This window comes from Dicentrarchus labrax, unplaced genomic scaffold, assembly GCF_905237075.1.
Source record: "Dicentrarchus labrax unplaced genomic scaffold, dlabrax2021, whole genome shotgun sequence".
Classification (NCBI taxonomy): domain Eukaryota; kingdom Metazoa; phylum Chordata; class Actinopteri; family Moronidae; genus Dicentrarchus; species Dicentrarchus labrax.
In genome coordinates this window covers 2,995,184-3,066,168 of record NW_026136715.1, presented here as the reverse complement: position 1 = coordinate 3,066,168, position 70,985 = coordinate 2,995,184, and the positions used below count along the sequence as shown (strand labels likewise).

The 70,985-nt window shown below is 42.1% G+C and overlaps 4 protein-coding genes and 1 non-coding gene across 7 annotated transcripts in view; all 5 read left to right on the top strand.

Annotated features, from left to right (window-relative positions):
* The first annotated feature begins 17,457 nt into the window (after positions 1–17,457).
* Positions 17,458–20,411, top strand: LOC127376921 (tubulin alpha-1C chain). Its single transcript, XM_051424315.1, has 4 exons — positions 17,458–17,574; positions 18,294–18,516; positions 19,124–19,272; positions 19,361–20,411. The coding sequence occupies exons 1-4, from the start codon at positions 17,572–17,574 to the stop codon at positions 20,339–20,341; spliced, it is 1,356 nt and encodes a 451-aa protein (XP_051280275.1). The 5' UTR covers positions 17,458–17,571; the 3' UTR covers positions 20,342–20,411.
* Positions 20,412–22,080: 1,669 nt separating this feature from the next.
* ccnt1 (cyclin T1) lies at positions 22,081–29,972 on the top strand. Its single transcript, XM_051424309.1, has 9 exons — positions 22,081–22,283; positions 23,244–23,325; positions 23,418–23,546; positions 24,177–24,237; positions 24,921–24,983; positions 25,097–25,151; positions 25,319–25,482; positions 25,655–25,725; positions 25,827–29,972. Exons 1-9 carry the CDS (start codon positions 22,111–22,113, stop codon positions 27,132–27,134), a joined length of 2,106 nt encoding a protein of 701 aa, XP_051280269.1. The 5' UTR covers positions 22,081–22,110; the 3' UTR covers positions 27,135–29,972.
* A 158-nt stretch (positions 29,973–30,130) lies between these two features.
* On the top strand, positions 30,131–40,214 carry kansl2 (KAT8 regulatory NSL complex subunit 2). Of its 3 annotated transcripts, XR_007887575.1 has the most exons (11): positions 30,131–30,213; positions 31,445–31,698; positions 31,800–31,972; positions 32,123–32,237; positions 32,543–32,706; positions 32,829–32,992; positions 34,115–34,211; positions 34,680–34,933; positions 36,400–36,606; positions 38,137–38,336; positions 40,090–40,214. XR_007887575.1 is itself a non-coding variant. In XM_051424312.1 (10 exons), the coding sequence occupies exons 2-10, from the start codon at positions 31,448–31,450 to the stop codon at positions 38,224–38,226; spliced, it is 1,515 nt and encodes a 504-aa protein (XP_051280272.1). In that variant the 5' UTR covers positions 30,131–30,213; positions 31,445–31,447; the 3' UTR covers positions 38,227–38,462. The 3 variants fall into 3 exon arrangements, 2 of the variants coding, with proteins under 2 accessions (XP_051280272.1, XP_051280273.1); XM_051424312.1 differs by lacking the exon at positions 40,090–40,214 and having other exon boundaries at positions 38,137–38,462; XM_051424313.1 differs by lacking the exon at positions 40,090–40,214 and having other exon boundaries at positions 36,400–36,664; positions 38,137–38,462.
* On the top strand, positions 34,327–34,460 carry LOC127378183 (small nucleolar RNA SNORA2/SNORA34 family). The gene has a single exon (XR_007887882.1). It is a non-coding gene; the product is annotated as a small nucleolar RNA SNORA2/SNORA34 family (small nucleolar RNA).
* An 18,947-nt stretch (positions 40,215–59,161) lies between the features above and the next one.
* LOC127376907 (nck-associated protein 5-like) overlaps positions 59,162–70,985 on the top strand; it is a 17,621-nt gene continuing 5,797 nt past the window's right edge. Inside the window, 7 exon segments of the mRNA XM_051424295.1 lie at positions 59,162–59,247; positions 67,269–67,409; positions 67,684–67,752; positions 67,854–67,892; positions 68,003–68,122; positions 69,476–69,568; positions 69,839–70,985. The exon segment at positions 69,839–70,985 is cut by the window's right edge and continues 491 nt beyond it. Of these exon segments, the coding sequence (XP_051280255.1) occupies positions 67,269–67,409; positions 67,684–67,752; positions 67,854–67,892; positions 68,003–68,122; positions 69,476–69,568; positions 69,839–70,985 (1,609 nt within the window). The 5' untranslated portion in view covers positions 59,162–59,247.

The following is a 70,985-nucleotide window of genomic DNA, read 5'->3' as shown; positions in this document are numbered from 1 at the left end:
TCCTTCTTTCCTTCTTCCCTCCATCCTTCTTTCTTTCTTCCTTCCTCCTTTCTTTACTCCCTTCCTTCCTCCTTCCCTTCCTCTGTCCTTCCTTCCTTCCTCCTTTCTTTACTCCCTTCCTTCCTTTCATGCTTGCCTTGAGTACTACAGGAGAGTTAAATATTTCATGATGATATAGCCATCTTAATAAAGACTATTTACATTTTTTGCCAGAGTGCTTTTGTTTTCTTCTTCTTTTTGGAAATATGTAGCTACATTTGACTTAGTGAACACTAAACAGTAGTCTATATCAAACCCTGGACAGCTCCACTTCAGCTTCATCATTTAGTTACATCTGTGGGTCAAATACTGAATATAAAATCCCATGTAGGCCTATGTGAACCCAGTATTAAGCTCTATGTTAACATAGTGTAATAAGATTATGTTGCATTTTAAGTGGTGCCTATTATTCAGCACTAATAGAAGAAAATAAGAATAACCCTAGGTTCCTCTTCAGCACTGTAGCCAGGCTGACAGAGAGTCACAGCTCTATTGAGCCACATATCCCCATAAACTTAAGTAGCAATGACTTCATGAGCTTCTTTTATAATAAAATTATTACTATTAGAGAGAAAATTAATCACCAACTGCCATCAACAGCTATCAGTGGCTCTCCAAGTTCAGGAACTCAGATATATATTTAGAATATTTTTCTGATATCAATCTTCATCAGTTAACTTCAATAATTTCTTCATCGAAGCCATCAACCTGTCTATTAGACCTGATCCCAACTGGGCTGCTTAAAGAAGTTGTTCCCTTAATTGGCACTTCTTTCACTGGATATGATTAATCTTTCTTTATTATCAGGATATGTACCACAGTCCTTTAAAGTAGCTGTAATTAAACCCCTTCTTAAAAGTCCACTCTTGACCCAGGGGTTTTAGCCAACTATAGACCGATTTCTAACCTCCCCTTCCTCTCTAAGATTCTGGAGAAAGTAGTCGCCAAAGAGTTGTGTGACTTTCTACATAACAATAGCTTATTTGAGGATTTTTAGTCAGGATTCAGAGTTCATCATAGCACAGAGACAGCTCTGGTTAAAGTTAATAATGACCTTCTGACTGCTTCTGACAATGGACTTCTCTCTGTACTTGTATTATTAGATCTTAGTGCTGAATTTGACATCAATGACCATAATATTCTTTTACAGAGACTTGAGCATCAAATTGGCATTGGCATACATATGCTCCCTTTAGGCAACATTATTAGGAATCACTCCATTAACTTTCACTGTTATGCAGATGATACGCAGTTATATCTATCGATCAAGCCCGATGAAATTAATCAATTATCTAAATTACAAACATGTCTTAAGGACATAAAATCCTGGATGAGCTGCAATTTTCTGATGTTAAACTCAGAAAAAAAACTAAATTCTTGCACTTGGCCCCAAAAACCTCAGAGACTCACTGTCTAAAGATATAGTTACTCTAGATGGTATTACCTTGGCCTCTAGCACCACTGTCAGGAATCTTGGAGTTATCTTTGATCAGGATTTGTCATTTAATTCCAACATATAGCAGACCTCTTAGTGGGGTGCCTAGGCACTCAGTCATTTCAAATTGATGCAAAAGTTTTGTTTTCTCTTCCAAATTGAAGATAAGGGATTTAGTCTTAGTCTTAGTCTTTTGAATAACACACCATTTAGTTTTAGTCATATTTTAGTCATCTGAAATCTTTAAGTCTTAGTCTAGTTGTGGTCGACTAAATATCATAAGAGTTTTAGTCTTAGTCTAGTCTTAAGTCTTTTAGTCTTAGTCTAGTTTTAGTAGACCAAATATTAGCAGATTTTAGTCGACTAAATCACGGTGGTTTATCTGATAAAATAACCGTAGCGTGTATGCTAACCTTCGCATGTATTTCTGGATGAGTCGTCTGTAAATGTCACTTAGAGTTGGTGGTGTTTTTCCCAGCGATTTTTGCTCCACACGGTTTACAGACGGTCTTGTTGTCCTTGTTGTCATATGTGAAGTGTGACCAGATGTCAATTCTTCCTTTTCGTCCTAGACCTAGCTCTGACATTTCTGTTGTTCATGAGACATGCCATTGCCCTCGGACCGAGTGCACTGCAAAACGTTAGCGTGTTGCTAACGAGCGAAGTCAACTGAAATCAGCCAAAGCTGTGTAACTAAGACTGTGCAACTAAACACAACTCAATATAATGTAAAAAACCGAACTGTTGTGAAAACGTCCTCGAAACTGTGCAAAGTTCTGCAAACTCGTTTAGCTGTTGCACCTGCATTTGCCGCAGCTTTTTAAAATGCCTCTGCTGCTTCTGCATAGATCAACCTACCCTCAAAGATTCGCTCTGATTGGATTTCTTCCCAACTTGTCCCACAAAAAGAGTAGTTCTGATTGGATCTCTTCTCCATTCGTCCCTCCCTAACGTTTCTGTCTCATTTTTATTCGTTCACTTAAGTGTCAGTTATATTTCATCACAGTCTTCGTCATCATATCTGACTTTTTATTTAGTTTTTATTTAGTTTTCGTCCGTGAAAAAGGTTCGTTGACGAATATTTTTCGTCATAGTCTTCGTCAACGAAATTAACACTGCAGTTGTGGTTCGGAAGGCAGACAACCTCTCCACATTCAAGAGTAGGCTTAAGATGTTCCTCTTTGATAAAGCTTATAGTTAGGGCTGGCTCAGGTGAGTCCTGAACCATCCCTTAGTTATGCTGCTATAGGTCTAGACCAGGGGTCACCAAAACAGTTGTTGAATACAGAATACATGCTAAAAGGTTGAACTAACAGAGTTTAAAACTAATGGCATAAGGATACTTACCTGTCAAAGAAGTTCAATTAACAGAGTTAAAAATTAATGGCATAAGGATACTTACCTGTCAGAAGTTAAATTAATCTGTGATCATCTGTTGATCTTTTTCTGAGAAACCACCTGGGATCGATTAGTTATGCCTGCAGAGGTCGAAAGGGGGAGCTCTCGGGCCACGATGCCTTATTCTGAATGAAGCTGCCAGAAGAGAAGCATCGTGTCCATACGTTTCATTCATTCACTCCCCTTTTCAGGTATAGAATGTATAGAGTATTGATAGAGTTGATGTTATTGGAAGGGTAAAATATGTTCGATATGATTTTTTGTTGATGTGCCAATTGAGTGTGGTGTTTTGGGCATTAATGTTCGGGTTTTGGAGTGGCGCTAATTGAGATGCTAATTAGCAGCAAGCGCGTCATGTGACCGCAGGCACAGCGCATATTGTGTGCATAACTGTTTATGTGTATGTTTAGTAAGGGATGTTTTTGTTTATAGTGTTAATTAACTGTCAAAAGGCTTAAATTGCTTACTATTAGATATTATTTGGTTTATTGCAATTACATATAATTTTGATATTTGAAATATTGTTTATTGATTATCTGAATATTTTATGTTTTTCTAACCTGATACTATTTCTAAGTATAATTTTGTAAGTATAATTTTGTAAATAATAAATTCTGAATGAATTATAAATTGAGATTAAATTTTTTTTTGTCGCGTTATTTTATCTGTAATTAATTAATCATAATTACCACGATAAAGTCCCAGCCCTAATAATAATGTTTTATTATGAAGTAACCAGCCTATGAAGTTAGAACCAATGTCATTATTTGGATGTGGCTGTTTTGATGTATTGAGGTTTGATTTTGAACATAACTAATTATCTTTATTTGGGTGTCAAAATCAGATCAAGTCAAATTCAATCCAACAACTTTGGCATCTAAGTGATCTGTGTGCATTGTATACCTTTAATTCATTTCATTTTAATTGTAGTTATAGTATGGACGATGATGAGTTCATTTTGTTCTTTATTGTTTTAAGGTTTTGTTTTTATTAGTCTAATAGTCTAATTAATTGTGTGCATGTTTTCAGGGTTCCCACGGCATCCTGGAAAATCTGGAAATTTAGAGACTAGTTTTCTAGTCATACATATATATATATATATATAAGACATAGATGGACATGGGCGGAAAACACGGAACTGTTGGAATGCTACTATATGAGCAACCCCAGAGAGAAGGGATACATGCAGCGAATCTGGGACCAATGGTTACTTCGAAACCCACAATCAAGGCTTACAACGAAACAGCTGTTAGCCCAGTGTTCCAACATCGACAATCAAAAACTCCTATAACAAATAGAGATCGATGAAATACAACAACGATGCAAGGCAAGGGGGCGCCAGGACGACAGGTCAGCGGGGGGATGCCACCATCACCCCCACAATCAGAGATTGGGTACTAAGCCCCAACAGATACCAACAGCCTCAGTTCAAGAGCTGCTGACCTGAGAATGAAGATCATGGCCCAATTAGAAACCTGGAACCCCCGACGAATACCGAAGCTGACTTGTAAAGTACCTTCAGAAGATCTAGCAGAGCTAGTGGATGTGAATGCTGCACTAAGAACAATCCCTACGGGAACCATCACTGAGACCAATAAGCTGAGAAAGAAGTTAGCCAGCTAGCAGAGCTACAGAAAGGCAACATGGTGAATAAAGGGGCACCCAGGAAATACACCAAGCTCTCCATACCTGAAGTACTCGAAACTGCCAAACAGAGACTAACAGCACTGGCCACCCGGTTGAAGAGATACACCAAGGAGGCAGAGGCAAGGAGAATAAACAAGCTGTTCTCCACTGAACCCGCCAAGGTGTACTCTCAGTGGCAGGGAGGAAATAACAACAGGTCAGACCCACCAGGAGCTGAGGTGGAAGAATACTGGAAGGCCATATGGGAAAAAGAGGCATCACACAACCCAGATGCCCAATGGCTAGTGGACCTAAGAGCAGACCACAGCAACCTCCCAGAACAAGAACAGTAACCATCTCAATGGCAGACATCCAAGAAAGAGTGTCAAAGATGAAGAGCTGCATTAGCAGTACAGATGAACCAGCTGCTAAGGGATGGGTCCCACCCAGAGTGGCTAACCCAGGGCAGGACGGTCCTAATCCTGAAGGACCCTCAGAAGGGACCCATCCCATCCAACTACCGGCCAATAACCTGTCTCTCCACAACATGGAAGGCCCTGTCAGGCATCATCCCAGCTAAGATGAGTAAGCACGTAGCTCAATACATGAGCGTGGTTCAGAAGGGAATTGGTAGCAACACCAGAGGAGCCAAGCCCCAGCTACTGGTCGATAGAGCAGTCGCCCGAGACTGTAAGAGCAGACAGACCAACCTGTGTACCGCCTGGATCGACTACAAGAAAGCTTACGACTCAATGCCCCACACATGGATACTGGAATGTCTGGAACTGTATAAGATCAACAGGAACCTAAGGGCCTTCATCCAGAACTCGATGGGAATGTGGAAGACAACCCTAGAAGCCGACTCAAAGCCAATTGTCCAAGTCAACATCAAATGCGACATATACCAAGGAGATGCACTATCACCACTGCTGTTCTGCATAGGCCTGAACCCCCTCAGGCAGATCATCACAAAGACTGGTTACGGGTACCAATTCCGAAGTGGAGCAACAATTAGCCACCTGCTCTACATGGATGACATCAAGCTGTACGCCAGGAATGAGCGAGAAATCGACTCACTGATCCACACCACCAGGATCTACAGCAACGACATAGGGATGTCATTCGGATTGGACAAGTGCGGCCGGATGGTCTCAAAGAGAGGCAAGATGATAAGAACTGAAGGGGTTGACACAGGCTAATGGAAACCATGAGGAAGCCGCAAGGAAGTCAACCACAACCAAATACCTCCAGAGAGTAAGGCAGGTCCTGAAAAGTCAGCTGAATGGCAGGAACAAGATCCAAGCCATCAACATGTACGCACTACCATTCATCAGATACCATGCTGGGATCATAAACTGGCCAAAGGAGGAGATAGAAGCCACAGATATCAAGACAAGAAAGCTCCTCACGATGCACGGAGGGTTTCACCCCAAATCCAGCACCCTGAGACTGTGCGCTAAGCGGAAAGAGGGAGGCCGAGGACTAGTGAGCATCAAGGCCACTATCCAGGATGAAACATCAAAAATCCAAGAGTACATCAGAAAAATGGCCACAAAGGATGAACTGTTAAGTGAATGTCTCAGGCAACAGAAACCCGATAAGAGTGCAGAAGAAGAGGAGCAAACAACCTGGAGGGACAAGCCCCTACAAGGCACGTACCACCGCCAAATTGAAGACGTGGCTGATATCGAGAAGACCTACCAATGGCTGGAAAAGGCTGGACTCAGAGACAGCACAGAGGAACTGATCATGGCAGCACAAGAACAGGCCAAGATCTACAAGAGTAGGACTAACCCAAGGTGCAGACTATGCAAAGATGCCCCTGAGACAGTCCAGCACATAGTAGCAGGGTGTAAGATGCTAGCCGTAGTAGCTAATAGAAGTACCCAAATCCCAACGGGCCGCACCACAGAAGATGGCTGAGAATAACAGGGCTAAGGTGCTGTGGGACTTCAGCTTCCAGACTGACAAACAGGTCCTGGCCAACCAACCAGACATAGTGGTGGTAGACAAGGAGCAGAAGAAAGCGGTGGTGATAGATGTGGCCATACCAGCAGACGCCAACATCAGAAAGAAGGAACACGTAAAGGTTGAAAAGTACCAAGGGTTGAAAGAACAGATGGAGCAGATGTGGAAGGTCAAAGCGAGAGTGATCCCCATGGTAGTAGCAGCACTCGGGGCAATGACCCCCAAACTGGGGGAGTGGCTCCAACAGATCCCAGGAACAACATCAGAAGCTTCTGTCCAGAAGAGTAGTCCTAGGAACAGCAAAGATACTGCGCAGAACCCTCAAACTCTCAGGCCTCTGGTAGAGGACCCGAGCTTGAGGATGACACAGATACCACCCCAAGAGGGTGCGAGGGAAGTTTTTTTTTATATATGTATATATACACTACTGGAAAAGATCCTGGAAAATGATTTCTTACAAAGAGTTTAAAAACCAATATGAAAATTCTTCCTGTAAACATTTCCTGCTACTTTCTATAAAAGGCCTTCACTTAATTTTGAATGTCATTCTTTTGCAGAAATATTGTTTGTGCATTTTATTCTTATTATGACAGAAACTGGGAATTTCACTTCCTGTCATTTAAAAGCAGCACACACTGAAAAATCAATATTCAAGTTTAAATGTATTGTCTGCAGTGAAATCATACATTGGAGATAAACAATATATCTCGGTGGAGATTAGAAATGACAGAACATTTCTGGAAAGTTGAAGTGATACAGATACAGAAGAGGTTTCATTGTTGGATTTGAAGGCATGAAACACAAAGAGCTTTATTTGATACAAAGCCACAGTTTACAAAAAATTCAATTCAAGTGAACTCCCGAATAAGGAAATCTTCATAGTGGGACCAATGCTGACACCTGTTCCCAGCACTTTTACCTCCACACCTGACCAACCAGCGCTAAACCCGGTGTCCGCTGCCAGACCGACTTTAGCTCTCACCGGACCAGCAGTGACTGAAGCACTGGCCATTTCTGCTTTGACAATGGCTTTGACACCTGATGCCGCAGAGGCTCCGAACCCTACGCCGGCATTGGGCCCTTTAGCTTGTGCATCAAAAATGCTGTATTCAGCACGAGCATAACCCAGTCCTGCAGCAGCGTACACTCCTTTTTTGGGAATACGCTTTCCAGGTTTATTCTCAATTTCAGGCTCAAATGAACCACTTCCCGAATAAGCACCAGCAGCAAAGGCTTTACCAGGCCGGTCGAAGGTATCGATCATCTTCAACAGTGCGGGGGCCTTAACACACATCTCTTTACCCACATTTTCAAGTGCTTCAGCTGAAAACAAAGAGAGAACACATTTTAATTTGCCTCGGAGATTTCATCTATATTTTGAAAATCTAAACACATTAAAATATATACTATTAAAGATTTTTATTTTGAGAATTTTTTCAAATTTTGAGAATTTTTTCAAATTTTTTTCAAATTTTGAGAATTTTGAGAATTTTTTCAAATTTTGAATGACAGTCAAAATTAAGTGAAGGCCTTTTATAGAAAGTAGCAGGAAATGTTTACAGGATGAATTTTCATAATTTCACATGGAGATATGGCTCAGGTCTGGCCTTCATTAGCAAGTTTGTTTTAAAGTAGGCAATTATTTGAGTATTAATGTATCCATTAAGTTCTTGAATTTTTATTTTCAAGAATTTCATGTCAAAAGTCATAAAGCATCAGACTTTGAACCAGTTCCACACAAATATCAGTACCGTATTTTCCGCACTATAGGGCGCACTGGATTATAAGGCGCACTGTCAATGAATGGTCTATTGTCGAACTTTTTTCATATATAAAGCGCACCGGACTATAGGGCGCATTAAGCCAAACAAAACAGTCAGATAAGTCAGTCAAACTTTATTAAACACGTTCACAATAACTCCCAAACTTGTTCAGTTGTAACACATAAAAAAAAGACAACCTGATACTGCTAAATCAAACGTTAGCGTATTCACAATAACTCTCAAAATTGTTCAGTTATAACACGTAAAATATAACACAATACACTCTCTTTTTCAGTTCATTCCTCGTCCACAAATCCCTCAAATTCTTCATCTTCAGTGTCCGAGTTTAACAGTTGGGCGATTACGGCATCCAGCATGCCCGGATCCCTCTCGTCATTATCCGAGTCAGTGTCAGTGTCGCTGCTGTTACCTGGCAGTTCAGTGATGATTCCGGCCTTCGTGAAAGCTCGGACCACAGTTGAGACTGATACCTTAGCCCAGGCATCCACGATCCATTGGCAGATAGTGGCGTAAGTCGCCCGGCGCTGTCTCCCTGTCTTGGTGAATGTGTGTTCGCCTTCTGTCATCCACTGCTCCCATGAAGCTCGCAGTTTAGCTTTGAACGACCTGTTGACACCAATATCAAGCGGCTGGAGTTCTTTAGTTAATCCACCCGGAATGACGGCAAGCTCCGAATTAGTTTGCTTCACTTGGTTTTTGACAGCATCGGTGAGATGGGCGCGCATGGAGTCGTAGATCAATAGGGACGGATATTTGTGGAAAAAGCCATCCGGTCTCTTGACGTAAATTTCTCTCAGCCATTCACTCATCTTTTCCTCGTCCATCCAGCCCTTTGGGTTAGCTTTGATGATGACGCCGGCTGGAAACTTTTCTTTTGGCAAAGTCTTCCTCTTGAAAATGACCATGGGTGGAAGTTTCTGGCCGTTAGCCTGGCAACCGAGAACTACAGTGAGGGATGACTTCTCGTTCCCTGTGGTGCGTATAGACACTGTTCTGGTCCCTGTTGTCTCCACAGTGCGGTTCACGGGGATATCAAAGGTGAGAGGAACCTCGTCCATGTTGGTGATGTGCTCTGGCTGGATCTTCTTTTCAGTGATCTTGTTTTTGCAGTATGCGCGGAAAGTGGCGCGCTTTTCTTCGTAATCTTTTGGCAGTTGCTGCGAGACGGTAGTTCGTGTGCGGATGGAGAGATTATGTCTTTTCATAAAACGAAAGCACCAAGAAGGCCCGCCACGAAAGACATTGATATTCATGTCCCGTGCTAACGCTGTTGCCTTCAGTCGAATAGAGACTGTAGAGACGCTTCTACCGGCTGCTCTCTGTTCAATAACCCACTGTTCAATTTTGTCCTCTAACTGTGGCCATCTCGCTTTGTTCCCTCGGAAACTCTGTGTGGTCTTCTTTACTTGACGCAGGTCATCTTCTTGCTTCCTCCACTTCCGTACCATTGATTCATTAATGTTGAATTCTCTCGCAGCTGCTCTATTCCCATGTTCTACTGCGTGACTGATAGCCTTGAGTTTGAGGTCCGCGTCGTAAGCGTGTCTCTTGACAGGTGCCATTTTGGCGTCTTTAAACACACACACTGTAATATTATGGTGAAGCACGTGTATTACTCCGCGACGCTCCTGACTACGGTTGCCATAACAACCAGAATTAATCCATATATAAGGCGCTCCGCATTATAAGGCGCACTGTCGTTTTTTGAGAAAATTAAAGGCTTTTAAGTGCGCCTTATAGTGCGGAAAATACGGTACACAGAAGAACGTTTTGAGCTAACAATGTCAGTAGTTATCAAGCCTGATTGTTTCAATGCCAAAAACCCCTCTTAATATTGAGGTAGTGATGTGTCAGACAGTATTTTCTTATTGCTGAAAAATATATTAAAATATAACTTAAGATGTCCCTTTGTCTCATAACTTTCAACTCTTCAGTGCCAAAATCCAATCAAAACCAACATCAACAACAGGTGGAATGAACATTTAAAAAGTAATAAACTTACCCTCATCGTCTGGGTTTGGAAGAAATAAAAGGGAAACATTGTTATTTGCTAATATAGACAAGTTATTTTGTTTTCTTTTTAAAATCTACGAAAGTCCTATGATTTAATTAAACAGTGATAAACTCTTTGTACTAGCAAATTGTACACATGAACATACACTAGATACACAGGTTTATATATGTATAAGTTTGGGCATTTTGTTTTTCTTCCAGTGAGATCTGTCCGCTCTTTAAGGATTATTAAAAGGCAATCTGTCTCCTCAGTAGTCCTCAGTATATTATATTAATTAGAGGACACTATACACTGCTGCACAAAGGATATTATTCTTACTATGATGATGTTTGCCCACCTGACATCTTCAGGACAAGCAGTTTATTCTGAAATACAAACAGGAAACGTCAGCAGTGGATTAGTTTCTCAGTGGAAACTGCAGGGGCGGAGCTAGAGGGATGGCCGGGGTAGCACTGGCCACCCCTGAACCTGATTGGACCAGTGGCGGAACTAGACTTTTATACAGTAGATAGTAGTAGACGCAAGACTCAGCTCAATGATCAAATAAAGACGCCATTCGTATGAGAATTAATGAATTGGGAGCTGCCCGGGCTGCTGATATCTGGGCTGGGGTCTGTCTGTGCCTCTAGTGTCTAGTCTTGCGTCTAGTGTCCGTGATGTGCAGCCTTCTCTTTGTTTTGCCAAGGCACCGACTTTTCCCATGGGTGTTATTAATTTTCCGAATGAATGACGGTGTGCCAGATTAATTGCTGCGCCAGAAACTGAAAGTGAAACTTAGGTCCATTTCCTCTAAGTACTCTGGCGCCAGGTTAGCTCAGTTGATAGAGATGGCGACCGGAGTTGCTGGTGACCGGAGTTGCTGCAGCGCCCTGGGTTTGAATCCATCTTGCGCTATCCCAGGTCTTTTTCTTTATTAGGCCTAGTATATGCCCCCCCTCATAAAGCCTTGACCACCCTCTGGCCACCCCTCGTATAAATGTCTAGTTCCGCCACTGCTATTGTTTATTGCTTACTCATATCGAAACTGAAAATGAGCTTTATACATATTAAAACATCCTGTTATTTTCATAAGCTCTCACAAAGATTAACAATGGTATTTATGTTGCTTACTCATATCGAAACTGAAAATGAGCTTTTCTCTTGTATGTATTCGGTGTCTCTGCAGACTAACTCGGCTTTTGTGACTCAAACGAAGGGATTGACTTTCCTCTAACTTCTGCTGTTCTCATGAAATGAAAATGAAACTATTCAGGAAGGGGAGAAAAGAACTTTACACCATCTATGATGAGGGCTGGAAAGCAGGCATTGCTTCATTTTAGAGGGAAAAAAGGATGAGAGCCACTAGTGTGTTTGCTTGTCTTTGTCATAAGATGAACAGCTATACATCATATGATGGCGTGTGTGTTTTTAGCCTGACTGATACCAACTGTCTTGAGGAGAAAAAACTACAGAATTACTGGGAAAATACTATAAAATGATGCCCCAAGTATCAAAAATCTGTGCCATTTGTTGTGATGATGCAACTTTAAAATGACATCTCATGTTTGAATATTTCAGTCCATATAAGTTACATACACAGTAGCTAACTAAATGTGCAGTATCAGTTCACAGAAAGCTACTTACAGAAATATCTGAGGTTTATAGAGGACACTGCCAGCTGGTTAACACTATAAACTGTTAAACTGTGGTGTTATTTGGAGGTGATGTCCCAGGCTCAACCATCACCAGCATTTTTTTCATTGGCAGAAAAAACAGGATCTTCATCTGTCCTCCATGTTGTTTTTGTTCTATGAAAGCACGCTCATTATAAAAGCACAAAAGAATAAAAATGAAGGATTCTGATGACGGTCGGTATGCCGACATGCACCACATTTTAAAGCTCCCCTAGCACACAACACAATACCGTGTACGTGTATCGTATACAACTTGCTGGTTGCTGTGGTCAGTGCTTGCATTCACGCCTTCGTATGTATGGTTTCCCCTTTAATTTAAATATTTTGATATTAAAAGTTAAAGTAACCCACATAGACTTTTGAGACTGCAAATTGCAGATTTGATATTAGTCCCCTTCAGTAATTAATAATCAAAATATTAAATACTTAATTACCCTAATAATTAATTTACATTATTAAATTTTAATAATTATTTTTAATAATTATTAATATTTTTGCTAATACCAAAATCCTGTCCCCTACTGAGCACGACATTATCAAGTAAAAGTAGAAATACAGCAAAAAAAAGCATAAAAAAGCCCCAAAATAACTTTAAAAGAAAATTTGAACAGTACAATTTCTTTGTATTTTCACTGTATGGTTAAATATAGACCATACATGATGTGTTGAGGAGTCCTATAGTGACTATTTGCTTTCTTTCTTTACTTTAGTAACTTTCTCTATACTTTGTTTTTGTGACCTCGGAGGACTTCCCCCACCCTGCCGCATTGTGTTCTGAGCTGTTTCATACTTTTAGTTTTGTTTTCAGTCTGGTATATATGGACCACAGTGGGCTGTACTTACAACAGTTAAGCTGAGTGCATCCGACGTTTGCCATCTGTAACCCAAGCAACCTGATTCAGGTAAGTGAAATCATTTATAGTGCAAACAAAAGTGTATCGTTCATATTTTATTATTCCTTAACTGAATGATTATGCTGACTGATCATTGATGAACAATGTATAATATAATAACTTGCTATGGACCTATACAGGATATTTATATTACCACAGTTAATTTTATTCCACTCGAAGCAGTTTCCACTGAGAAACTAATCCACTGCTGACGTTTCCTGTTTGTCTTTCAGAATAAACTACTTGTCCTGAAGATGTCAGGTAGGCAAACATCATCATAGTAAGAATAATATCCTTTGTGCAGCAGTGTATAGTGTCCTCTAATTAATATAATATAGTGAGGACTACTGAGGAGACAGATTGCCTTTTAATAAACCTTAAAGAGCGGACAGATCTCACAGGAGGAAAACAAAATGCCCAAACTTACACATATATAAACCTGTGTATCTAGTGTATGTTCATGTGTACAATTTGCTAGTACAAAAAGTTTATCACTGTTTAATTAAATCATAGGACTTTTGTAGATTTTAAAAAGAAAACAAAATAACTATCTACAAAATGTGTTCTCTCTTTGTTTTCAGCCAAAGCAGTTGAAAATGTGGGTAAAGAACTGCATGGGGACCCCGAACCGTTCGACCGGCCTGGTTTCTATGCTGCTAATGCTTATTCGGGAAGCGGTTCATTTGATGATGGATTTGAGTACTCTGCTGCAGGACTGGTTTATGTTCGTGCTAAAGTCGGCGATTTGGGAGCAGAAGCTAGAGGCCCCACCGTTGGCGTAGGGTTCGGAGACTCGGAATCAGGTCTCAGAGCCGGTGTCAAAGCAGAATTGGCCAGTGCTTCAGCCACTGCTGGTCCAGTGAAAGCTACAGTCGGTCTGGCAGCGGACACCGGGTTTAGCGCTGGTCAGTCAGGTGTGGGGGTACAAGTCCTGGGAACAGGTGTCAGCATTGGTCGTACTACGAAGATTTCCTTATTCGGGAGTTCGCTTCAATGGAAATGGTTCTAAACTGTGGCTTTGTGTCAAATACAGCTCTTTGTGATTGTGTTTTGTGCCTTCAAATCCAACAATGAAACCTCTTCTGTATCTGTATCACTGGAACTTTCCAGTTATATAAACAATGTCATTTCTAATCTCCACCGAGATATATTGTTTATCTCCAATGTATGATTTCACTGCAGACAATAAATTTAAACTTGCTTATTGATTTTTCAGTGTGTGCTGCTTTTAAATGACAGGAAGTGAAATGACCAGTTTCTGTCATAATAAGAATAAAATTCACAAATAAGATTTCTGCAAAAGAATAACGTTAAAAATTAAGTGAAGGCCTTTTATAGAAAGTAGCAGGAAATGTTTACAGGATGAATTTTCATAATTTCACATGGAGATATGGCTCAGGTCTGGCCTTCATTAGCAAGTTTGTTTTAAAGTAGGCAATTATTTGAGTATTAATGTATCCATTATTTTACTAATAATCATTTATTCTATAAAATGTATGTCTTTCCATCTCCAAACTATGTCTCATCTGGAGTGATTAATAACACCATTAACAACAAGCACATTATTATTATTTAATACAGAAAGAAAACAGGGTTCCCACTCTTTGTAAGAAATAATTTTCCAGGATCTTTTCCAGTTGCGTATATATCTCAACAAATAAAGTCCTTTACGTGTTTTAACAGGAATATGTTACAAGATGTTTGTTTATTGATCTACTACTTTACACTACAGGGTCACAGCACACAGGAAGAAAGATCAATGATGCACTTATTGGAACAACATCAATATGACTCAATGCTGCCACCTTGTGACAAACGTCTGCAATAGCAAGTGAAACTGTGAGCTTCATCATCAGTTCATATATTAATACAGCCATTTATTAGCTCTGACCCTGATTTAGATAAATATATATTAAATAAACTAAATATCCTCATTAGTATCCAACTGAGCAATTTGTTTAATAAAAGACCAGTTATGTCTATTTGTCTGTAAACGTTTGGTTCAGATTGAGGTTATTTGAGGCTGAAAAGTGTTTATTATAAGTCTATTAAACTTTATATAAACTGATAAATGTACGTTGGTTAGACACTGAAAAAACAACAAAGGCGAAGGCCTATTTATTGGAAAGTATATAAATAATATAAATTACATTATATCAATTAAAAACATTGAGTTACACAAGTAAATAAAGATACTATATTTAGTTATAAAATGTCAAGCCTTAGTTTAAAACAGGATTAAATAATATTGATCAAGTTCTTCTCATAGTCCAGATTTGTACCCTGAATTATCCAGATACCATTAACTATTAAACACTGAACTATTTTAATGACTGAATGATCGTTTTGAGTCATTTTTAAAGAACATAAATGTTATTGATTAGCCTACTGATTTAATATGTTCTGGTTTCCTTCTGCACTGAATGTCTTTGGGTTGTGGACCAGACATTTGAGGCGTCGCCGTTTTCTGGAGGAAACAACTAATCGATTAATCAATAATGTAAATAAGCAGTCCCACTATAAACCATATGGGTCACTTAGCGTGCCGACGTGTTACTATGGAAACAGTAATGTTACACTTCACCCATAATGACGCCATCCTTAAATGTGGTGCATTATTAAAATGACTTCTGTCTCTCTCTCTCTGTCTCACTGATGACTGAATTTTATTTATTATTTATTATTATTTATTTTGGTGGATGATTTCATCTTCTGCACGTTCAGTCACGATTATTATTATTATTATTAGTATTATTATTAGTAGTAGTAGTAGTAGTAAGATATACAAATACTCTGTTTGGTCTGTATGTCTTATTTTTATAGTATAATTTTCACATTAAAATCATTAAAAACTCCGTCTACCTCGTTAAAAACGACAGAATGTGTGTTGTTGTAATTGTGATGTCACCAATTCTGCTCGTAGGCCCCGCCCCTTAAAATCAGATTTTTAATGAGCTCAGAGAAACTTTACACTTTTAGCAAATGAATGTGAAAACATGCTTCTAGAGTCAAACTCATCATTCAGACATCAGACTGTAGGAACGAGAAGATAAACTGAGTGAAATCTGACTGGAGGGGGACTTTAAAAACCTTTAATTTAACAATTTATTGAACAGTATAACATTTAGTTCTCTTGCTCAATTACACATTTATTGCTCTCGCCAGTAGGTGGTGGAGTCAGTGGAGGGTCTGTTCATCCTGTGCTGCTGTACTGAGATCACACTGACATTCATATATCACTTTATTTAGGAAGCTTTCGGTCTATCTGACATTCATCATACAAAACACTACAATGGACAGACAGGCGCAAATAACCAGCCTCCATCAACAGCAGTATGCAAAACAGCTGCGTTCACCCTGCAGGAAGAACCCCCCACCTCTTGGGAAATGTAGTTTCAAGGTGCTGTGAGACTACAAATAGAAGCCATGCTTGCAGCAAAACACAAAGAAATACAGAAAAAGGAGGGCAGAGCACAGTGAACACACGAAGAACCAGAAACAGGAAGCTCCTTTATAGCAGCACCATGTAATGTCACCACATAGTGTATGTGCGGGCGCTTTGGAAAAGGAATCAGGCCAGAGCTGTCATAAATCAGAGATCACCCAGATCTATACGAGGCCAGAGACGTCTCAGAGCACCGACAGAACAAAGAGCTGTGGAGGGCCTTCAGGCGTCGGCCATCGTGAACCACAGGCTCTAAATCCTACGTAAGAAATGTATGAATATTGATCTATAATCACAGTGACAGGCAGGAAGTCTGGCTAATAGGAATCACAGGTGCACCCTTCCTGGTAGAAAACACTGCAGACAGCACTGGCTGGAAATGATACTGGAGATTATAGAAATATTATAGGACAGTATTACCTTCAAAAAGCATAATATAAAACTATAAAACATGATGATACACACTATAAGCATGCATCCTGTAAAGTGTAAAGTGTGTGAGGCTGTATAATAAATGTGTTTTACATTCATATGTGTGCTGCTATAGATTTAACATTTAGGATAAACTGCATATTTTATTTATCTTTGGGAACTACAATAAACACATCAGCGTCGGTGTTAAAGGCCAATGCTCACATACAGTTTGGGGACTACTTTACGTCGGCCTCCACTTCGTGCGGGAGTGTGCGACACCGCTGTGCTCATCCTCACACGCGTACTGATCCAGAACAGACTCAGAAGCATCACTGATATGAGATTAAAAAAAAAAAAAAAAAAAACCTTCTGTTTACTATTTTATTTATCCTATTGTGGCGCAGTGGTTCGGCCTGCAGTGTGTAACCTTCATCCCACACACACACACACACACAGCGAGCCTCTCTGATCCGTTAGCTTAGCAACAACACAACGTTTGCAGACAGCAGTAGCAGAGCTCCGGGTGACAGTAGAAGCTGCAGCGGTCTGTCTCTCTCTCTCTCTGTCTGTCTGTCTCTCTCCCTGTCTCTCTCCCAGCCGCTGCTCATTAGCGCTAACTACCGGCTGAGCTCGCTGTTTCCAGCTCACACCGCCGTGCTCAGTCTGTAAATCACTCCGCCGATTGTTGAACCAATGGGGAAGGAGCTCGCGCCGCTCTCAACCAATCGGATTCGACGGCCGCCCCCCCCGCGCAAAGCGAGTATAAATACACCCCAACTAGCAACATCTCATATAGCTTAAAATCCTTGAACACAGCCGAGAGGTGTAGCGCGAAATTTGTCTCGTCATCGTCAACTCCTTTAAAACGCACCGTCAGAAAACATGGTGAGTATGGAATAACGGAATTATGGGATGTATTTATGTTCGATTTAACCGAGCTAACAAACCCCACACACCAATTAACACCAGTTATCGGTTCAAACGGCTCTTAATGGGCATCACCGCACCGGCGAACAATTGGCTCGCTAACTGGCGAACTGTTAGCTCGCTAACGGACGAACTGTTATCTGCAGCCTTAATTATATCTGATGCATTGGCCCATCTGGCTGTTTAGGTCCTGTAATTGCATTTTAAAAAGGGTGATTTTGAATGCGCAGACTGTGTCTCGGTCCATGGTGGTCATCATCATCTCTGCCTCTGCGTGCCTTTGTCCAAAATGTGCTGAGTAATCTGAAGCATCTCGTGGTTAAAATGCGTTTATGTCTTAAATAATAATGTCGTTTTCTCTATTAACCTACTGATTTAGTCCCTGAACCCCTCAGAAAAGGCTTGCTGTCTACCAAAGTGACGTCCTCAAATGTTTTGTGTCTGTGCACAATCCAAATATATCCAGTTTTTAGTCATAAATGACCTAAAGAAAGCAGAAAATGTTCACATTTGATAAGCTTAAATCAGATAATTTGTATTTTTTTTACATCTTAAAGGACTCAAAATGACTAAGCAATTATCACAATAGCTGGAGATTAATTAATTAATAATTGAGCAGATGCTGCAGCTCTAGCAAGTGTCACAAACTGCCTTTGTTCTCTCTCTTTTTCCTCCAGCGTGAGTGTATCTCGGTGCACGTCGGTCAGGCCGGTGTTCAGATCGGCAATGCCTGCTGGGAGCTTTACTGCCTGGAACATGGGATCCAGCCGGACGGACAGATGCCCAGTGACAAGACCATCGGAGGAGGAGACGACTCCTTCAACACTTTCTTCAGTGAGACTGGAGCCGGAAAGCACGTCCCCAGGGCTGTCTTTGTGGACCTGGAGCCGACCGTCATTGGTGAACTGACATTTAATGGATACAACAAATAAGTGTGTGTGTGGTTGCTGTTTAAACCCTCCTATAATCTCTCAGTAATTGGGGATGTCCCAAACAAGTTTTTTTTTTTTTAGGCCCCCAGTCAGTAATTTAATGTCATAATACTTGTATTTGTTTTGAGATAATGTGGGGTCCAGTGTAAAATAGAAGTACATTAAAGTTATTAAAATAATCCACTATATATGCTTGACAATTCATTTATTCTTATATTTTTTTGTCTAGTGGCTGTGTGGAAGGAGTTTCTCTCTCCAGTGTTTGTTGCTTCAGTGTAGCTTTTACCTGAATTAACAGTATACTTTTTCATAGTCTCTACATCTTTAGTGCAAATTACATTTATTGGCTTTGTGTTTGTTGGGGGCTGTTGCACAGGCGGCCCCGCCCATGATGAAACTCTGCAGCGGGCGTGGTCGCTCCTGCTGTCTCTCCTACAGAGATGACTTGCAACAAAAGATCGGATCAATAAAGCTCAACAAAGCCAATACGAGACTTGATTTTTAAAATGCCGGTGCTGATACTAATCAAGATTGGATCAGGACATCCCTAATGGTCATTTATTTATTTTTTTTAGATGAGGTGCGCACTGGGACCTACCGCCAGCTGTTCCATCCTGAGCAGCTGATCACCGGCAAGGAGGATGCTGCTAACAACTACGCCCGCGGACACTACACCATCGGCAAAGAGATCATCGACCTGGTGCTGGACAGGATGCGTAAACTGGTGGGTCAAATGGAACAGAATTTAATTTCAGAATATCAAATGAAAGGACATTACTGTATCTCATTAGTGATTGTCTCTCTGTCCTCAGGCTGACCAGTGCACCGGCCTTCAGGGCTTCCTGGTCTTCCACAGCTTCGGAGGTGGCACCGGCTCTGGTTTCACCTCCCTGCTGATGGAGCGTTTATCCGTTGACTATGGCAAGAAGTCAAAGCTGGAGTTCTCCGTCTACCCAGCTCCTCAGGTGTCCACCGCTGTGGTGGAGCCCTACAACTCCATCCTGACCACCCACACCACCCTGGAGCACTCTGACTGTGCCTTCATGGTGGACAACGAGGCCATCTACGATATCTGCCGCAGGAACCTCGATATCGAGCGTCCGTCTTACACCAACCTGAACAGGTTGATCAGTCAGATCGTGTCCTCCATCACTGCTTCCCTTCGCTTCGACGGCGCCCTCAATGTTGATCTGACAGAGTTCCAGACCAACTTGGTGCCATATCCCCGTATCCACTTCCCTCTGGCCACCTACGCCCCGGTTATCTCAGCTGAGAAGGCTTACCACGAGCAGTTAACGGTGTCTGAAATCACCAACGCCTGCTTCGAGCCGGCCAATCAGCTGGTGAAATGCGACCCTCGCCACGGCAAGTACATGGCTTGCTGCCTCTTGTATCGTGGCGATGTTGTGCCCAAAGATGTTAATGCTGCTATTGCCACCATCAAAACCAAGCGCACTATCCAGTTTGTGGACTGGTGCCCCACTGGGTTCAAGGTTGGCATCAACTACCAGCCACCCACCGTAGTTCCTGGTGGAGATCTGGCCAAGGTCCAGAGGGCTGTGTGCATGCTGAGCAACACCACTGCCATCGCAGAGGCCTGGGCTCGGCTCGACCACAAGTTCGATCTGATGTACGCCAAGAGGGCCTTTGTTCACTGGTACGTGGGTGAGGGTATGGAGGAGGGAGAGTTCTCTGAGGCCAGAGAGGATATGGCGGCTCTGGAGAAGGACTATGAGGAGGTTGGAGCTGATAGTGTGGGAGAGGAGGGTGAGGACGAAGGAGAGGAGTATTAAACAGGCACAGGCATTCCCATGTACTAATCTCTGCCTCTGAAGATAAAATAAAGTTTGTTCATTGACTGCATTATTGATTCTCTTTAATACACTTGGATTCATTACACAGCTCATTAAACACACCGTTCTGTAGTTGGACTTGTGCTGCTGTCTCTGGTAGACGTGAACTGGTTTAAGTCTTAGATTGTAAAGGGGACTATTCTGTCCATAGGTTTCACTATAGATAGATTAGGAATAATTACATTTTATGTAATATTGGTACGTTAATATTGAACTGCTCTAAGCCACTGTTCAATGTTTAACATAAGAAATCTGTCTTTTAGTTCTTTAGTAATTTGTTTAGGACTTAGAACATTGTTTGTCCAAAGGAGAGTATTTCTACCACTTTGGTTTCCATTACATTTAATGTTGAAAAAATACCAAAGCATGCATAATTCCTAAGATAAATGTACTATAGAATTAATTAAATGTAAATGCCACGTAAACCACATTTTATATTTTATTTTTCGGTGCTGCTAACTGCTGTAAACACAAGTCCATGTTTTCTGCTATTTCTCAAGGAGACTCCATCTTAGTGTTATTGAGTCAATAACTGTAATATAGTTACGTGATTCTTAATCTAGTGATGCATTCAGTGTGTTTTGCTTGCAGGGGGCACTTATAACTATTTTAAAAGAGGTACACTGATGAATAAAGTAGAGAATCACTGAGAAGATTTAAAATGACTCCACTCACTTCAGTCACTTGGGGGCGGTGGCGTTCAACACATGTTTGAACTTTACACCAGTTAAAAATGGAAAACCACTCTCAATTTCAGTTATTTTACTACTAAATGTTTCCAGAGTTTTAGCCTGAGAAGAACAGAAATAACCTGTCTGTTAATAATGAAGATTACAGATCATATACTTAACTACTGCATGATGTAATCTATCCATCTAATTGGTCGCCTATCAATTAAACAACAATTATTTTGTACATATTGTCTCTATTTTTATATATTTATAGTCTCTTTTTATCTATTTCTACTTTTATCTTTATTTATACTCTCCATGTTTACTGTAAAGCACCTATTTACTAAGGCAAATGCCCTATTTGGCAATAAACCTGATTCTGATTCTGATCTACATTTGTTCAATAAAGAGGAAATAAAAATGGTTTTAGTGCCATCTTTTATTTTTAATTAATTTTTTAAAACTTTATTTAGACATAGACAATATGGGGGACAGACACAAACAATACATTAGTTAAATAATTATACAAGGTAAATAACCGTAAAGTTTGGATTGCTTTATTTTCACAGTATGGAAGTAAAGTAATGTTTTATAAATGTTACTTTAAAAAAATAAATGGTTTATAATTGGAAAATGTAGATTTGTGGACAACAACACATTTTTTTTATATAAAATGGTAAAACAATATACTGGGGGAAATAAAAGCACAAATAACAAGAATGGGGAACTGCAACCAAAATAACCGATATAAATCTTCTGTTTAAACCCTTTCTATACATCTTTACAAAAACACCTTGCAGGGATAAAAGCGAGGGATCATTATTCGCTCTTAAACACCACAGTTCCCTCCAGCCCGGGTCAGGGAGGCGACATTTGGAGCCCCTTTCTCTCTCTCCCCGTTGTTGTTGTCTTTCTCCCTCTTCAATGTCTCCCTCAGTCGGCCGATCATCCGGGGCACCGCCGGCGCCGACGTCACCGCGCGGCGTGACGTGTGTTCCTGTGACGCGCAGAAATTTTAAACTATCGTCCTTCTCAGTGATGGCGGCTTCGTTTCGTTCTCTCCCCGCAAGCTGTAATAACAAATGGTACTACACCCGACAGCAGATCGACAACAGCCCCTCACGGCGAGCTGGACTTGATCCCGACAAGGAGCTGTCCTACAGGCAACAGGCGGCCAACCTGCTCCAGGACATGGGACAGCGGCTCAATGTGTATCCTTCATTTCTTATTTTTTTTTTTTTTTTTTTTTTTGTCGAGGGACGGCTAGCTCAACGTTAGCCTGTTAGCGAGCGAAGTTTAGCTCCTCATGAAGCCGGGTTGGGTCGAGAGCATGGCTGCTGTCTGTCTGTGTGTGGTTTAAGTTTGTGTGTGTGTGTGTTTGGGGCTCGTCTCGGGGGGTTTTTGTTGCGTGAAGGCGGCCCCAGCTAACGTTATCTAACGGCGGCGTAGTGAGGCTGAAGCGGGGCCGCGGAGGCCTGTGTGGTCGGCGGGGCCTTCAGGACGTTAGCTTCAGCTTAGCCTCGCTCTGTAAGTGTTAAAGAGTTAGAGAGGTAGAGAGGAGCGACCTTCCTTCAGATGTTGGGGGTTTTTTTAAAACGTGTTTCCGTGTTTTTTTTTAATCTTTAAAGACAAACCCTTATTGTAGGTTATATCCATAATAATAAACTAACTAACCTCTGACTGATGCGGGGAGCTAACTGGGGTTTCAACTTTGTTGTTCTGTTACTGTGAGATGTTTGGCTGAGGTGATGTTGAGAATTATAACTCATTATTTAAATGAAAGCTCTCTGGTTATGTAATTAAACATATAGACCAATGATCCCCCCTACTCACAGTCACAATCAGGGATGGGGAAATATATAATATTATCTTGTGTCACGATACATTTATCCAGGTGAAAATCCATTATTGGGATCATCTTGAATATTCTCTGATGGCTTGAACTGAAAAAGCTATCTACCTCGCCAGCATACAGTCCTGTAGTGATTGCCTGATTGCCCCACATCTTCCCTATTATACCCCAAAATCCTAAGCCAGTCACCGTGCCCGGCTGACCTGTTATATATCCCCCACACTGCATCTGTATCAGTAAATATGTGGCATTTTCTGCATGTGTTTCGACCTGTGTTACACTACTGTTTGCTACTGTATCCTTAACTACCATGCATCAGGTCCCAACTTACAATTAACACAGCGATTGTGTACATGCATCGATTCTACATGGTCCAGTCATTCACCAGGTTTCACAGAAATGTAGGTATTCTTTGTCGCGCTCGCCCCCCCAAAAGTCCCTGATGCAAACTGCCCGTCAGTCAACTCATGAATTTGTTTTGGTTTGCCACCAGGTTATTTCTCCCGCCGCGCTCTTCCTCGCTGCGAAGGTCGAGGAGCAGCCCCGAAAGCTGGAACATGTTATAAAGGTGGCCCATGCATGCCTCAATCCTCAGGATCCTTCACCAGATGTACGCAGTGATGTAAGTGTTGGGATGTAGTGAAAATCGCCTGCAATTGTGCTCCGCCTCAAGGGGAATGTATTATTTCATCAGAAGAATATGTGTTTATCTGTTTTTAATAATTTAACTAATTATTTTGTGTACATTCAGAATCAACAATTTGTCTATAAAACTTCCTGTGTGGCTGCACTTTGAGTTGAAGCTACTTAAATGTGTGACACATTTCCTTCTTCTGGAGCAGAGGATTTTCCAACAGCAGCTTCAGTGTTGATGCTTTTTAGATGTAATGTATGTTGTCATAAAGTTAACAGATATTTGGGTTTGTCTTCTTCTCTCTTTTTTGCACAATGCATTTAAACTGGGTACAATTGCTTGAAAGGGTTGTTTTTGTTTTGAGCTGTTGCTACCTCAGACATTGGGGCTGCTAGATACACGGGGTCGAGAGAGCAATGCATCCCAGTGTCTGTAGGTTCAGTCCTCCAGGTAATGTCATGTTTAACAGTTGTAAAACAAGTGCGTCTGTACTCAGTTTGTAGATCATAACCGTTTCATTGCTTCGTCAATTCTACGTGAGAAGGTGGGTTTAATATGTTTGACAAACGGATAGAGGCCTCCCAGTGAGTAACGTGCCTCCTGTCCTCTCAACCTCAGGCCTACCTGCAACAAGCCCAAGACCTGGTCATTCTTGAGAGCATAATACTCCAGACCTTGGGTAAGTTGGGAAGGAAGAACTGGGTCCCTTGATTTCCCTCCAGAAACACATTTTTGATTATAAAAAAAAAATAGTGCTAACCTGTTTTACTTTTGTCTACAGAAAGCCCATAAGCGGTTAGCAGCACTGGAAAGGGACATTCACGCTTCATATTAGCCGCTTGCTACATTACCCATTGTTTCCCCTTTTTTTTGTTTCTATTATGTCCTTAACTTTAACGTTTCCCTCTTTTAATTTTTTTATTTTTTTTTTGGGTTATATTTTTAAGCCAAATGTTTGAAGACCATGTGATGAATCATTGTATTGCTTTTAGCATCTGTGCTACACCTGCTTAATCCTTTCCCATGCTTTCAAGCTTGGAAGTAGGCAGCTGAAGAAGATAATTTAATGATTTAATTGAAAACAACAAATACATTTTTTTTTTTTTTAAAGCAAGATTCGATGTCGCAACCAAGAAAGAATTGGGAAAAGACTTATAATTTTATGTTTTCACGTCATTCAGGATGTTATTGGAAGACCCCATGAATATTCTTTACAACACATAGTTTGATATAACAGCATTTATTTTCTGGTTTCCAGGGAGTTGAATGGGATTGAATGAAATCTAAATGGTGCATATGTTAGTTTGGCTTCTGCATTTCATTTATGAAGCCGTGTCTCTTTTTGTCCCTTTTTTATTACAGCTTTTGAAATCACCATTGACCATCCACACACTCACGTTGTCAAGTGCACTCAGCTTGTCAGAGGTGAGCATCAACTCTTCAATTTACGTTAAATTCTGTTTGGATGTTGCTGATTTGAAGTTTGAACATTAAATTGTTCCTTTAGCAGATTTTAAGTGTGTTTTTTTGTTCTATTGTTGTTCCAGCGAGTAAGGATTTGGCTCAAACATCATACTTTATGGCCACAAACAGGTATATTCACAGTTCACTGTAAAACATAAGCTTCTGTGTTTTTTTCATATGAACAGTAAAATAGTGCAGCATGTGTTATATCAATTCCAAACTCAATATACTGAATATCTGTTCTCTCTCCTCCTGTTTCTGTTTTCTTTCCTTCCGGGACGTATCCTGCCACGTAGTCTGCACTTGACCACGTTCTGCCTGCAGTATAGTCCGCCGGTTGTGGCCTGTGTGTGCATCCATCTCGCCTGCAAGTGGTCCAACTGGGAGATCCCTGTGTCTACAGACGGCAAACACTGGTGGGAGTATGTTGATCCCACAGTTACCCTCGAGCTGCTGGATGGTATGTGCTGGAAATGATTTCACTATTCAGTATTTTCCAAGTACAAGCAGGAAGAACATGTTTTGAAATTCAAATCATACATTGGTTATAGATTAATCTGATAACTGATGATTTGAAAGTTTTTAACTTTCTCCAGCTGAGCTTCACTCCCTTATTTACAACTTCTTTTCAGAGCTCACACATGAGTTCCTGCAGATTCTAGAGAAAACACCCAGCCGGTTGAAACGGATTCGCAACTGGAAGGTACAGTTTTTCCCCCATTGCTTCTTTGTGACCAATACATCCTTCATTGTGCATTTTTTGTTGACTTGCATTTCATTGGTTGTCTCTTTTCTTGGCTCCAGGCTGGAGGTCAGACACCAAAAGCCAAGACAAAAGTCCAGGAGGAAGGGGACCAAAGGGACGCCATGATGAGCATGATCTCCATGGCCTCATCAGAGAGCACCGTGGCGGGCCTGATGAGCCTCTCAGCTCCACCTTCTGCCTCTTCTTCTTCCTCGTCCATGGGCGACAAGGACAGGGGTGCATCTGGCAGTGCTCAGACTTGGAGTGGGAAAGGTGCGGCTGTAACTGAGCAGCAACAACAGCAGCAGCAGCAGCAGCAGCCCAACAACGAGGTTCATGCCCCAGCCAAGGTATCACTGAGTGAGTACCGCGCCAAGAACGCAGACGTCCTGGCCGCCCAGAAGAGGAAGCTGGAGAACATGGAGGCCAGCGTGAAGAGGGACTATGCGAACGCTGCCCAGGCTCTCATTGGTCAGCAGCAGAGGAAGGACAAGCAGCAGCATCATCACCAGCAGTCCAGCTCCTCCTCCTCTGATGTGTCCAATCCTTCTCCAATAATTCTGAAAATCCCCCTGGAGAAGGAGAGGCACGACAGGAGCTCTCTGAAAATGCGTTTCCCCCTAGCTGGGGGAGGAGGCAGCGGGCACGGAGCCAGCGCCCGAGGTCAGGATCAGGACATCAAAGTCAGAATACGAGTGCCTGAGAAGCAACGGGGGAGTTCAGGAGAGGAGGGCAAGAGCAGGGACAAGCACAGGGAAAGGTCTAACCACCATCACCATCATCACCACCACCACCACCATTCCTCCTCTGGCAGTGCCTCACTCTCCTCTTCACACAAACATTCATCCAGTACCGGCGGAGCGGTCGGAAGCAGCAAAAAAGTCCCCAGCGACTCCTCTAGAACGAGCTCTTCGTCCTCTTCCACCTCACGTAAGAGGACACACTCCCAAGATACCACGGCGGGCTCTCACGCTGCCTCTAAAGTCAGCAAGTCCTCTAGGAATCCCTACCAGCTGCCGTCCCTGTCTTCCTCCTCTGGACAAACTCTGGGGCACGGTCCCGACATTCTGCCCAACCTGGGCCTTCCCCTCCACCAGGGGAGCTTTTCGCACTCCAAAGGCGACAAGACGGACACTAATGGACACGGTGCGACAGGCGGAGCCCAGTCGAACGAGTACCAGGACACTTTCGAAATGCTAAACTCACTTCTGAGTGCGCAGGGGGTCCAGCCGTCCCAGCCGTCCATGTTTGACTACAGATCCCAGTATGGGGAGTACCGGTACAGTGGTGGCTCCAGGGGGAGCAACCCCAGGCCCCCACCCCTACCTTCAGAACCACCTCCCCCACTGCCGCCCTTACCCAAATGAGTTCCTGACGTATTGTGTACATTGTACTTGACATCAGAAACATCCATATTGTTACATAAAGTATTGTATTCCTTTTTTTATTTTTAAACTCACCCAACATTTTTTTTTTTTTTTATATATATAGTGTGACAGCAGCGAAATGTAGTGGTGAGATAAATCAGTTTTCAATCCTTTTCTTTTTACAGTTCACTTGTGGGGCAATAATGAGAGGCTTTAAAAGCTTGAAAAATGTGAGGAAAAACAATTTACAGAAAAGTGTAGATAATTTTTTTTTTTTTTTTTTTTAGTTCTTCTGTTTAAACTCAAATGTGATGATGATGATGATGATGGGACCTGGTGTTTTTACCATCACTGTTTTGGAGGAAGTGAAATCATGAGGAAACTAAAAGATTTCCATCATATATACCTGTTAGATCTTCTTACAGATTGTCTTTTTATAATGTTTTTATAGTATGTTATTTATTAATTGAATGCTTTTTAAAAAACAAAACAAAAAAAGTCCCCTTTTGTACCTTTTTTTTTTTTTTAAGGTTTTCCCTCTATGTTCTTTTTTTGGGCAGAGGGATATTTCTCCACCAAGACTGTACAGGCTAGTTTGAGAGTGCATGTCTCCAAAGCCATCTTTTCAATATTTTTGTCTTTTTTAAAATATTTTCTTTATTTTTCTTTAACAGCCATAACCTAAAAAAAAAAAAAAAAAAAAAAAGCTGACTGCCCAACCCCCCCCGTTTATCTATTTTATTTCCTGTATTATTTGGTAAACTTGTACAAAAGACTGTAAAATGTTTTAAAAACAAAACATGAAATATTTTTTACATTTTTGTTAAGAAAAATTTGCAAAAAAAAAAAAGATGTAAATTAAGGAAAGCTTGTAATTTTTTTGGTTTTAGATTTTGAGTGTTGCAGTCATTGTTTTAAATGGTTGTAAAATATTCATATTCAGTTCTCTAATGATTACACTAATGGACAGTTCATACCAAGGATATAGTACATTTATGGTTTTATCAAAAGGGTTCAAAGAGTTCAAACATATCTACCCGGTATGGTCACAATGAAGGAATTTCCAATAAAAAAAAAAATCCCTCTAGAGAGGAAATGTGAGTTTTTGTCCTGTGATGTAATTGTCACTTGTTCATCAGTTTCCTCTGGAGGTCTTTGAGGGTGATCGCAGCTAAATGCAAAGATGGAAACAGGCAACGTGAATGGCCCCGCCGTCAGACGAGTCCCCTGTGAAACTGCCGTAAAACAAAAAATATATTTTCTACTGGTGCTCACTTTGTGGTGACCATATCGAGCACAGTATACAGTAAAGTATTCAAAATACACAATATCAAAGGCTAATCAAACCACATCTGTCTGTCATCCAGCTGTTAATGGTTGTCTTTCATTTATACATTTCCTTATTGGGGACGTTTTTAAATGTGTAAACTCCAGTGTACGCCTGTCAATTTGTGCTGGTCTGATTTTAATCATGTTTTTTTTTTTAAAAAAAAAGCTCTTTTGAGTCATGACCTGAGTCGTGACCTTTAAAACTACATTGGTGGATATTCAGCTTCAGATTGTTGTTTATGGTCCATCCACAAGCCATGATTCTTCAAAATGTTTGCATGTGTTCTTTAGTTCTGTAAATCGTACACTGCAAAGCAGGTTATCGACATTACCTCCACTACAAGGTCATAAGCATGAAGTATAATACTGTCTAATAAATTTGAATTAATGATGAATTCGGCTACGTTCACACTGAAAGCCTGAGTGCTCAATTCTGATTTATTGCTCAGATATGATTGTTTTTTTTCACATTACTGTTCAAATGTGGCCAAAATCAGATTCCAGTGTGAGCGGGTGATGATCCTGAAGTGATCTGCATAACATAACGTAGTCACATGAATTCTGATATGACTGTTCACACTGAAAAATCTGATCAGATTTCATGTGATTTCTGCTGCTCTCACAGCTCTGAGTCACATATGAGCAAAACCAAATCAGATTAGGGTCCCTTTGTGCCTGCAGTGTGATCACAGCCTTTTGTTTTTGAGCAAAATGGTGGAAAGTGTGCCATTTGTTGGCGAGAGAATCGGGTATCATCTGTACATTTAATTCATACTAAGCTTTATATGGTTTTGATTGTATAGTGTTACTGCTCTTTTACCTGCTTTCTTTTTTATCAGTTTGTAATCAAAAACTCATTTTTAGGCAGTTCACAGTAATGCAGTACAAGAAATCAGCCATACAGTTGTACAATTGTTTTTTGTTCCCTTTGATTATATGGAAGATAAGCTGAAAGAGTACAGCTCTTTGCTCAGGCAGCAGAGGTTTTTATTAGTTATTCAACTCTTGGTTGTAACAGGGAAACAGTAAATGCACTGAATATTTATCTCAGTAGGTTTGCCTACAATGCAATTGACAAAGTGTTACATGTATAATGGTTAGACTATTAGAATAGTTGTCCAATATGTCATTGCCATTTAAAAAAAACAAAAAAAAAACATTGTTTTATTTGATCTGGACAAATCTTCCAATTTAAGTATTAAACTTGATGCTGTGAGAGAGTCATACAAAAAGGAACACGCATTTCAAAACAAACCCATATGTGAGAAAAAAAATGGAAGACACTCATGCAACCTAACAATGCAAAAATCACATTAGCTACAATAAGTTTCGCGTTTTGTTTTTTCACGTCTTGGTGTTTTTAGTGACACTCAGGTCTGGAAATAAAACGTTTTGGGATATTTTGTTTTTTGTTTTTCAGTTAAAAGGATATATGTGAACACTGTTCTTTTTTTTGATATAATGTGGTTGCTTTATTCTCAATTAAAGTCAATAAATATTTTAAGAAAATATTGCGTTGTGCGTGTTTTTTTTTGCTGCAATATTGTGGGTGTATTAAAAAAAAAAAAAAAAAAAAAGATGTGTGTTTGGTGGCGGCTTTGATTGGCAGCCAGATTGGCCAATGAGATGCCTTGAATTTGAGCCAATCAGCGGTCCGGGTGGGCGGGCTCTGTGGCAGTTATTGGAGAATGCAGGAGAACCGACGGAGTGAGTCTCCGGAGCGAGAGCTGATCGGTCGACAGAGAAGAAGGTAAGCGGCGATAAAAAAAAAAAAAAAACCCAAAAAACTAGGTTGTGTTCCTCTCCTGGCACCGAGGCAACTCGGCGACATCGAGCAAGACGACTACCTGACGCCAACCGTCGGCTAAAATGGCTTTTTTTTTAGGCGCAAATTGCGATGGGTAACGGTCAGCTAGCATTAGCAACCGCTAAACAAAGATGGCGACTCCGTAACTGAAAGAGTGACGCAGTAGAAGAGAGGCGGGCTGAGGGTCGGGGTGGCGCCTGGTTGGACTAAAGAAATTTACTTTTTTAATTGAATTAAGCGATAAAACATTATTTTTATTCTCCACGTTAGTTCGTTTTTAATATGTTTTTAATATGTATGTTAATCTGACCCGTTATCTCTGTGCGTTTATGCATATTAATTTAAAATAAAGTTAATGTCGGTTCTGTAAAGCCACCTGACCTGGCAGCTTTAACGTTATTTAATATGAACCATTAACTTTCTTTCATGCTGGATCAACAAACAGGGCACTTATAACATAAACATTAATTTAAGTTCTGTTTGCAGCCTTTATTTATTAAGTCGACATACTTTTAAAAATGTTGATTAAATGGCTAAATAAGCCACGTGTAGCTCTGAAATGTAACCTATAACAGCATTAAAATCTAATTTACGTTTAAAGCATATTAATAAACCGACCTGTGTTGACCAAACTTGTTCTTAAGATGTAAGAAAACATGTTTGTTTGGTACAGACACCAACAAATGTGGCATCGTTTTTTTTTTTTTTCTAGCAAAAATTAAAATTGTGGTTGCAAAAAAAAGATCATTCACACTAATCTTTGCAACCGCAGTATCTGTCCAAAGTACCGCAATATGATTTTATTTCATTCTTTAACCATATTGTGCAACTCTAATCCGTATTAATCCTTAGATTACTCTATAAAATGCCAGGAAATACCAAACAAAAGTCTCTCTCGGAGTCCAACCTGATATTTTAATGTCTCGTTTTGTCTGACAAATAGTGAAAACCCCCCAAAATGTAATATTAATACCACACATGCCAAAGATTAGACAACAAATCCTCACATTAAAGAGTCTGAATCATGGGAATGTTTAGAAGTTTTGCTTGAATGTCTGAAACAATTAATGGATTTTCAGCATTGTTTGCCAATTAATTTATCGGCTACGTCCTCTGGTAGCTGACTAATTGTTTAACACACTCACTTATTAAGCTCTAATAATTTTTTTTCCAGACAATGAACAGGATACGAATCCACGTTTTGCCATCGAGCCGGAACCGGGTGCCCCAGACGCCTCGTCCCCAGGAGCCCCAGGCCTGCTCCTTCACGCAGCGACCGTGCTCTCAGCCCCGTCTGGAAGGCCTGGAGTTCTGCATCAAACACATCCTGGAGGACAAGAACGCCCCGTACAAGCAGTGCAGCTACGTCTCGGCCAAGAACGGCAAACGCTGCCCCAACGCCTCGCCGAAGGTCGAGAGGAAGGACGGGTGGGTGTAGAGAGTTTTAACATTTTGTGTAGACATCTATTTTTTTTTTAACATGTCTGAGCAGCTTTCTGACATCTCCCATGACTCCGTCGGTTCTGTAGGGTGACGTTCTGTGCGGAACATGCTCGCAGGAACGCCATGGCTCTGCGAGCTCAGATGAGAAAGCCTCCCTCCGGTCCGTCCCCAGAGGCACTGTTGTCTCAGCTGAGCGGGTACAACCGCGCAGAGACACACGGCGTCGATGGAGGCCGCTCCGAAGCTAGCCGTATTCTAGGTAAATGTTCCGACAAAGAGATACTGTAAACTGTAAGACACCTCATTGAAGTTACACTCGTGTGTATTGATGTTTTGAATCGGTAATTTCTCATGCAGTTTTATTTTAGAGTGTTTGAATGTGAGTTTAATGTTCACCCTCTCTGGACAGATGAGGACAGTCTGAGTGAGGAGGAGCAGGGTCCCTTGGTACTAGACCAGACTTGGAGAGGAGATCCTGACAGTGATGCAGACAGTGTTGACAGTGATCACGAGGATCCTCTAAAGTAAGCTGAGTTATTTGACTCTTGATGACACTCATATTTATGTTGTTGTGATTTTTCTTGGTTGTTAGCTCAGACATAAATTTCCTGCCTTTTAAAGAATAGCACTGTCCCAGTTTATATCTATGTCCAAAGACACACGGTGTATTAATTGTGTGTATAAAACTGCAAATTCTGTTTAAATCTTATGTTCTAATTGCAAAAACAGTATTCTATAACAATAAGAATATAGTACCTATTGTGTTTTAATGTGTTGGAGTTGTGACACTTTCCTTACTGATGTTGACGGTGAATGTTGTGAATCACAGACACGCAGGAGTGTACACAGCAGAGGAGGTGGCGTTCATCACTCGGGAGAAACTCATCAGGCTTCAGTCCCTCTACATCGACCAGTTCAAGCGCCTGCAGCACTTACTTAAGGAGAAAAAGCGTCGATACCTGCACAGCCGCAAAGTGGAGCATGAAACTCTAGGTAAATCTGCAAACATTTGCTTATTAACTTAACATGTTTTTCTTTGTTTACTTTACTGTTCCGCCGTTGTGTTTAGGAAACCATCACTCAGCAATATCTGTATTTGTTCACGTTGCTGTCAGGGAGCAGTCTGCTGACAGGACCTGAAGGTCTATCCATGAAGGAGAGGGAGAACCTGAAGAAGCTCAAAGCTCTGCGCCGATACCGTCGTCGGTACGGTGTGGAAGCCCTGCTGCACCGGCAGCTTAGGGAGAGGAGGCAGGCTGTGACAGAAGGAGCTCCTCAGGTGTGACCCCATCACAGTAGTGAAACTATTAGGACTTTGAGCTAATGTATGTAGCCATTAAAAATAGTTGTACCAGTCTTAATTTCCTGGTTGTGGAAGAAATACAGTTGTCCTTATGAAAACTATCAAAGCACAGGGGCTGTTGGTTGCCTACCACTGCTCTGTGTTAACCATTTTCAGTAAAGCTGCTTTATCACCACCAGATGGTACCTTTTTTTCTTTATTTAACCACCTCAGTTGAGGTTTAAAGCTGATACTAAAAGGTGATGTGCAAACACTGCAGACCACTGATTGGTCAGGACATCCTGAAATCCACAAACCCCACGTTTCTAAATAACCAACCTACCATCACTAGTGACCCCAATTTTCTTTTATTCCTGCAAAAAAAAACCAAATTCTGGTGAGTTGAGAGTGCAGCCGTATGAAGAATATGATCTTCTGATATTAGAGCAGCAGCTCCTTTTTGTGTGTGTACATAAGCGATGAAGAGCTTGGCGAATAAAGGCTGTAGCTCCCCAAGGCCAAAGTAAAGCTCCCTGTTGTTTCCCATCTGTGTCGCTATGACGATCAGCTCCAACAAACAAAATGTTATTCACTGTCATTGTGTTGCTGTAAAGGCAGAAATGACTGAAACTGACATCTCAAAAGGTCTGCATGCTCTAGAGTCCACTAGAGGTGAGAGAGTTTGATTTTCAGATGGTGCGTGTATAATAATCTGATAAAAGAAAGATGTTTTTGTTACCTTGCATTGAGCCTGAGACTGGATCACTTTCCGTGGAGGCCACCACGTTGAACCACAGTGTTTCTACAGTAGCCCAGAACGGCCCGACTGAACACGAGAGCTCTAGGTGGTGCCGTACCCTCTCTTCCTCTGACAATGTGGTGGCATCAACCAGTGTGTAGAGTTTAGCTTTTGCTTCCTTTGTCCATTAAAACGTCTCATTCTGAGGTAACAAATCCAACAATTCTTATTTTCAGGTGATTATACACTAATGAAAACACGCTTGTGACTATTATATTCCATTTCTACCAATAGATCCTCCCTAAATTGTAAAAGAAATCCTGTTGACTCTTTGTTTTTTTCCCCAGTTTACTGATTTTTATCTGATACTTCTTTTATAGCCACACACAAGAACAGTGTATGAGAAGTGCATCGCCTTTGTGGAGGGAACCCGGTGTACCAACCCCTGCCTGCCCATGACCCGGCACTGTGTCTCACGTATCCTCAGCCTGCGTTTGACCATGGCACTATGATCTGTTTCCATACAAAACCACAGATGTGTTTTCCTGTATTCACTGAAAAAGATATTAACATTCTTTTGTTTTTTCTTCCTTCGGCCCCGATCAAGACCGGCAGTTTGTAGTAGCTGCTGGTTTCAAAGGGAGCCTACATGAACTCCTTCCTGTGGTCTGTTGATTTCTCCCAGAGTTACTAAGGAGCTAATCTGTTCAGTTGGAAGGAACAAAACACCTTCTGTACCTTCCTTCATTTGAACCCCCAAAATCATTGTTTCTACTCATATTCCTGCACGTATTACAACTAGTGTGGCTAAAGTTTACGTTACATTACCCGGATTTTGTTTTACATTTTGAGATGGGAGCAGTTTCCTTTATCTGTCTGGTTGTTGTGGTTGTTTGTTTGTGTGTGGACATCGTGTCTCATTGTCCTTGACAACCGCGCACTCAGACATCTACCAAGACAGCAATCAGGTGCTTTTCAAAATGTGTCCAGGCCTGAAAGATGTCCCGTGTGACCGCACCGTGCACATGGGTCAGTCTGACGATCCTCGCTGCCCGCTCCACCTCACCCTGCCTCCCCCCATGTACCAGCCCGAGCAGGAACCCCCGCCACAGGAGCAGCTCACGACTGCAAGCAGAGACATGTATCTGAGTGCAGCAGAGCTTCAGCCCACAGAGAGCCTTCCCCTAGAGTTCAGTGATGTATGTAGACACTATGTTCCCCTACCACTCTCCTCTAATATATATGCATTGTAAAAACTTATCGTTAGATACTCTATGCTCGTGACTTTCACAGCTTCTGTAACTTCTTTGGTCCAGTTCAACAAACGTTGAGGAGGAGGCTTCGATCAGGGTTTTTCACTGGAAGCAGGTCAATACGATCACCGATCACTTGATCTATACGCAGTCTTCAACTTATCATGTATCTTTTTTTTTTTTTTTTAACTATTCTTAATAACTAAAATTAAGAGATAAAAGTATCATGAATTGTTTCTTTACTGGGAGATATTGGCAACATATTGCACCCTCTCTTAGAGACACAACTTAAACTGTAGCACGTTGGTTATTGGGAACCGCTTTGAGCTTAAATTTTAGCCTAATTTTAGCAAAATGCTACAATGAGACACTGACAGTTAATATACCAGACAGCCTGCCCAAATAAATCTATGCTCTATGTAAGAGACTACATGTAACTGTACTGTGGAATAAAATAAATGCATCATTTGATCGGCTCTTTACTCTGCCGATCAAACTGTTAAAGTATTACTAAATCCCTGTGAGAACACTTGCTCCACCCCACTAAACACAGGAAGTAGGTCCTGAAGATGGTCCGGTCTTCCCAAATCTCAAGATGGCAATGTACTTTGTTTCGAGTCCAACTCAGACCTCAATTCATTCTCCAGCTGCCCCCAACTGTTTCCACTCATCTGTATCCCCCCCCCGGCTGCAGGAGCTGTCTTTAAGAGAACATCTTGTAGTTGAGTCACATTCCCACCGCAAAGGAACCGCTCCATTTGTTTGTGACTGGACCAAGACCACTTCCCTCTGAAGGTTTCTCTGTGTGGTTGTGTTGAGCCACACCTGAGAGCGACTGCTGTGTTCTGATCAAACGGGAAAAAGCCAACAGAGGACTAAAGGAGGACCTCAGTCTATGAATGACAACACTGAACTATTAAATTTATCTGATTGTGAATTATCAGGAGTGATAAATATTTATGTAACCTCCTTTTTGGGAGTCATGGCAACAGAGTGTGTTTGCGATGATGATGCTGGATGCCTGTTTGTAAAAAGTCATTAGCAACACGAACGGAGCCAGAACTAAAAGGCAGAAATCTGTAATTGTTTTGTTTTCTCCAGACTAAACCGAACCACAGGTGTGAAACCTGGAAATAGTAAGACTGGTGTATTTTTATAAGAGTGCATTTTTATATTTTAAACCAGTGTAGTGATTTCTAACCCTGAAAAGTCCACGTGGTGATGCTTGCTTCCAATAAAAGTCCAGTTTGTAGATGATCAGAAGTTCTGATTTATCACACAGATCTTCACATTTGCTGTTGCAGTATTGTCTAATGTTTTTTATAAAGTACAAACCCATAAGTGTGTAAACAGAAATAAAATGTAACTGAAATGGTTGAAGTTTTAGGTAATAAATATCTCCTGTTGTACAGGACCTGGATGTGGAAGGGGATGGCATGCAGGGCCCTCCGTCCCCCTTACAGTTTGACACGGCCCTGGCCCTGGAGGACCAGACCATCAGAGCCATCGCTGAGGCCCCGATGGACATCCTGACCGGAGAAGACCCAGACCAGGTGGACCTGGACGCCTCAGGACAGGAGCTCTCAGAGAAAGATGTTGAAGCGATCATGGATGACCAGGTTAACTCTCATTTAAGGCCATCGTCATCGTGAAGCCAAACAGTCCTACAATTTCACTGTATGTCACTCTATCGGATCGGTCTAATAAAAGCTTGGTTGCAATCTGTGTCAGCACAACATCAATTTTAAGACAGAATATGTAATGATTGGTGAATCTGAGCTGGGATATAAATGGGGGGGGCATGCAAGTTAAAGGAAACAGTTTTAAAGTCTGTCTCAAAACAATCCTCACATGCCCGTATGTACATTAAAACTGTACCGTTCGTTCAGAGATCGTTTCCTAACGTGCATCCAGTCTGAAGGGGAACGATGTCCACAAACGGTGAGGTACTGAAACGTAGTCAGTCCGTATCATCTGCAGGTTGGAGAAGCAGACAGGAGTCCCATGACGACCACAGGGTCAGCAGAAAAATGTGTTTTAGCCACATAATAAACTCCCACTTAAAATAAAGTGAAGCTTGCTCTATAAGAACATTTTCACAACTTTACCTCACTGTCAGACACTTCTTCTCAATCTTTAACTGCCACATTCCTGTGTGGCAGCATGTCATAAAAGTGATTATGAGATGCAGGAGGATGGTGTTATAAACCACAGCGTACAGAAGAACTTGTACAAACATACCAAACAGGCTGAGGAAATGTAAAGAAGGAGGTAAAGTGATGAAAATTAAAAAGAATTTGTTTGTTTTTAGGGTAGAAGTTTTCAAACCGCAGCAGAAATGATTTATCGGAGTAGTTTTCTTGTTGGTTCCACTGGAAGAAATTGGGATTATTTTTATTTATTAAAGCAGGAAGCTCATAACTACACAACTATCATGTAAACTGTGAGATTTAAACACCTCCATAGTGTTTACTCTTTACTGATTGAGCCATAGTATAAAAGAAAACCCATATGAATTTTAAAAAAGTGTATTTTCTTATTAACAGTGAGATCTGTATCACGTCCAACCTCACAGCTCTCTGTTTATGTTTACAACACTGCCATCTAGTGGTTGGGAGAGTTCAAACACAAGAGTCTTCACTGGGTTTTATAATCAATAGAATATCATAGAATAAAATATCACAATAGGGCTTTTTTTAATATATTTTCTTCCACCCATATTGTCCACATACAGCGGACGTCCTTCCCCCTCTATAATCCTCCTGAACATCTTACACAGGCGGTCATAATATGAACTGTTTGTAGTCAACACATTTCTGTCATTGTCAGAATATGTGTTTCATTTGGGGTTTTTACGACACACAACCTGTTTACGGTCAGCTCTGTGTGTTGTAAACAAACCAACTAGCACATAAGAAAAGCCCACATTACTGGTGGAAAGGTGAAACACACCAAACCCATAACTGCTCCCGGGGCGCCGCTACGTGGACACCATCACTCCATATCTACGCATATATAATAAGTACAGGAAAGAAGAAAGAATTTCAGCCATTATTGAAGCTTTCTTTGGCTGACATTTACACATTTTTAAGCCCAAAAACTGCCCCAGCATTAAATCTACTCCTGTCTCCTCCTGTTCTTCCACCTAGGTGGTGTCGGAGGTCGTCGGAGGCGGAGAACACGCCACTGATAATTCACTCCAGGACATCGACGCCGCTTTAGTTGATGCTCCCAGATGAACAACCTCTGCAAGCACAAGAAAGTTTGATTTCCTCAAAGACTGATGCTGAGTTGACTTCAGAAGCATTTCCAATATTAGACTTTAACTGATCGTCCTTCTGTTTGTCAGGTTGGGTGTATTTATTATTCTGGGTTAAATTGCCTTAAAATTGTACCCAGTTAGTTCCTCAGTGGTTTGCATCAGTTTGTTATAAGAGAGGACGTCTCTCATCCATAAATAAACTATTTTATGACACTTGTGTTTGAACTCTTCTGTAGACATATATTCACAGTCTGCTTAGAACAATAATGTTTCTCTGGTTTTTCTACAAAAAAATATATAATTTCCACATTAAAATCCTTAAAATCTCATTAAGATTTCCAGAATCTATGAATATGGAAGTTTAAGCAACCAAAAACTTGACAATGATGATTTATATAACGGACAGAGCTTCCAGGTAAGAAGTGTCTTTAACCTGCATTCTGTGTAACAGCCAGCAGGGGGCAGCTCCACTGGTTGCAATAACACTGATACCATTCAGTCTTATGGAGAAATGAGTTGACTTCTCAGTAAATTTATGAGCTCAGTAAACAGTTTCCTGATGAGTTTCTGGTCTCAGTCTCTAGTTTCAGTCTTCTTCCATACAGCATGATGTTCATTTAGTAACTGATGGTCCCATTTAGAGTAAAACAGACCATAAAGCAGGGTATGCTTTAGGGCGGGGCTACCTTGTGATTGACAGCTCATTCTCAGTGAGTCCGTCCAGCTCAACGCACCAAACTGTCAGACAGTGCTGATCAGATATGGATCCAGATTCTGTTGTTGACTATTTCTCTCCTCAAATCTGTTCACAAACACATTTTACTGTTTATCTGGAATACGAGAGCGTGTCTGACCAGCCGTCCCAAAGTGTCTTTATATCTTTCTCGTCTCTGGACGTTTTCGTTTGGTGGATTCTTGCAGACGCCATTAGGAGCACGAGGAGGAACCAGATTATCTGTCAGATTATCCGTCTCAAATATGACAAAAGGTTCTTTTTTATAAACACGTACTGCAGCTTTAAGAGACGGCGTCGCTTGTCGCCTGTGATTTGTGTAAAACGAGAGATTTGGATGAATTTTTGAGCAGATTATTTCCAGTTTAAGGAACTTTTTTTTTACAATTATCTGTCTGTATTATGTTGTTTTAAATCATTTTTAACAATCATTCAGACTTAAAAGGATTCTTTTTGGACAAATTTTGTGTTTTCTTGTCCATTGTCCGTTTGACCATTATTCTATTACACAATTTACATTGATGGCAGAAGAACAAAATGTTGAGATATGAGACTGTTTATGTTATTAAATATTATTATATATAAGTTTTCTAGCACGCCTCAAAGGCTTTGTGCACCCCAGGCTGGGAACCACTTGCCTTTGGGTACTTTTGTGGTCCAATTGAGGCTTCGAAACTATTTGTGATGTCACAAATCATGCTCATAGGCCCCGCCCCTTTAAAAAAAAATAAAAATCAACTTTTCAATGAGCTCAAAGAAACTTTCCACTTCCAGCAGATGAATGTAAAAACATCCTTCTTGTGTCAAACTCTGCACAGGCATCATTCAAACATCCAACTGCAGGAAGAAGAAGAAAAACAGACTTTTGATGGGGGGGGCTTTAATGATCTCCAGATCTGAACAGATTTATAACCAGTACAGAAGTATTTAAAGTGTGCAGAGAATATTTTAAGGTCCCTGTAAACCACGATATACAGGGAGCTTTTTAAGTATATGGTGAAGTTATGTTTGGCAGCATGGGACAGCCTGAATGAGAAAAAAAAAAAAAATGGGGCGGGTAATGCAATTTCATGCAATGACATCACTTTTCCTCTCAACCCAAAACAGTGAACGCCGAGGCGGGGAGAGAGAGCCGCTGCTGCCGCTGCAGGGAGAGAGGAGCCCCGGCGCTGCTGCACCATGAACACAACACTCTCCCACATATAAACTCACACACATCTCTCTATCATGGATCCATCATGAGACAGCGGCGACAGTTTCCAACCAAATGAGGTGAGTTTTTATGAACCAGGAAAATGTCGTTTCATTGTAGCTTGGAGGAGGGGAGGAAGGAAAGAGGGGTGAGGAAGGAGAGAGGGGTGAGGGTGGAGCGGGGGAGAGATTTGCTGGATACCGACACAGAGGCTTTGGCATGCTTTTCATTGATTTAACATCCCCGGTGGAGTGGAGGTGTGAGCTGGAGATGAAGCTGAAAGATACGGTGTAGTTGGTGTCATTGAACGCCGCTGTGGTTGCGGGAGAAGCGAAGGGCGTAACGGCATTACGCGTGTCGGGGGGGTCGGTGCAGGGGTTTTTCAAGGGGTGGTGGGGCTGGTTTTAAGGGCCTGTCCCAAGAAGAAAAAATGGACATTTTCCTGAGCCCCTGTCCCTGTATTACCGTGTGACTGCATTAACATGGGAGCCGGTCCATCCCTGTCGCAGTCTGTGGCCTCGTTGTGAGGGTGGAGAGCTGAAAGAGGAACATGGAAGAGGAACTGTCACCTCAGTGCGGGAAGTGCGTGAGGTGCGTTTTATTTTCTTCCATCTGATGCAGAGAACATGGATTATTGTTGTTGTTGTTGTTGTTAGTGCAGTAGACAGTGATACTCCACAGTGTGAATGTGTCTGCAGCAGAGAGGATGAACCACCCTGCTTTATGTAAGTTAGGAGAGTTTATATTAATTACACACTGCATCAAGACTCCTTAAATCCTTAAAAATAAATAATAAATAAAATAATCTCAGGATTACGCAGATTTTGTTCATTTCTAAAGTTTTCCTGTTGGACACAAGATGTCTCCTACTTCAGTGACTCCCAACCTTTATCACCTCTGACTTAATTACATGTTTCATGGATATTTTATATTATATTCAGTGTAGAACAATAACTGCAGAGAACAGCTGATAAACAGTGAAACTCAGTAACTGCAGGAAGTTTTTAGCAGATTATTTCCTGTGAATATTGATCGGAAATTAGTTTTTTCTTATATTTTGAGGAGCTTTTTATACAATTCTCTGATAGTATTATGTATTTTTATTTTTTTATTTATTTTTAACAACCATAAAGACTTAATAAGAATCTTTTTTCTGACAAATTCAGTGTTTTCTTCTCCCTGAGGTTCGGCCATTGTTCTCTTACGTTGTTCTTCGTATGTTTCTAACACAGGACGAGGTTGTTTAGTAGATAATCGGAATTAAAAAAATAATGAACATAATGTTGAAATATAGTCCTACTGTGTATATTTTTAAAGTCTTCTTACACCCTTTAAAATCAAGAAGGCCTTTGCGACCCCCTGTGAAGCTTTGGCGACCCCTAGTGGTGGTATACAACCCCCCCCCCATGTCACATGTGTTAAAGTTGCACACTGGAGCAGGAAACAACCACCAGGCTTAAATCAGCCTCGCCGTAACGACGTTAGAGAATAAATTAAGATGGGAACAGGCTTGGGAAGTAATGGATTACATGTGACTGAGTATTCAGGTTACATTTAAAAAAAGATTTAATCAGATTACTGTTATATTTAGTAAAAATGGGGGTTATTAGCAGGATTACCAGTTTAAAACACATCACTTTTTCTTTAAAAGTGTCTTTAACTGAGCAGAGGAAACACTGATGATACAAAATCTGAATATTTGGTGTTGAGGTAATGTAGAAGTAACAGAAAGTAGTTAAGTTACATTACTTTAACATTGTGATCAGTAATCAATGCGTGATTAAAGCCCTGTGTTATAAACAGTGACATTTAAGGCCACTCTTGCATATTTAACTCACCTAAGAAATGTATGTCCAGTAGTATTTTGCACACTTGGTGAGTCTGACTAATAGTTTCAGCTTTAATAGGGTTGCTCCATATTGTTCTATTCAATCAAAGTAATCGATTACATCGCTGCCCATATTCCCGAATGCAGACTCTTGTTTGGAGCAGCGCTGGCAGTGATTACGTGTTATTGGATCATACTTTAACAATGCTGCTTTTCAGTGAACGTGATACCCTCCACATTTTCTGAATGGCATTCGAGTCACAAGGAGCGGATTGTTTCTTGTTTGTCTTCACATTGTGAAGGATTTTATTTGGCAATAAAACATGTGCCAGTAATCTTAATGAGTCGTAGGCCTATTCGGAGATTAAACAAGATTCAAAACATCTAAGATAATGCTGCGTTGCTATTTCAGAGTCCTTTTGTGGGGGGGGGGGGGAACATCCACGCTTAATGATCTGTGCCTGTTGGTTTACGGCCAGATATACACTCATGCTGTTCTCATTGTCTCATCGTTTTCTGAACAAAGACCAAACTTTAGGTCAGAAGCAATGAGGATGGAAGGATTGTTTGAACTTTCTTTGAGTTATTGGCTCGCAGAGATGGCCAACATTCAGGCTGTAAAATATTTAAGTTTCACTGAAGATCTCCTATGAAATGCTCGATGAATCTTTTAGTGTTTTCAGGCAGTTTGGTTTTTTTTTTTGCTTTGAAAAGAAATGACGTATCCCTCGTGCCTTTTCCAAATTGTCTGTTGATGTAATGTTGAAGCTTGTTGTTTTTGGCAATTGCAGACAAATACCGTATATCATGTAAGAAACCCTCGTAGACTTCGTGGCACAACGAGCCGTCGAAGCGGTGACCTCATGATTGGAACAAAGCGATGGACTGAAAGGGTCGAAAGAGGAGGATCAATCTTCTTTTTAGTGTTTGAGAGATCATCCAGGAACCTTTTTATCTCCTGAGCTTAAAGGACCAGAACGTACGATTTAGTGCGGCTCCAAACGTGTAACTACAGTGGCTGTCAAACAAAAAACACCCGATTTAGAGCTGTTTGGTTTGTCCGTTATGGGCTACTGTAGAAACATGGCGGCCTCCATTGAAGGCGACCCCCTCCCTCTGTAGATAACCCTCTCACAATGGACAGTTCAACACAAAAACCATCCAAATCGATGCAGCAGAACCAGATATATCATCTTTTTTTTATTCCATGCATTCCTCTTCCTTGTCCCTGGCGCCTACATTACCCACAATGCAGCTGCCAGCCTCAATCAGAGATTAGGAGCAGTTACAGAGGTCTGGTTAGCTCACTTCTTACTAACTCTGGGTTCCCACGCGTCCTGGAATCACCAGGAGAATCTGAATATTTATATAACAACTGGAAATTGATTAAAATGACCAAATAGTCTGGAAATAATCTATTTAGTCCTGGAAAATTTTAAATGTATCTTCTCCTACGTAATCCTAAGTTAGAGAGACTCTAAAGTCAACATAAATGTGTAAATACTCGGCCTACAGGTACAGTTTATGACCATTTGTGAGCCAGTTATTGTCAAGAAAACTTAACTTCTTAAAGAGCGGGAACCCTGTAACATCACACCCTCAAACTTCAAACTTAATTGATGTAGTTTTCAGCTCCAAGTGACAATTTATCAGATTGCACGCAGCTACTTTTTATACATGTAGTAGTTCTCCCCGAAACCTGCAAACAGACTCTGAAACTGTGTAAAAACTGTGTCGTTCCAACCATGTAAAATACTCTACTAATATGTTTCTCCACCAAGTTAAAAATCCTTAAAACTTCCCCCTCCAGAATCTATCAGTATCCAAATGTCTCTCGTTTTAAAAGTTTAACTCCTGGTCACAAGATGTCTCCTGCTTCGTTCTCCGTCTGAGTGCTCTTCAGGTTTCCACATCACACCTGTGTAAATGACATACCGGACTCTCCCACATATACATCTTAAACTGAAAGATTTAAGGGGAGCTCAGAGAAACTTCCTTCCTTCAGCAGCTGAATGTGCAAACTGTCTTCTAGTGTCAACGTCTGCACAAACATGAGTCTGCACAGCAATAAGCAAAACACATTTCTGAGTGGAGGCGGGGTTTAAAATCAACCACAAGAGCAGGGAAAAAAATGCAGCAGATTAAATGTAAAGTTCACCCTGCTGATTGGGTTTTATTATTCTGATGCGTCTGACTGAAAGAATTTAAACACGAGCTCGGGAAGCCGGGAGGATTTAAGCGTAAATGTGCATAGATGTGTCACATTTGGAACAATAGTTGGTCAAGAACACGAGGACCCAGCGGCGTCCTGAGGAATGACCTCAGAGCTGCAGATCAATGTGGTTCCACTCTTCGCCCGCAAGATTACATTTACGGCCTGTGTGCCCGCGTTTGAGCTCGATTGAAGTTTTTGTGAGAGCTCTGTCCCAGTGCAACTTTTGAGATTGCATATCCAAGCTGTGCCGCATTACATCATGAAAGGCAGAGCCAGTGACTTATTCGAGTGTAATGGGCAGTATAAGTGCTTGCTCGCTCTGTTCGCCTCTAATTGTTCACAGATGTTCTGCACGCCTTTGTGTCCCACATCTTGTTGCAGCCGGCTCACACAGACGCCACAGACGGTGTTCAGACTTTATTATAGAGAGGAAACGTGGCATGGAGTAAGTGTTTAATTTGGCTGTTGGTTCTGTTAACCGGTTTGGGTTATTAAATTATTTAATAGGCGTTGCAGTCCGCTACGAAAAACATAACAGAGTCGTAACGATAAGTTGAATAGTCGATTCATTCATTCGAGTAATCGCTGACAATCTTTGATAATTTTTCAAAGGAAGGAAGTAAGTCACAAGCTGGATGACACATAAGAGGAATCACAGAGGAAGTGAAACAAGGAAGCGCTGTCACAAGCAAATTCTTCATCTCTGTCAATTCAGGAAGCAGATTTTTTTAACTTCCACATTCTGTCAGTAACTAACCAATAAAATGCTGAAACTACTCTGATAATTGATTTTGCCATTAAAAAAATTCCAAAGATTCCTAAATTCCAGTTTCTTAGTTGGGACAATTTACTGCTTTCTTTTGAGTTTTGAACATTTGGTTGGACAAAGCAAGCAGTTTAGAGCAGAAACACTTTGTTTAAGGTATTTCTAAAGTAAAGTAAAGATTCTCTGGTTCTAGCTTCTCAAATGTGAGTATTTTGCTGCGTTTCTCTATTTTATATTATTTTAAACTAAATATCTTTGGGTTTGTTGGGACAAAACGCTTTTGAAGTTATCAAATTCAGCTCTGGGAATCTGTTTCGGGCATTTTCACTCTTCGCTGACATTAAATAATTAATCGATTGATTCAGAAATTAGTGAACAGATTGATTGACAATGAAAATAAGCCCTAAAACACAGCTGCATTAAGGCTGCAACTAATGAGTAGTTATTTTCTCCTATTAATCCCTTAATCGTTTAGTCTATAAATGTCTTGAGATGTCTTCTTTTGTCCAACTAACTCAAAATCCTCACACTGGAGATGTTAGAACCAGAGAAAGTTTTCCGCTATAATTCGTTTGAAATGTAGTTAAAACAATAAATCGATTGACTGATTGTCCCCGCTCTACGTAGCCGTATCTGTCGTGACTCCGATTTAAACATCTGGAGACAAAACGTGTGTTTTAAGGAGAAAACGACCTTACAGACGCTCAAGGTCAGACGGACTGTGAAATATCACTTTGTCAGGTCGCAGTTAAGCAGTTTTACAGGGAGGAAAGAGCAACGGGACAATAATGTAGTCAGTTTGAAGTCTAGTAGGGGTGCGCAGACGGGTCAGAGGCGCCTGCAGTCGGTCTATCTCTCCAGTATCACCCCCCCTCTTCTACATACACGGCCCTGCTTTGAAGATAGGCCAGGCCGGGGCTTGGGACCTCTCCTTATCTGCTATCAGTGCAGCCCTTTATCGCCCCGCTGCCTGATTCATGCAGGTACCGTAGTTACCATGGTTATACACCAAAGGCACTTCTGGGGCCCGCATTAGCATCGCAAAATATTCATCAGTTACCCCGCAGAGTCGGCGCAATGCAACAGGGCTCACAGCGGGAGGGAGGGCTGACTGAGAGCATCATCATCATCATCATCATCATCATCATCACGACTGTTTATCACGCACACAATGCAGATATTTAGATTTGAGGAACTATCTTGTGTTTGCATCGTCCCTTTTGAGCCCCCGCCACCTCAACTCAAGTCTGATTTTGAATTATTTGTGCGGACGTCTGCGAGAATATTAGCAGCAGAACCAGTCAAAGCATTTCCCCCATCTTCACTGCACCGGAGCCCGCTGCGTCGAGCCTTCCTCTGAAATATGCACGATTTGAATCTGCTTGAGGAATCCTGATAGTATTGGAGAAAGCAAAGAGCTCACGCCAGAATGCAGAGGACTCATTCAAAATCCACCCTACAGAGGAATCTGTGGTCATACAAACATTGAGAGTTGGCAAAACACTGCTTTAGCTGCTGCAGCTGTAACAAACATTCAATTCATCCGTCCGGCCAAAGAAAATATGGCTTGGAATGTAGCTTTAATCAATTCAAGCAAACCGGGTCCCCACCACGTCCTGTTTGGCCAAAAAAGGATTAACTGAAGCGATAATTTTCTTCAGTTTTTATGGCGACACAATCTATTAGATACTGATTATGTCAGATTTATGTTTTGAGTTATGAGCCGTGATAACTCGGATTAAGACTGTGTAGATAAAGAATAACTGCGACAGTGGGAGGTTTTGTCTATATTCATTCCTGTATCCTCTGTGTTGAACAGAGTTCCTTTGTGCACGCTGCAGTTTATTTTCATTTGTCTTAAAATAAAGTTGTTATTGAGGAGCTTTATGCACCCCCCCACCCACCCACCCACCCCTTCAATCCCTAAACCCTCTCCCACAAGGTGCTTAGTGAACTGCTGGTGCTTCAGTGTTTTTCAAAATTCTCATGAGCTTGCTGTTTCAAAAACCCCTCTCCATCAGCTCGACCTACATGCTTCGCACAAACCGCCGCGCTCTTCCCTCGGTGGTTGTGTTTGTCGGTGTGATGGAGAGCAGATTGTTTGGAGGCTTAAAGAAGGATCTCCATATATAACCCCGCATATTATCTTTGATTCTGTACCATAAATAGGGCTTCCTCTTGGCCAGACCTTGAGAAAAGGATGTGGATGATGAGTGTGCCCGGCTCGACTTAGTCCTGGTTGAGTTTGAGTGGCTGCGGCTGGTGACCAGATGTGGCCAGATGTGGAGAGACGCTTGTCCATCACCAGACCTCTCACGCTACTCTCACACCTTCTCTTGTCTGGCGTGATTGTTCTCTGAATGCCTGGAGCAGTACATCACAAGGTTTAACCTCCTGCGGCTCTCTTTAGGTTGCCTGACTTCAGGTGATTGTGGGTAACTGGTATCACCTGGTATTTTTCATGCATTGTCATTAACCCCAAAATTGCGACGACGTAAGACAGTTTTGTTTGACTAAAGTTCTTTAACTAGCAAAAAAAGTCAGCCTCTGACTGTAATTGGCCTGAAAACGAGAAATAATTTAAGCAAGTTGTGTTTATTACAAGCAATGAAAGCTTGTTTAAGATAGATTTTATTGAGCTGAATTTAAGAATTTGTACCTTAATGTAAGATTATTAATTAGCAAGAATCTAATAAAAATCAGTGACTTTGTCTTAAATTAAAGCTCCAGAAACATTCTTATTTTTTAAGCATTTTCTTATTAAAACAATGAAAAAGCTGCTTCATTCCAACACTGCGTCCAGATGACGTTGAAGTTTTGCGAGTGCTCTTAAATGATCTTGTTCCTCTGCAGGAATATTATGCAAACCATTGTGGGAATTTAAATAAAGCTCAAAATTGAGCTCAATATTAACTCTAATTATCTTATTAAGACACAGTTATAGATCTATTTATATTTATTTATATAAAACCAGATAAATTTTCTAATGCAAAACATTAAGATTATTTTTCTTTTTAGACAAAAAATAAGACAAGGTTTTACTTTCTTGCGACCCCTTTTTTTTTGCAGTGTAGTCACGCCGATGACGTTTTGATCTGTGCAGCATTGGTTACCATAGTGATTTACCCCGGGTTACCATGGTGATCTATTGTGGTTAAAATTCAGCCAGGGCCACGGCAGAAAGAAAACCAGCGTTGAGCCCAGAGATATCCGGATAACCCGGCTCTGTTTTACAGTGCGCTCATGCTACTACAGCAGCTCCGTGGACTTGGACACGGTGGGTGCTTATGACCTGGATTAACTCGTCTGGCCTCACCAGCGTGTCTTGTTCAACCTCCACATATTTTCCAGGCATGTCAGGGTTCAGCAGTTTGGTGCGAATATGACTCACAGAGGATCAGGTATTGAAGGCACTTGCTGACACACATGGAAATATAGCGTGCAGCTGGACAAAATGCAGTTGTTCCTCTGGCAGGCAGTCTGGTTGCACAGCTCTCGCAGTCTGGTTGGCAGGGGACGCCACCCCTCTCTCTCCCTGGAGTATTTACAGTGGTATGAAACCTGCCTTTATAGGGGCCACGACAAATGGTTTTCATTACGGGGCTTTTATGATTGCAGAAATGAACTGGAGAGCAACTGCTTTTGAATCTTTTCACATGTGAGGGATTTATTAAGCCCACCGTAGCCCTGGAAGGAGACGCTGATGAAAGAAACAGTTCGCTCTAAAGTTGTGGAAAGGGCTGTAACTAATAATTTTTTTTTATTACTGATTAATCTGATGGTTATTTTCTTACTTTCTTGGTTCAGAAAATAGTGAAAAATACCTTTCACATTCTTTTTAAATATCCTTAAGGTACAGTATGTAATTTCTGCCACTAGGGGCTCTCTCACATCAAAACAATAACAGAAGATGTAGTTTAAAGAGGTGGTGAAGCAGCGTGGGATCATGGGAGTTGTTGTCTTCACCACCATTGGCGTCATTGCAGTCAGCTTCTCCCAGTTAGGATTCCTTCAGTGTTCATGGTTCAGGAGGTTTCTACCGGGAGCCCAATGATCCACAGAGGTCTCCTCCTCTCCAACACAAACAGACCCGCTGATTAAAACCACTAAACACACTGAATAAAGCAGTTCCACCTAAAAACACGAAAAACATTCACCTTAACAATCACTGCTTCTCCCACGCTGTTGGACAGACAAAGGACGTCCCGGAGGGGCTGCGAGCCGAGCTGCTGCTAACGTTAGCTCAGCTTGTTTCTCTGATAACTTAAGATCCAGACGTCCGATGACTAAAATCCTTCATCCGGTTCAAACCTAGAGTTAAAAAGCACCAAGATCTAAACAGTGGATGGTAGAAATGTGGTGTAAAAAAAAGTCTTTAACCTTTGTCTTACAAACAGTCCAGTGGTGTTCAGTTCGATGTGAGGGAAAACTAAAAAATCTGGTAAATATTTATATCTTAGAGGTTGGAGCCGATGATATTTCTGCCATTTTGACTTTAAAAATTACAAAAATAGTTGCTACCTAATCCTCTCGCGACTGATCGACTAATCGTTTCAGCCCTTCGTGTGAAAGTAATTCCTCCTGGCTTTGCACACGTTGCACAAATAGCTCAGACAGCCAGACTAGAGCCAGCCACCGATGATGGCCTCAACTCCTGCCCTCCTAATGAGGTCCGACTAAGCCGAGGCTTCATGCAAATTAACACAAGAGGCCTCCACCGACACCACTGGGGTGTTTAGACCCCAGGCTTTAGACCCCCGCTCATCTCCTGAGTGTCACATTTCTTGTAGGTGGATTAGCTCTCCATCCTCAGATGGGGTGGTGCACATTATTGCCCATTAAACTGTCTGCACCTCAAAGAGGGTTTGTACCCCATGAGTCTGATTTACGGCTCTAATTCAGAAGTTCCCTGACAGTTCCCTCGCTTTAGCCACCATCTGACAGAAGCGGTGGACCATCTGCTAACGGATCGTTGCTTTCTGTGTCTTCACTAGGGCTGCCTTCGGCTAACGATCGCCTTTATTGTTGGTTAATCTCCCCCGTTGTTCTGTCGGTTTATTGATTAGTCCGTAAAATGTTAGAAAATAGTGGGAAATGTCCATCACAATGACTCCTTCACGCTTCACAGCCCGTCCTCATTCCCAGGTCGTCAAATACAGACGCGAGTGGTGTTCAGTTATTTGCAAAGTTCTCAGTGATGCATCAAAAATCACCTTAAAGAAAAAGCTGGAACCAGCAAGTTGCAATAACATTTTTTGGGGTGTCAGAAAATGATGGTAAAAGTCCGTCGCTGTCTCATTTTGTCCAACTAACAGAAGGAAAACAAAGCAGCCAAACCTCCCAATGAAGAAACTTTATATTTATTATATATTATATTTCTGTGGATCGACTAATCCAAAATGTTTCAGCTTTAGAAATTGCTCACTATAATTTCACAGAGCCAAATGTGACTCATTCACATAAAGATATCCAGTTTTTTAAAATTAGCTTTCAACTGAGAAACTAGAACCAGAGAATTTATTGCATTAGATAAATCGATTATTAAATTCTTTTGAGGCCGATCTGCTAATTGGTTAATTGACTTAACATTTCAGCTGTAATCCTGTTTGTTTGGGTGATATTGTTCTTTGTTTCTGGGGGTTGAAGGACTTCCTGTGTCTCTTTACATAACGGGGACAGGAGGAGGAGCTTGTGTGTGTGTGTGTGTGTGTGAATGACTTGTGTTTGATGAAGAGGTGTCAGTCAGTCAGGGTGATGACGGTGTCACCTGTCCTGCTTTACATGTTGTTTGCTTTGAATTTCAAATCAGTCACATGTCCTGGTCCTGGTCCAGGTCTGCCTGAAGGGGAGACTCTCGTGCAGTTAGTCTCCAGCCAGGTTTTACTTCCGTTAACACACCTTTTATTGCTCCTTTACGTTGTTCTGTCTCTCTCTTCATGTCCACACTAGTGAAGATCCTCACTCACTTGGGGGAAAGTGGATGGCTGAGAGTTGTGGTTGGGATGGGGGGGTGACAATAGGCCTTTTATGTTGAGAGTTATCCTCATTCCCTTGTGTTAGCTCCAGGGGACCACGTGACCAGCTCTCATTCAGGTCATGTCGGCCTGCTCAGCCTTTGACCCTCTTAGAAAGGGAAGCGAGTCCCTCAATGTCCCATTCATGCCATACAGATGAGTGTGTGCGTTAATGCCTGACACAGCGGAGGTATGACAGTCCCCTGACACCCCCTTCATTCAGCTTCATACGAGGAGTTAAGTGTTCCTGCGCTGTGCTGCCGTGTGACGCCTCACACTGGTGACACCGACTCCTCCATGCGTGTATATACTGGCTGTATGTGGTGATTAAATGATGGCTTTAAACAATACTGACACGCCCATGAGGACATTGGATCAGTTTTTGCTTGCTGTAGTCGTTCCCTGCTGTTCATACTGGCTATTAAAGGAGCTCTTCCTCACATGCTTTCAGTGTCCGAGATTAACCTTTTTTACTCTCTGGCATATTTTTCACCAGCCGAAACAATAAACTGCTTATTTGTGTCGCGTTTCTATTCGTTTCAGCACATTTCACTGAGATGATGGGATTTATGTTGGATGCAAACTTTAAAGAAGAGGCAAGATTGTTTTATTTTACTGATCATGTTAATTAATTCAAGCCTGATTACAATCTCAAATTCTACTTAATTCCACTTTGGGTGCTTAACCCTTTTAACCGACTTAAACTAAGGCTGCACAGTTAATTAAAGGTACAGTATGCAAATCTCAGGAGCCGTAGTTTTTTGATGAAGGGTCAAATGTGTGACAAACAGCATTATAACGAAGCACTTTATTGCTGGCCTACAAATCCTGTTCTCCAGATGTTTCTTTAGTACTACAGACCCCAACAAACGTCACATCATCCTGATTTTAGTCGTTTTTTTCAGTAAAAATTAAAATTATGATGCATAAGTGATCATTCTCACTAATCATGAATCATATAGCCATCGCAGTATGATTGTTTTACCATATCTTGCAGCCCTAACTTAAAGCTCCTCATCAGATCTCCTGCCGGCCTCCCGCTGCAGTCACAGTCCTTTTGCCACAGCCTCACAGCTTCTGAGGGAGTGCACCCTGATCTCTAGAGAGGACAGCCGGACCGTAAGGAGATCTGACAGCGGGTCTGACCTTAAGCTTGGACCGCCGGCCGGTTAGGGTGGGCTTTTGTTTTAAAGGTTGGCTAGATCCTTGAAAATATCACCACAGGAGGAGTGGAGTTGTTTAGTGGAGTTGTTGTCACGTACAGTGAAGTAGAAGCGTTTCACGGCACTGCCTAGATATACGTAAAAACACATCTGGTAGCGCGCGTGCGTGCGTGTGTGTGTGTGTGTGTGTGTGTGTGTGTGTGTGTGTGTGTGATTGTGTGTGTGTGATTGAACATGGACACAGCCGAGGAAAGAAGCAGTAAATTACACCGAAATGCGGTAGAGACTCTGAGCATAGTTTTTTATTACATGACTATTTTGGTAGAAACTCCTGAGCCACAGTTGCGGTTGTGGCTCAGGGGGCAGGTTCGATCCTCGGCTCCTCCCGCTGCACGTCGTAGCATCCTTGAGCGAGATACTGACCCCCACATGTCCCTTTTAGTTTCCTCGTCTGATGAGTTGGCACCTTGCATGACTGATGCCATCAGTGTGTGAATGTGACGTGTAGTGTAAAGTTCTTTGAGTGGTCGGAAGACTAGAAACAGCGCTACAGAAGAACAGTCGTTTTACCATTTACACGCCATCGAGCTGGGGCCCCATGTACCAAGGATGAGTCCTTGCTGCAGCAGCCATGGGTTTGAATCTTTGCCCTTTGCTGCTCTCTCCCCCCTTTCCTGTCACTCTTCAGCTGTCACTATTAAAGGAAATAAAAGAAAGAATATCAGTTAGGATCAGGTATCTTCCAAAGTTAGTCTGTTTAGTATGAAAGTCCCTCTCTGTGCTTCCCTGGACATCAGTTGGGTTTTCAATTCAAGTTAAGCTAAAATGTTAAATAAATCTCTAGAAAATCTGCAAAAGACGAAAGTAACCAAGAAGAAAGTGAAACGAGATGACAAACGAGATGTAGGAAACATGATGGAAATTTGGCATTGTATTAGGAAGGTTGCAGTCTCCTCATCCTCACAGCCCAGATGCTTTCTCCTCCTCAGTGTGGAGTGAAGTCAACATGCTTCATATTCTGTACGCCATGATTTATTCACTCTGTGTCCATTTTGTTGCATTTGGCTTTTATTAACACACCAAGAGAGTCCGACCGATATATCGGCCATGTTTAATGTAAATGTTCTATTCTAATAACTTATAAAGAAAGTAGCTTTCTCAGTACTTTTGCAGTCGGTGCAAAATCAGTCCACGTAGAAACAGTCTATTCTCTTTCCAGCTCAGAGATTCACTGTATCGGCCTGTGGAAGGAAGGTAACACCAACACATTCATAATGAAAAGACTCTGAAAATGTCCACTAGATCGGATTAACTCAGAATGCTGAACTTTCTCTTATCGTGGAGGTGCATTATGGGATCTCCTGATGTCCAGTGCGAACAGGAGGAATGATTATAGCGAGAAAAAACTGCTTCATTGTTCATTTGGCGCCTCACACATCCTGGAAAACCTGGAAATTTAGAGGCTAGTTTTCTAGTCATGGAAACACCTGGAATTTGCTTAAAATGATCAAAAATCCTGGAAATAATCTATGTTGACCTGGAAATGTTTGATTTTATTTTAGCCCTCTCAGATCACCTACGTATTTTGTTTGAAAACTCGAAACTTGAAACCTGCGCAGTATGACACTTTTACCAGACGTGAAACAAACTTTTTGGTGTCAAATCAATTTTTTTTTCTGGAAACCACAAGCAGAATAAGAAGTTCTTATTGTATAAATACATAATAAATACATTCACAGCATTAATTGTACATAAAACAAAGACTTTCCACTTCTTCTTTTAATAGGCTATAATAGGAGAGAAGATGAATTTTCTGTAAAACTTAATTTGAACTGTTACTTGTGGGCTGTGGTCAGAGGCCTGTTGTGGTTAGACGAGACTTAGAGGACTTAGACTTCATAAACCCAGCATCAATAAAAACGGAGGAATCAGGGACTTCTGGTGAGACGAGAGATACCAGCATGGCCGCATGGTTCGCTCTGCTCAGCTGATAAACACCCACCATAGCTGTAAAGCTGGACTGATTCTTCCCAAAATACACTCCCAAACGAGGAATATAACTGGGGTTACATGTGTCAGTACTCGGCCTACCGGTCCTCAGGGTTCCCACTCTTTCTTTAAAAGGAGTGGTTGTTGGAGCAGCGATGGTCACATTGCAGCTCCTCTCTTTGTCGGCCACTAGGTGGACGCAGATTAGAGGCCTGGCGATGAGGACAGACTGGGCAGGACCGCCATATGTGTCACTAATAAGAGGATAAATCCTCACTGGATACAGGCTCTTTTGATCTGGGTGATTTTTGATGTGAAGTGTCTGGTGTGTCTGGTGTGTGTGTGTGTGTGTGGGGTGTGTGTGTGTGTGTATGTGTGTGTGTGTGTTTGTGGTTAATTTGTGATGACCTGTGCATTTTTCAGCAGTCGGCTCATTTGAGTTGATTCACTGTTATTCTGTCTTTGGGTTTCCCCTCATTTTTCCATATTTGTTGATCACTTTAATTTAGTTTTAGAAGCTTTTCTCTGAGTTCAGACACACAAACTGAGGTTCTGCTGTGAATGTGGGACAGCCGAATACTCGCCACACTGGCTCGCCTGTTTTGGTCAAATCTGAATGACAATAGCTTGAAACAACTGACATTCATGTGAGCACCCCCCGGGGGCGCTTGATTTCCACTATAGGAAGTCTGATGTGGGGGGCAAAGTCGATTGAGGTCAGGTCTCTTGTCGACTCAATTAGGGTCAGATTGAGAAAGGCTCAACTTTTAAATTGGTACGTATAGATTTGTTTTTAAAAATGTGTTTTTTCAGACACACTCGCTGGGTTGTTTTGCCTTCCGTTATTACTTTATCGTATTATCCTCCAACATTCAAGCCTTGAAAACCCGTGTTTTCCTTCCTCCTGCTGTTGTTGCCTTGGTGCCCAGTTATTTTGTCATCAGACTCGGTTTAGTGTGTCTGGTATGTCTGGGGGAATGAGGATGATGTGGCTTCATTAACAAGGAGAGCAGATGAGTCACACGGGGTGAAAACCTGGAGATAAACCACACTGTGAGACACTGTGCTGAGGTTTACTAAACCGTAATGCTGCCGACCGGTTTAGACACGACGCAGATCGTAGAAACAAGCAGCGGCTCAAATAATCGTTCACAAAAATCACCGTATTGGAAATATTTTGTCATATTTCAAGCAAAAAAAGTCAAATATTTCTGGTTCCAGCTTCTCAGATGTGAAGACTGAATCCTTTCCTTTGTCACAAACTGAGTATGTTTGGGTTTTTAAAGCAATTAAAAAAACGTGTTTTGGGAAATTGTGATTGGCACTTGTCAAAAGGTGTCTGGTTTTTAAATTGCTTGTCAGTCCAAAAATAATAAATAAAAGAAAATATTCAGTTTACAACCAGATACGACAAAGAAAAGCAGCAAATGATCTCATCTGAGAAGCTTTATCTTACAAATATTTTGAATTCTTTCTCGAAAAATGTCAAACAATGAATCGAATCAGCCCTAAAATCTTTATAATCATTTAATAACAGAAATTCGCACCTTAAATGTGAAGATTTCCTGCTACAATACTGCATGTTTGAGCCCGATATGAATCAGATAAAGATATATCTACATCAACACTTTTCGTAACCAACCCGGGCCGATATCGATTATAGAGGGGGAAATTAACTCATTAGTGGCCGATATATTGAATGTTTGAGTGGGAATTAAAATGTAAAGGTTGTCAGAAAACTGCTTTCTGAAACAATAAACTTACATTTATTTAAAATGTTCTTTAACATGTCACAATATGACAAAATAAAATATCGGTTTATGATGTTTTTTAATATTTTCTAACATTTTATACACCAAACAATAAAAAATCTGTTTATAATAGGAACATGGTCATGAGTTGCAGCCTCCTGTTCTGGATTGATTCTGCTTCCCAGTGACTTTGCTTTCCTCAGCGCGGTCTCGCAGGACTCAGTCCGACCCTTATTACCACTGTGATTGAGAAAGACAATCCTCTTAGCACAGAGCCTGTTTTCTTTCTAGGGCACTGAATAGCTCTGTACAGAACTCCTGTCAGTTCAGCCCGGCTGTCGGATATCCTCTCTCTGTTACGTTCCTTTGTCCACGCTACATGCTCGGGTCTCTCCTCTGAAACACAACCCCCCTCTCCACCTCTTTACGGCCTGAGCCGGCAGCTGCAGGGTTAATGTTTAGCAGCAGCAGCAGCAGCAGCAGCAGCACAGGCAGAGAGGCAGGAGTTGTAGGAGGAGGAGGAAGAGGTGGAGGAGGAGGGGAGTGGGAGAAGGAGAGCAGCAGAGAGGTGGGGGCTGGTCCACAGCTGTTGTAGTAGGCAGGGTCTATTGGGGTAGGAAGCCTGCCTCACTCGCCCTGGAACAATGGGAGACATGGCAGCCTCTGCAGACAGCACAGGCACACACACACAATGCACATGCCCAAGGACAGGCCTTTTCTAGCTGTAGCGTAGAGGAAACCGGCTTCCTCACCACACTCGCAGGGTGACGGCACTTGTAACAAGGGGGGAAAATATTCTCCTCCGCAGCCGGAAAACAGGAATGTAAGGTTGTGGCCTTTCTGTCTCTCTCTCTCTCTCTCTCTCTCCCTCTCTCGCTCTCTTTTTTTGGTGCCTTACGTTTCATTCTGCTGTGAGGAGATCTCGGATGCGCTGACTGGATGATTGAAAAGGCAGCGGGAGGAAGGTGAGCTGACCCAAAATGTGTTCTCGAGGGGGGGGTGGGTTTGTAAATCTGTAAATACTGATTCAGTTCTTCCAGCTGACAGTCTGTTTCCTGGTGTGACTGCGTTTCTGTGGCCACAGTGAGGCAGATCTTTTTTTACTGGTGTGAGAATGATGTGTCAGTGAGGTTTAATGACATGAATGGACTTGAGATGACTGTTAGGGTTTGATTTGCTTCGTGTGTGTGTGTGTGTGTGTGTGTGTGTGTGTGTGTGTGTGTGGTGTGTGTGTGTGGTGTTTAGTTTAGCTTTAGTATCTCTCAGTGTCGCTTTTATTCTTCGCTGAACCGACAAGCGGAATCGCAAAAAAGTAGGAATGTTTTGGTCACAACCAAACAATGTGTCGTAAATCTGCCGACTGCGTGCGCTGGTGGCGGCGGTCGGACAGAGTTGGTGCTGTATCAGAGGTGGATGCCCCCCCCCCCCCGTGATGTGTGTCCTCCTCTGGGTGTGGAGGTTTGAGGAAAGGGATCCCTGCGTTCAGTTTCGATCGCTCTTAGAACATACATGGCGCACGTCCAACCTTTTTCCGTCCTTTTGGGGAAAGGGAGCTTCCCCCTCTTCTCCTCCGTCCCCTCCCCCCATCACCTCCTCTTCTCTGCTGCCTCCGCTCCTCATCCCAAATATCGCCTGTGTATGATTCGTCTCGCTTCATATAGCCAAACATCAGACAGGAAACAGCGCAGGAGGGGGTGGGGGGGGGAGTCTGCCAGCCTGATTCTGTCTCACCCACATCTTCTCCTCCTCTTTGATATTCATCTGCATCTTTATTAGCGAGGCAGACAATCGCGTCTGCAGAAACCCCGACTTTGGCCTACATTTTTTGAGGGGAACACTCTTCCCTGATCTTGTTTAAATCCACCATGTGAGGGATTTAGGGTTTTTTTGTCACATTGTTTACATCTCCCGCCTACACACTTTGCCTACATAGCAGGAACTTCAATCTGCGCCTTCCCCAGATTGGCAGATGGAAAGGGTTGGTGTTTGACATACCCTCAGACGGCCTTGCCTATGCCAAATCCCCAAGAGTGCGACTGACATGATTTAAGAAGCTTTTGTGCATTTCTTCTCTGCTTCAGCTGAGTCGCCTTTGAAATAGTTTTTTTTTTTCCTCCTCCCTCAGCCTTGCCCTCATTCCATGAATCTCATCGGCTCATCCTCATCTGCAGCGTCTCACCAAAACCTCTTTGAAAAAACCTGAATTTTCTCTACACGTTTGATCATTTTCCCAGCATCCACTCCGTCCGCAGTAAATAAATACTGGTGATGTGCAGTCGAGGTCTCTCTGTCTCCGCTCTGCTTATTTTATTTATCTCTGTGATCTGCCGTCTTTGTGATCTGGCTCCACGACACGGATCACAGATCAGGGTCTGTTTCTCTTCCCAGGACCAGGTGTACCCGGGGGAGGACGCTGCCAGACCAGATCATCTGCTCTTGCTCTATTAAAACCCAGATTGAGAGGGCAGATGCTCAACACCTCTAATCCCATTTCAGTTTGACAAGATCTAAAAGGATCAGGCCCGCGTTACCCTATAGACCGCTTTTGGAAATGAAGAGTTAATGCTGCAGCTCGTCGCCTAAACACGAAGCTGAAGTGATCAGACAAAACGCCGGCTGAAGAGACGCCGCAGCAGCCGGGGCGTCCCACTTAGGTTTTAAATGGAGCCTTTGTAGGAAGTGAACATAATTAACAGGGAACTCTCTTAATGGGGAATCCCACATTAGGCTGAAAACTTAAAGAAAAAATCAGTGTGTGGCACTCAGCGTGTAAAGTCTGCGTGTCCTGCGTTATCAGAAAGACATAAAAGGAGAGTTCTTAAACGCTGTGTCTGCTGAATTATTCATCCATCTTTTATTACACTTTACAATGACTCCGAGATGAAAGGAAAGACGAGAGGAGAAGCGGCTGAGAGCGAGATAGAGGAGTGGGGGCTTGTGGTATTGGCACGGCTGGCGTCTGCCGAGCGCTGGTATCTCCCGAGGGCAAATCGAGCGCCTTCCTCTCCTCCCGGTTTCCTGTTCGCTCTCATATCGGAGGAAAGCTGCGACCTTTGCCCGCCTCAGTAACGGAGGTGACATTGGTCCGATCTGAAAATCTCGCGCCATCGAACTCATCAAGATCTCATTACACACGAAAGCTTGTGGTTTCCGTCTCATGATTCGAGACACAAATAGGATTGTCGGGAGGTCTTTTCCTCCAGAAAGAGGGAGGCTGGGAGTTCGGTTAATAAAATGTGTCCCTGTGTTTTCTCTCCTCAGCTCCTTGGTTTTGTTGTTGGGAGACAGAGGCGCCTGACAGGAGACTGACTCCTCTTCAAGGATCATAACGAGAGCTGAAACCACAGGTGAGTGCGTGCATTACGCCGTCACGCACACAAAGAAACACTGATTCACAATGTGTACTTGAATCAATTCAGTTATCGGCTCCCAACCTTTTTCCTGAAGAGACCCTTTTTCTATCATTGCGTAAACTGACAACCCCTCACTAAGTTTATTTTATGTATATTCCATATTATATTCACTACTAACAATAACAGCAGAGAACAGCTGATAAACTCCACAATGAACACAAACAGTGAGATACACAATAACTGCAGGAAGTTTGTGTAAAAGAGAGATTTGGATGACTTTAGAGCAGATTATTTCCTGAATATTGATCCGAGACAAGTTTATATTTTATATTTATATACATATTTTTATACAATTCTCTGTTTGTGTTATGTATTTGCTCTATTATACAGACTTCTACAGATACAAGCTTCTTCTTTTTTGACAAATGCAGTGTTTTCTTCTCCCTGAGGCTCAGCCATTGTTCTGTTAGCTCTTTGGTTGTTTTACCTGCATACGTTTCTAAAGCAGGACGAGGCTGTTTACCAGAGACTGAAGGCTCTGTGAATATAGTTTGTGTTCAGCTCTTCAAAGTTCAGATCTTAAATAATAATTTAACAGAAATGAACATAAAGCAGAGACATCGGCCCACTGTACATATTGTTTAAGTCTTCTTACAACCCTCAAAATCACAGTCTCCCAGAGGCCGGGGTGATGATTGTTTTAGGGCTTTTTTTTCATTCTCAATCGCTTTTTAGTTGTTTTCCTGATTGATCAGTTATTTGTTTTGTCCAAAAATATCTTCCAGCTGCTTGTTTTTTCCTAAAAGCCTGTCCGAAACCAAAAGATCTTCAGTCTGTAAGGATATCAATCAGTAAAAAAAGCAGCAAGTCCTGACATTTAAGAAGGAGGTTCTTATTGTCATAAGAGTCCCAATCGACTATGTGATTGACTGACTGAGCTGAACAAGAACTGATGGTTGACTTGCTTTTGGTCACACTTCCCTGTTTGATTTCCTGATCAGACTCGTTGGTAGATACTTTCTCACTTCTCTGCAGTGTACACCCATGAAAAGTTAAACCGACCTTTGCAGCAGTCGCTGGTGGGTAATTTGTTTAAAAGACACCGTGGCCATTTATTTACAGTAGATGACATGTTAGTTTTCCTCTGGTGTCAAGTTGCTTATTTGTTTGCAGATGAATGCGCAGCAGTGTCCTCGCAGCTCACATTCTTCATGTACAGGTATCCATTTGAGAGTGAACAAAAGCACCCCATGCTCTCTTGGCTCCGAGGCCAACACATGATCCTCTCCGTTTTGTTCTGCGATTGGAGCTTTAAGCTGCGAGCGGCCGAGCCTCGCTGCACTTTGTTTACACTTGGCAATGTCGCGTTTAGTGGCCGCGCTTCTGAGGAGGGCGGATTTCCAAAAGCAGAAACGAAAGGCTCAGCGCTGACTGTGACCTCCTGCTCTTATCTGCATTTTTATTATCAGTTACAGAATCGTTTCTTTTATTCTCTGCTGTGTTTCTTTCTGTTTATAGACACAGAAAACAGAAACTTTCATTGCAAGCGTTCCGTCATGCAGAAAGGTGAACAGCAGACATTACACTCGCCCTTCCTCCCGCGATGGGTAGGACTGCACCGTACGATTATTTTCACTATTGATTGAAGTGACGGTTGCATTCTCGGTTGATCAATCAGTCGTTCGATCTATAAAATGTCAGAAAATAGTAACGAACGCTCTCCAACTTTGTCTCCAACAAAGATTACATCCAAATAAAAGCTCTGATTTCAGCAAATGTTGCTTAAAAAACTAAAATCATTTGTTTATTAAAATAGTTCCAGATTAATTTTCTGTCAGTCAACCAATCAATTAATCGACTAATAAGCAGCCAATGAGACCATTTTATTTGTTACTTTGCTGTTTTTCTTTTGTCTCTAGTTCCTCTCTTCCAAATCATTTGTTTAATCCTACAAATCTACGATGTTATTTGTCCATGAAACACTTTTTTTAGCTCATTTTTCTATTTTATTTAAAGTAAAAGAGTATTAAACAGCTGCAACAGTAAACCAAAACAAAATAATAATGAAAATAATAAAAATAAAGACAAGAAGTAAATATAAACAGAAAACAAAACAAGAAAAAGTAAGATCCTACATTTCCCATAATGCAACTGCACCGTGTCTTTCATCAGACCCTCTCTGCATCCTAAACGCTCCTTTCAATCTCCACGCCTCCAGTTTGTTACACACACTTTAAAATGTGAACCCGAGCCCCAAACTGACGTAACCCCGATGACATCACCGTGACATCATCGCAGTTTCCATGGTTACCTTAACTGTAGTCAATCAATCAATGTTACTGTGTCTCGGATCATAAACCGGAAAATAAACGTCTGGCATCATCGAATATTTTCAGACAAAAGTAAAGAGTTGGTTTTAAATTCCAGAAATTGTAATTAGATTATTTAGTTTAAAAGTAGTGGATTACAGTAACTCGTAACGTTAGTGTCACAGTGTTTAGTTCATTCAATCAACTAATCAATTAATCAATTAATGCATCAGTGATAAATAATCAGATTATATAAAAGTACATCCATCACTGGAGCCACTCATCTGCACTGACTTTAACATTTGATACTTTTACTTGTAATGGATTACTTTAACAGTTTTTACTGAAGCAAAGGCCCTGAATGCTTCCTCCAGCACTCAGCAGTGCAGCCACATTAGCTCTCTCTGTCTCTCCCTCCCTCCCTCCTCTCTGACAGCGGCTGTACGTCTGCCAGCCGAGCTCTGTGGAAGGAGCTCCCTGGCACTGGAGCCCCACTGGGGACACATTGACCCTCTCCTCTGCCCTGTCAATGAGCCTCTGTGTGCTCAGTCTCCGGCTCCGAGACCACCGCCATGATGACAGTGATGCAGTTTACAAAGCAGCTCTCTCTCTCTCTCTCTCTCTCTCTCTCTCTCTCTCTCTCTCTCTCTCTGTATCTGTCTCTTTGCTCCCCTCTCTGCCTTTCCAGTAATAATTCATTACATTAAGGCAAAGTGAGTTTATTTGTGTAGCACCTTTCAGCTCAGCCTGACCCTCCCCTAACCTTTCAACAACAGCTTAAAGTGCTGTACTCTGTACGTCAGCGATAAGACGAGATATAAAACAAACAAAACACAATATGTAAAGACTCATAAATTAGAGATGTTTTGTTAATGTCACAAACAGTGTCTGCTTTCTTTGTGCTATATGACTTTAAACTGGGCTAATCAAATCATTTAAAGAAGTCGTCGTTGACTTTGGGAAAATAAAACGAGATGATTCATAGATTCATCGAGGAAATAATCAGCAGGTGAACTGACAATGACAATAACAGTTAGTTGCAGCTGTTGATCGAACTCACAGTCCAGATGAAGCAGATTAACTTTGTGGTGCGAAACACATTTTGACTCTGACGGCGGCGGCGATGATCTGAGAGGTCTGAACGCTTCATAGCAGCAGATCAGAAACAGTGTTATCTTATCTTGCAAACATTTTTTTACCCGAGGTTCTTCTGTTGCCTGTGGTTGGTAGTTTGCCAAACATCTGTCTGAAGGACACAGAGTAGTGGGCGACTGATATATACGATGATATCTAAACAAAGGAAAGTAATTTATAATTCCATTATTCATTATGCTAAACTAGCTTCCGTGAGTTGGTGACGTGCACGATTACAAAAAAATGAATCCAGGGATGTGATTGGATGTGAGGTCTTGCTGCTGTCGGACAGGAAACAGACATCAGAAGCCGTCGGCCTGTCAGCTGTAAATGTTTCTGTGTTTTATTGAACCACCGGCTGTGTTTAAAGATCAGTTCTTCGACGGACAGGAAGCCGGTGCAAAGATGTGAGAACTGCAGTGATGTGTGATTAATAATGACTGAACCCCCTTCGTGCTCTTTGATCGGCTGCAGCAGGACTCGGATGCAGCGGTTGTTTTAGACGTGGAGGCCTGTTGGATTCTGGGTAAACGGGGACTCGGCTTGTTTTACGAGAGGCTTCTTTCTGGTGGCATTTTCAGCGAAGGCTCGTGACGTTCGCTCTGCACATGAAAGCAAACCACAGCGGCGGTTGCAGAACCACATTTTCATGTTATATTTAGCCTCACTTTTGTTGTCTTTCGGTCCACGCTGTAATTTCCATGTGAATGCAAACACACACACACACACACACACACACACACACACACACACACACACACACACACACACACAGAGAGAGATGTGTTTCTCTGCTCCGCTGCCCGGAGCTTTAAGGTGCATTAGTGAAGAGAAAAGCTGGTATTTATAACCCCTGTTCGTTCCTGTATCCAAGGTCAAACGGATGGCTAATATCTGCATCCGTTCCTAGATGGGCTGCATTGATCAGCCCTCCATTATACGTGGAGATCTGGCTGTGTGCAGTCAATCGCAGCTCAATAAGCTCCCTACACTGTGGATGGGGCTGCTCAGGTTTGTCAGTCAGCGTTCACAATCACACAGGCAGCGATGTTCGATAATCTTCCTGTAAACGCTTTGCAAACAGCTCCAGTTACACAAGGCCCGGCACCTCTCGCTGATTTCTGATGAAACTGTTGGAAGCTATTGAACTGTTCTCAGTATCGAGTATTACACTTAGTGTTTGTGTGCGTATTGTTTCTTTGAGTGCTGATACGATAACCTGTAAGAAAGCCAATGGGATTAATTTTCTGACTGTAGTGATTTATTTCATCGATTAAAATGCTGATTATTTTCTCAATTAATCGATTTATAGGTGAGAACAAGATTTGTAGGCCAGGGAACCTCTGCAGCTCTACGGTACTTCATTATAACGCTGTTTGTCACATTTTACCTTCATCAAAGGAAAAAATCTACATCTGCAGCCCAAATATATTCAGTTTCTGAGAAGCTGGAACCAGAGAAGGTTTAAAAAACATCTTAAATTATGAGTCGATTATATAAATTAGAGCTGCACGATAATCATCAGTTTTACAAAAGTTTAAGTTTTTGTATTTTAAGATGTTCCGGATATCGTGTTAGTGGACGAGAGCAGCTCCCTCACACAGGGAGAAAACAAGGGACAACAAGACACTAATAATTAATAAATTACATAAAAGAAAATTCACAGAATAACTTTATTTCAAATATTTACTCCATTCTTTGTAAACAATAACAACATGTGTGGTGGCTTCCACCTATTCCAGGCATTAGGAATAACTTTATAGGAAAGGCCAATCCTCTCTCTGGTGGGCTTGTTCCTTTATGTAGGTCAATAATAGACATCAGTATTAAATTGAGGCTGTTTCATAACCAGTTAAAGCTCCTTGTAAAGGCTAAGGCTGCATTTCTGTTATTGTTGATAAATCCCATAAAAAAGACCAAAGCCAACAATGTGTTTGTTTCTTAATGCTTGGCTTTCTGCCCCGAGATCATTCATTCCTGCTGAAGACGCACATCCTTAAAGCTGCTATAATCTATATTTATATACAATGGATGGGTCACATGACGGTGGTCACTTGTGGTGGTGAACCCACAGAGAATTATCACCTGACTCTGTGGTTCCCTTCGGCTCCACTGAGCTTTTTTTTTTGGCCTGTTTGAGCTCATTGTTTTGGTTTTTAAGGCACAACTTTAGGTTCATTCTCAGTGGAGCTCTGAGACAGAGGAAGAAGATACATGAGGCTTTAGATGATACCTGTTAGGAGGATCGATTCATTCCTAGTTTGGATCTTTTTGTGGGATTTAATGTCAATAAAAAATACAGGATATCAATAGGAAATGTCTCTAAAAAGCATTTTCAAGTGCTAAAACATATTAGAATTGAAGTTGCACCCGCCGCCCTCTGGATATTTGAATGTTTTTGAATGCATTTACACACGCACTGTGGTTTGTTTGTGTGTCACCTGTCCAAGTCAGGAAAGCTGTGCCAGTTCCTGATTGGCCTCCAGCCACAGAATCAGGCTCGTCTCATCCGCTCTAATGACTCCTTAAGATGTGACAGTTGGATCTGGGTCCACATCGACACACCTACTCCCCCCCACCCCCCCTCGCGGCCCTTCTATGCTCTAAACAAGCGGCACACGCACACCTGGAGTCGTGCCTACTAGACTGGTACCCGGCCATATGTCCTGCGGCGTGGCGTGCTCGCAGACTCGGGCAGCCTGTGTGCTCAGCGTGGTGCTGCTGTTTGATCTGTGGATCCGGTGGAGCTGCAGACCTTAAAGCAGAGCAGTACGGACACAAAGGCTTATCGTCCTACGCAGGCCGTGTATCTGAAACAATGCGGGACGGATGGATTAATGTGTTTGCTCAGTAATCCCCAATATAGAGTGCTGTAGGTGCCGTGACGTGGAGTCAACAGCGAGCTCTGCGGCGTGGTCTCTGTAGATGTGGACCGCGCGTGTTTGTGCTGAAGTGGTGCTGAAACGAAATGTTGTGGCCGTCAGATAAACAGAGTATAAACAGAGTGTAACAATGTTAACATCAGCGTCTGATGAGAAGCAGACCTCAGTTAACTGGCATCCCCCGGTGTTTGTTTTGGTTTGCTTGGAGAGGCAGACGGGTGGGGTTTACTGCAGCGGGACAAATCAAATACAGTCAGCTGGACCTGAGAGGATTAGTTCACAGAAATGATGCAAATACTCCAAACGTTTGCTGCTTTTATATGATTGTGAATGAAAGATCTTTATGGTTGTTTGGACTGTTGGTTGGACATTTAAAGACGTCACCTTGTGCTCTGAGAACTTAAAGGTCCAGTGTGAAACATTTAGGAGGATCTAGTGTCAGAAAAGGAATATAATATTCATCAGTATGTTTTCATTAGTGTTTAATCACCTGAATATAAGAATCATTGTGTTTTTGTTCCCTTAGAATGAGACATTTTTATCTACAGTAGCCTAGAACGGACAAACCAAACACTGGCTGTAAATAGGGCCTTTTGCATTTATTGCCACCGTAGTTTCTCCTCCACACTTCACAGCCTGTTTCGATTCTCAGACGCGAGCAGTGTTCAGTTAGTCCTACACACTGTACCTTTACCTTTTAACCTTCAGCATTTAAACAATTTGTGACATTGTTCTTGACACGAGAATCCCTCAATCAGCTATTTTAACTTTAACACTTCCCTGTGGTGGATGTGAGGAATATATCCTCACTTCACTGTTCAAAATCCTTTTTTCATCCCCAAACTTTTCCAGTTTCCTCTGAACATCGTCCTCTTACCGTTCACCAGACCAACACTGAGATGAGAGAAGCTCTGATTTCATTAAGATGTTGTTACTGTGTGCTCAAAGCAGCGAGCTTCAGAGGCAGCAGAGAGTGCCTAGTGGGCTCATTTTGCCCTGGGTTTCACCTCTCAGGCTACATAAAGGCTCCTCTATGTGTTTGTTGTGTTTGCTGGAGGTTGTTGAGCCATAATTAGAAAACGAATTTAAAGGTCCAGTGTGAAACATTGAGGAGGATCTATTGGCAGAAATGTGATATAATATTCATAGGTATGTTTTTATTAGTGTATAATCACCTGATATATGAATCATTGTGCTTTCGTTACTTTAGAATGAGCTGTTTCATATCTACAGCCCACCATGTCTCTACAGTAGCCCAGAAGGGACAAACCAAACTAGCTCCAAATAGGGCCTTTTTAGTGTTTTTCACCAGATTCACAGCAACTCTAAATCCAAAACTCTGGTTCTTTAAGTTTATAAGATAAAACTTTTCTTGAATGACTCCTCAAACACTAAAAAGAAGGATCGATCCCCTTGTTTCAACCATCTGCATTACTGAAACTACTCCATCACTTTGTTCCAATCATGAGGTTGCTGCTTCGATGGGTCTTTGTGCCATGAAGACCTTTTTCACAGCAGCCATTTTCACATTAAATAGTAAGCCTGTGTGGGAAGAGGAGGTTGAAGCCTAAATCCTACACACAGGGACTTAATGTCAGTAATGTGCGGTTACCTTCCAGAGCGACTGACGTTCATTGCTGTGCTTTATTCAGAGTGTCTGACGGCTGCGGTGTCGCCTCCTGTGTTTCAGATGAGAACAATGTCTGATGAGACAGAACAGAGAATGTGTGACGAGGACTTCGGTTCGGACGAGGAGGGCGAGGAGGGAGACGTGGAGTCGTACCTGGAAGACAACAGCAGCGAGCTCGTCGACCGACTGAGAGAGCTGGAGGTGAGAAAACAAATAAAACTCACTGTATGGACTTTCTGCCACTTCCCTCAGTGTTCATGGTTCAGGAGGTTTCTACCGGGAGCCCAGTTATCCACAGAGGAAGCTTTTTTTCTAGCTGATTTTATTTGTTTGTTGTTAGACCAATGCAGCTATATTTTTGGTCGATGTTGGCAGGGCAATTACACAAGACATGACATGACACAAGGAAAAACATAATAAACTAAATAACTATTGCCTGCAATGTGTTTTATTGTTATTTACCTTTTCCTCACAGGCAGAAAACTCTGCTCTGATGTTGGCAAATGAGAGTCAGAGAGAAGCTTATGAGAGATGCTTGGATGAGGTGAGTTCATGATGCAGAATATTCTGCTCGGATTACGTCATTCCAGGAGGAAAATGTGTGAAATATATAATAAAAATATAATGTTTTCTTGTGTTTATTAGGTGGCCAACCACGTGGTCCAAGCTCTGCTAAATCAGAAGGTAACACAATGCCCCATTTCTGCGTCTGTGTGTGGGTTTTAAACTGTAGAGTCACAAACTGAACTCAGTTATTTTACTCTGTGTGTGTGTGTGTGTGTGTGTTTGAACAGGATCTGAGAGAGGAGTGCATTAAGCTGAAGATGTTGGTGTTTGACCTGGAGAGACAGAACAGAGCGCTTTGTGAGCTCTTTCAGCAGAAACTGCCCAACCACCCCACTGCTCACTACCAGGTAAACCGACTTCCTCTGCAGCGATCCATGAATGGGTTTCATACATTCTCAACTTCCTCCACCTCGGTGTTCAGACCCTGTACTCCTGAAACAGACAGAGGAAGTTTTTCATAGCTCTACGAACAGTTAGAGGACTTATTTTTGTGTCCACACCGCAGGAACTAGGAATGAGAACGCTCAAGTATACAGTGTTTTCTTTTTACTTTGCTGTTGTATTTCCTCTAAAAAAAATATTTTGTTTTCCCGCCATAAAACTATAATAAGATAACGTTAAAGTCAGTGTTCTTCTCTCAGCCTCGCTAAATATGAAGTACTGCCAGTTGTTGCCGGAGTTTCCCCCATTTTTAGCTCCCCTTCAGTTTGCTCTTTCATTGAACCCCACGACACAACAACCAACACGCAGCTCCGACCACGTCGCCCTCCACCTTGTTGTACTGCTGTCATCGATGTTGTGTAGAAGTGATGTTGCTGTTCAAACCGCCAGCCGGCTTATCGTTCCTATTGGCTTTGCGAGCGGAAACAGGAAAAAAAAAAGCCCTCGAAGGTTTCTCGGGGAGCTCCAGAGAACAGTTACTGAAAGGCAAAATCCTCTGATGTTACACATCAAAGTTTACAGTAGCTGGTGAGTGTTACTGCATATGTGAAAAAGTTTGTGGCTCCACAGGGAGCTGCATGGAGTCTGATAAATGTCAGAGCTGAAGGAGCCGTTACAGGGACTGTAATAAACACAAAGCAGATCCCACCGCTCTGGTTGCATTAAAAAAAGTAAGCTTTCCTAAAATTATTTTAATTAAATTGCAATGTATCGCCTTGCTGACATCATCGCGATATATTGAACCGTAACTCCTGTATCGTGATACGTATCGTACTGTCTGATTCTTGCTGATACACAGCCTTAGCCACGCCTGGTAGATTTTGGCTGTGAGTCCTTGGTTCGATTTCAACCCGAGGTCTTTTCTGCATGTCATCCCCTCCCTCTCTGCCCTGCCTCTCTCTCCCTCCAGCTATCACTATCTAATAAAACAGAAATACAGGAAAATATACAATATTTTCTGTGGAGTAAAAGCATAAAATAGCATAACATGGAAATTCCTTAAATAAAGCATTTAAAAAATGTACTCAAGTACAGTCCTTGCGTACACAGCTCTGATTCTCAAACCCAGATGGAGCTGCTCATTTCTTTCCTCATTCTTTCAAACGCTGGCAAGCCAGTAATGGATCTCAGTCTTTTCGCTTCTGCTCTATATTGTTCCAACAGATGCCGGGACAATGTAGCTCCTAGTTGTCTGTGTATACAATAGCCTGTAGTGTATACAGTGTCATCATAATTGCCTCATGAATCTTCTGTTACAGGTCCAGGCGGGACCACTCCCAGACTACAATGCACAGCTGCACAATGACTCTGCCAAACAGGTGGAGCCGGCACAGACTGAAGCACAAGCCAAGGTGATTATTACGAAGCCCACGCAGCAAAGCTTTACCAAACATTAAGAGTGAAACAGCGGGATTATGTCATAGCCTCTGAATCAGTCCCCACCTGTGTGTGACATGTTCTGACATTTGCTCTGTTTTACACTATTGTGCTTTAAAAAGACCTCTGCAGCTAATCTACACTGCACTCATTTCCTGTACGCACACGCTCTAAAGGTCCGTAGGAGCTGAATTGTTTGGCTCTCAGTGAATTGTATGCTGATAGAGATCTCTTTCTTTCCAAAGGGAAATGGCTACCGCACACAACATGCCTCCCCGGGCCCTCGTGGCCCCGCCGCCTCCATGGAGGCCTTGTCTCCCTTCTTCAAGAAGAAAGCACACATCCTGGAGGTCCTCCGCAAGATGGAGGAGACGGACCCTCTGAAGTTCCACCCGTCCACCACGAGCTTGTCTTTCTGCGACTACAGCCAGGTGCTCATGTCCACAGAGGCTGTTCTGGCCACTGCGGACCCCCTCCCGCTACAGTGCAAAACCCACCACACACACTGCCACTGCTCCTGCTCTGACGCTGACACACACCAGCATGTCAACGGCGACGGGGCGGTAAAGTGTGAGGCTGGGAACACCTGCTGTTTACACTGCAAGAGGAGCCCAGACAGTCCTCCAAAGCCATGCAACCACGTCTGTAGTCCTTTAAAAGCCAACTCCGCCACCCAGAGCCATGTAGTTCCTGCAGCTGCTATAAGCGAATGTCACAGTAAGAGCAGAACGGTGGAGTCTGTTCCCCCGTCTAAACAATGCACCAAGAATGAAGCCCACCAGCAACCAGCAGGCGCCACCGCCCACTCCTTAATCACAGAAACCGCAGAACAGAGCCTGGAGGTGATGGGAGGGGAGCAAGAGCAGGATATCTCTGAGAGTCTTAACGCTGCTGCCCCTGAAGAGCTCACTGGGTTCAGTTCTGTGAAGGACAGCACACAGATCTCCCACTGTGACATAGAGACAAGTGATGGCGTTCACAACGGCTTAGCCTCCATCAACGCCATGTCGAATGACCCCTCAGCCGCCCCCGAGAAAGACAGCACAGATCAGGAGGCTTCCTCTGTGAGAGCCGGAGCCTCCGTCAGCCCCAGCCCCTCCTGCCTCAGCGACGTCAAAGCCGCCGCCATCAACTCCCCGTCCAAACTGCTCAAGTTCCTGAAGATAGGCGAGAAGTCTCAGCCTTCAACCGCCGCCGTCCGTCTGAGCCCCCAGCTCACCCGCAGCTCCAGGATCCCCTGTCGCACAAACAACTACGAGGTGTACCACTCGCCTGTTCCCACACGCAGAGCCACCACCACAGAGAGGTGCCGGCAGCCCCCGCCACCGCCCTCTAGGTCGGAGTCGTACCCCGCCACACACTCGGCCCCAACCTCCCCTCCGCAGCCTGAAG

Excerpts from the sequence above, each read along its gene's own strand:
- kansl2 (XM_051424312.1), top strand. The coding sequence starts at position 31,448 with ATGAACAGGATACGAATCCACGTTTTGCCATCGAGCCGGAACCGGGTG. Across the intron at positions 31,973-32,122 it reads CGAAGCTAGCCGTATTCTAG|ATGAGGACAGTCTGAGTGAG; the intron begins GTAAATGTTCCG and ends CTCTCTGGACAG. Across the intron at positions 34,212-34,679 it reads GACCCGGCACTGTGTCTCAC|ACATCTACCAAGACAGCAAT; the intron begins GTATCCTCAGCC and ends CCGCGCACTCAG.
- ccnt1 (XM_051424309.1), top strand. The coding sequence starts at position 22,111 with ATGGCGGCTTCGTTTCGTTCTCTCCCCGCAAGCTGTAATAACAAATGG. Across the intron at positions 22,284-23,243 it reads ATGGGACAGCGGCTCAATGT|GTCCCAACTTACAATTAACA; the intron begins GTATCCTTCATT and ends ACCATGCATCAG. Across the intron at positions 25,726-25,826 it reads AACGGATTCGCAACTGGAAG|GCTGGAGGTCAGACACCAAA; the intron begins GTACAGTTTTTC and ends TCTTGGCTCCAG.
- LOC127376921 (XM_051424315.1), top strand. Across the intron at positions 18,517-19,123 it reads CCTGGAGCCGACCGTCATTG|ATGAGGTGCGCACTGGGACC; the intron begins GTGAACTGACAT and ends TATTTTTTTTAG. Across the intron at positions 19,273-19,360 it reads TGGACAGGATGCGTAAACTG|GCTGACCAGTGCACCGGCCT; the intron begins GTGGGTCAAATG and ends CTCTGTCCTCAG.